Below are 61232 nucleotides of genomic sequence, written 5' to 3' on the forward strand. Positions count from 1 at the left end.
GGAAAACAGCTTTGCCAAGAAGGATCTGGGGGGTCCTGGTGGACAACAAGCTGACCATGAGCCAGCGATACACCCTTGCAGCAAAAAAACCCAAAAGGCCAATGATGTCCTGAGCTGCATTAGCAAGTGTGTTGCCAAGCAGGTCAAGGGAGGTGATCCACCCTCTCTGCTCAGCACTTCTGAAGCTGTGTCTGGAGCGCTGGGTCCAAGCTCTGGGCTCCCCAGTACAAGAAAGAGATGGACTTACTGGAGTGGGTCTAACACAGGACCACAAAGTTGATTGAAGGACTGGATCATCTTTCATATGACAACAGGCAAAGAGAGCCAGTATCCCTTAGCCTGGAGAAGACAAGGCTCAGGTGTGATCTTATCAACGTGCATAAACACCTAAAGGGAAGTATGAATAAAGATGAGGGAATCAGACTCTTTTCAATGGTGCCTAGTGACAGAACAAGAGGCAATTGGCACAAATTAAAATACGTAAAATGAAATTCCATCTGACCATAAGAAAACACATTTTTAGCATTGTTTTACTGGGAACAGAGAGGTTGTGCCATCTCCATCCTTGAAGATACTCCAAACCCGACTGGATACGTTCCTGAATAACCTAACCCTGGTTGAGCAGGAAGGGCTAGACTGTAGGATCTCAAAAGGTCCCTTCTGGATGGACCTACCCCATTTGCTGGACAAGCTTAGGGAGCAGCTCAAGAGAGAAGGACCCAGGGCTGTGTGGGGCAACACACTACCTCCAGTCAGCAAGGTGCTCTGTGGCAATAATCCACCATACCTTGGGCTCTGCTAGCCAGAATGGAGCTGTCAGGTCCAGGAGGGGGATCATTCCACCACCCTGTTCCACACTGAGGAGGCCACAGCTGTGGACTGGAACCACCTTGCGTCCCCAGGACAAGGCAGATGTCTCTCAGAGGTCTTGGAGATGGTGAGCCACCGGAACACAGGGCAGGTGAGGAGAGGTTGAGGGCTCTGGGTTTGTCTGGCCAGGAGATGAGACGGCAGGGAAGCACTAGTTGCAGCCTCTCATTCCCCAGAGGGAGCTGAGGATGGGTTAGAGACAGACGCTCCTTGGGGGTGCCCAGGAAATGACCGAAAGGTGGTGGGCACAAGCTGGGATGGGGAAATTCTGCTGAGGCAGAGGGACGAATCCTTTGCCAGAGGTGTGAGGCATCTCTGTCACTTCTGTATTGGTGCCCAGGGTGCTGTTATAATTTTTGGACATGGACTGCCTCTACCACTTGGTTACTTCCTTGCCATGCCAGGTTGGTGCAAGGTTTGCATGGCTTTGTGCACTGGAATGTATTGCATTTGATCGCACTGGACTTCTTCCTGAGAAAAATAAAGTACGGGACACTTTCTCCTGTTGACCCTTAGGCTCCAACCAAGGCTCACAGCTCTGTAATCCTCTCACTCCTGCTGTGCAGAGCTGTGTGATAAAAGCAGTGTGTACACATGTCAGCAGAGGGAGTGAGAAAAATAATGTCCTCACATCTAGAGTGCTCTGCAGATGTCTGCTTCTCTTATTAGACAGTACAAAGGAGGGAACAACTTTGTCAGTGACCTCTTCACGGCACTGTCCACCGCAGGCATTAGTGATGTTCCAGCCATGTGAGGATATTCCAGAAATTTGAAAATGAAGAATCTGGAAAGTGGAATTTCTTCTTTACCCACTAGAGATCTTGACACATCTGGGGGATAGTGACAGAGGACTGGGACTGTTTCCAGACTACCCTTCTCAACATCCATGTCTGTCATATTTCAGAATCTACTCTGTCTGATGATAGAAGTATTTCTTCCTCACCTTTTCTTTTTCTCTTTTTGTTGCATCCTCTCCTCCGTCCTCCAACATTTTCTTCTCCTTTCCCCTAAGATACTAGGCAAAGATATCAACCAATGTCCACTCACAGTGGTCAGGGAGGGCAAACCTGTGACTTTCAAGTGCTCCCAGATAAGAACTCTTTCTCCTGGTGAAAACAGACTGAAGGGAAAGATGCCAGGCTACAGCTCAGGGCTTTTTCTGGAAAAAGGCAGATGCTGAGAAGGATTTTAGCCGGTGCTTCCAGTGATACAGGCAACTAACTAACTAACATTTAAATATGCTTAAAGAGCTAACCCTTAACCCACATAGCAATTGCCTAGCTTAGAGCTTTGTGTAACTTATTGTATGAGAAACAGGAGTTCGGTGACGACTTCACAGGCCTTGCAAAGATAAAAAACCTAGCTGCAACCTTGGGTGAACAAGATAATGAAAATCTTGGGCACAGGACAGGAGATAAGCCAGTTCTAACCAGCTCATCAGTTTGAGCCCCGGCCAACTCAGCACACCAGGCCAGAGGTAATAGTGTACAGCGAAGAATGCTATGGGCCTTCATCCAGGAGACCCTGGCCCATGACCACCAGGTGGCACTGCGTGGGCGCAACCAGGAGAGGCCGGGCGTGGAGACTATGGAAATGATTTCCCAGAACTCATTGTAGTAAGATCCGCCTTCTTGGGGACAGGTTATGAATACGTATAGGAGTTCCTAGAATTTTCATGAGTATGTAATACTTTACAGCATTTAACCAAGTTCACGGCTGCTGGAAATTTGCAGACATCTTGGGTGGACTTATCCCTTGTGTGCTCAGCGCTGAATAAACATACCTTCTTTATAACCTTACAGGTTGTAAAGTAATTTCCATGCCTCACCGGAGCAATGGGACACAAAACTATGATCTGATCCTGTTCGTATATGGTGCCTATCTCAGTGACAAAACACCTGAGAGAGCCAGGCACAAACCTCTCTGTCAGCAAACAGCACTTGTTCCTTCATGCCTTGCTCTTTCTCCTCTCCTCTCCTCTCCTCTCCTCTCCTCTCCTCTCCTCTCCTCTCCTCTCCTCTCCTCTCCTCTCCTCTCCTTTCCTCCAGTATCAGATTTCTTTGAAAATTCTCCCCATTCCCCATTTCACTTATCCTCTGCTTTTTCTATACTTTTCTTTTACTCAAATTCTCTATTTTTTTTTTTTTTTTTAACACAGCTCCACAGCCCATTGGCAACTTTGGCAGCAATTTCATGGACTTTCAATTCCCACGTGAGCTGGTGTTAGGAGGACTTCAAACCAGGTACAGGCAGCAGCCCCAGTGGCACTGGCACATGAAGAGAGCAAGCCCTAGCGTGAGGTTGTTTCATTCCCCAAGTAGAGCTTTCAGGGAGGTTCCACTAGGGAATTTTCGGTAATATTGTCGGGAGTGGGGGCAATGGGGACTGTTTGTGTTGCTGTCTGCTGTTTTCAACAGGAGGAGTATGCTGCCTCTGTGATTTAAAACGCTCTCTCAGCTGTTTCAGGCAGTTTTGTAGCACCTGATAAACAGAAAAGATGTTCTGCTCCACAGATGGCTCCCTGTAACTGACTGAAAGACTCCTGAAGATGAATCTGCAAAATGTTCCAAGATGTTGCTAGTTGAGAGGCACTATAAACAGTAAATATTTTCCCCAGCGTGACATTCTATGCCTCTTTCTTCCATATCATAGCCTACAGAAGTACCCAGAGAAACGTTGCAGAGAGAAGAGGTGCCTGAAAGTGTTTATTTTTTTTTTAATAATTTTTGTCTCTCCAGTCCCAAAACAGAAGAAAATGATGAGAAAAGCCAGGATGCATAGAACAAGAGTGTCTCAGTTTGCAGCGATAGTTTCTTCGATCCAGGAGACATAATTGCAAACCTTAGTGTAAACCCCAGGATAGCCTCTCAGCGCACATCCATAACCCCAAGAAACAATGCCCTGGAGCTGCCCGTTGCAGACTACTGGACCTCCGGAATCTCCCTGTGGAGATAAAAGTTACGGCTATTCAGCAAATGGTATCAGCATGAGTGATGAGCCAGAGATCCCAGAAATCGTGGACATTCGACAAGCTCCGTTGGGCTTTTTCCACACAGAAGTTCTAGAAAGGTCATTTCTGATTATGGCTCTACACCTGATACTACTGTGCCTTACTTTAGCTCCAAGGGCACCACAGCTAAGGATGAGTAAGCTGCCTGTTTTTGACGGATGCAGTCTTTGGCAGATGCTTCGGATATGTGTGCCTTAAACTTTATTCTGCCAAATATTTCCTTGGAGCTAGGCACATGTAAAGGCAGAGCAATTGTGAAGTGTGTTCATTTTCCAGACTGCCTGGATCTTGGCATACTGGCCATTTCATTTTCGGTGAGTCCAAAACTAAGGTTTGCGACCCAGGCTCTAAAGTAATGGTATCATGTTGATACCATTACTATTGCCTCTCTGGTGCAGCACTCCCCGATGTTCAACAGCCCGAGGTGCAGGAGGCGGCATAGTCTGCCTGTGGAGATTTAGGGCAGACTATTGTCTCAAAAAAGGGACAATCACTAATTGAGTGGGGAAAAAATCTAGCCTCACTCGATAAGCAACTTGCACCCTAAGTGTCTGCTGTTGTTCAGAAAATCACAACATTCAGACATGCCAGTGCAGTGAGGATAACATATTCCCTTAATATGATGGCCTCTTCTACTAGCAAAAGGCAGGAGAGAAACATATGGGAAAGCAGAGGCCGGAGTTTCACCTGGCAGGAGTCTTTTCCTCCCTCCAGGAATCCTACACATATCATGTTGTTGGTAATTTCCCCGGGGTAGGCTCCGCTGCACTGGCTTGAGGAGAGTACAGGAGCATTCAGGCACTGCAAGTCATCTGGATACTGAGCTACAAGAAAATAGAGAGAGACAGTTGATGACATCTCTGAGCCCATTTCAGAGCCCAGAGAAGGTCTTTCTTAGCAGAAAAGTAATCACCGAACATCCTGTTTTAGCACTCGTCATTTTTCCTCTGAAGAGTTACTGCAGCATGGATTTATTTTGTTTAGATGGAACAGATTCTATCCATGGGTCCACCATTTTACACTGCAGCCACATTTATTTTTCTGATACCTGGAAAATCATCAGCTGGCAAGTGTGGAGCTAAAAGCTGCTCTTGTAGCATATATGTTGGAGCAAACCTGGGCCTCAGGAAAACCATCCTCTCCTCTGGTGCAGGTTTAGTTGTCACCAGTGGATGAGACACGAGTCACTGTCCACACCTCTGACCATTGGTGTAGGAGGAGGGAGCTCTCTTGTAGGCATTTGAGATCCACAGTCACAGATTTTGATCTTGTTCTCAGAGAACTGACAACTCTATGGACATCTGTTAAATTGCTAGTGCTTGGCACTGCGCAGCTGATGGCACCAGGCCACAAAATTGATGGCAGTGTGAACATCCTGGTGAACAGCACATGGATGACTGAAGTGATTCCATGTCTGTAACACAGAACAAGAGGAAGTACCTTATAAAGGCTTGCCTTTAAAGCAGTTAAATGATTACCATCCTACAGACACTGGTCACTCAAAAAGGCCTGTCCCACAGCACTTCTCTGTGCTTTACCCTGTACTGTTTGGACTTAATGGTGACATCTTAGCTTGCCTCCCAGGCCCTCATGATGCTGTACGTTCCCACAGAGTACTCACTGCCATAGCTGAGCAAGTTGCCCCAGCCAGAGATCAGGCATGTGGTGCCTGCAGCCACACAGCTGGTTGGCAGAGGAACTGTTTGGACAGCTCGGGTGAGCACGGCTGGTTCGGCGAGCTTGATGAGCAAAATGTCGTTGTCCAGTGTTTTGGAGCTGTAATTAGGGTGGCGGATGATTTTAGCTGCATTAATCAACTGCTCTGTCGATTCTGTGAGCTCCAGGTTCTTTTTCCCAAGCTGCACTTGGATGCGACTGGAAAAGAGCAGGAATGGTATACACTTTACTGCTCCCGACAGGCGACGAGAAACCTCCCTGTCACCATACACACTCACTTCAACATCGCTATTGGCGTAGCTGTTTTAATTCAGGTTATCTTTCTTGTCCTGCAATAAGTCCTGGGGGTCGACACTGAAATCTTACCCATTCCCAGTAGAAGTGGTGAATTTCTGCAGGTTTATTTTGTTGAGCTGGGACAAGTTAAATATATAACAGTACTTTATACAAACATTCTGGAAAAAGGCAAACTGCTATCACCCTCACCTCACTCCTCTTCCTGTTCTCCAGTGGCTAAGTCTTAACCAAGACTGATGCAATTACAAGAAATCACAGCCCATAACCTGTTGCTAGATTATCGCATTGTCGTTTCAGAAAGTGCTCTGCATTCAGAGGAACATCTGCAGAAGTGAAAAACCCCTTATGATGCCTTCTCCCAGCTTCCTGAATGAGCCACCCATGCCTTGGTTGTCTCCTCTCAGAAGGGAGTCACATATTTGGCTCTCACAGATCAGAATTCCTGCTAGAAGTGAACTGGAAGAGAGAAGTAAGTTATGGAAGAAAATATTCTTTTTCCACTCACGTCTTGTAGCAGTGAGCAGCTGAAAGGACCCACTGGGTGTTGATGAGGGAGCCTCCGCAGAAGTGATAGCCAGAATTCAGGGACACCTGATAGGGGACAGAGTTCGCTGCACAGGTGTAGCCTCCCACGATCTTGTCATCATCATCATCAGTGTTGATGGGAAAGGCAACTGGGAGATAAGGAGTGACGTATGTCAACCTCTGGCATAAGGAATCTTGTGCGTCTGTGACTGCCTGAGGCACCTCACCTGTAGACTCTGCTTCTGTAAAAACTCACGGGAGCAGTGGTGGGCAAGTGTAATGGACATTCATTTGCTGCTCCCTAAAATAAGGTGATCAGGCTTAGGTTGGCATCTCATGTATCTGCATCTAAAGCACTGGCTGCTAGGCCCAGAGTGAACATAAGGACACAGAAAAGGTGATCTTGTTGGATCAGACCAAAGGTCTGTCTGTCCCACCATCCTGTCTGCAGAAGTGGTCAATGGTGGACTGAGTGTAAGCACAAAAACAAGTTTGCAGTGATATTTCCTTGGACCACTTGCCCATAGTCCCAAAATTTACAGCAGCTTTAGGACTTCCTGAGCCAGAGGAATTATCTTTGTACTTCATAGTCCTTAAGAGAGAGACAGTCTTTTTTTCTGAAGCTATGGACATGTTTCAGTACTCCTGGGTCAAGAACCCCTATGAAGGCATTCATTCCACATTTTGTGACAGAAGCAAGTATGAACAGACAGCAGTCAAAAAAAGTTACAGTGCTCTGCCTTAAGACTTTTGCAAACTGAAAATGGAGTTCACTTTCCCACAACGGACTACCTTGCAAATATGCTCAGAAAATGAGTTTCCTTATAAATTACAAGGACAGAAGTAAAGAATGTACTCACCAGCCACACCAACAAAGGCGACAAACAGTAAGTACTTCATGATCTTGACACAGCCTCAGGCACAGACTGGTGGACTGGAAGCGTGAGCTGCTAGAAATACGTTTTTAGAAATGGCCTTATCTCTAGCCCAAGGTTTTCTCCAGACAAGAAGTACAGAGTGGAAAATTTAAAGATGCAAATGTGGGCACTACAGGCACTGGTAGAAATAAAAATAACGTATCTGTTAATCATAAACTTTTCCTAAGATAGAAAGGTATTTTAAAGTATTTCAGAGGGCAGCCTTCAGCTTAAAAATACATTTGGGCTTTGGAGGATGTGTAGTTGTTTTCTTGTCTCGTTCTTACACGCAGCACCTGTTGATAGCAACAAGACAAACAAGAAGAACAAACAAAAAAAACCTACACACAAAAATATCTCTCAATGATGAGTTTGTTAAGTCGATTTTAACAAATTCATTTTCTTGAGTTGATACACTTGTTTGTAGGAAAAATGTGCACAGATACTAATTCAAAGCCCAAAACAAGTACTGCAGCACCTTGGAGGAGTCCCTGGCCTTGGACTTGTCCTTAAACATGAAGGAAAATTTCCATCTGGATAGCACCTCTGTGTGTACCAGTCCTCCAGGGCTCACAAATAATTTGTCAAGAAATGGAATAGAAAGTTTATTTCTGTTTTGCGTCTCATCCTATTTCAGCATATCAATGTACATGACTTCTGTTTACAGTCACTTGAGGTTATCCCATATCTTCTGGGAGCTAACACAATGAAGTTGGAAAATGATTATTCATCAAATGCAACAAGTTTTAGCAAACTCAGGGTCATGACAGAAATTAGCAGAGAATTATTTCAGAAGGTCTTATCTGTGTTCACAGCACTTTTGGTCATATGCATTACATTCATAAACATCGATGATACACTGAAATTTTTCTGTGGCAAAAATGAGAAGCTATAGAATATTCCAGAGGTAAATAAAAATGTGGTTTGGTGCTTAGGCCAATATTCTCCTTTACATTAGGCAAGAGAAATTAGAATTAGGAAAGCAAGAAATCTTTACAAGAGAGATGATGAGCACTCCCACATTTGTACAAATTAACTTAGTAGGTTAAAAATTTATTTGTGAAAACACTATGTTCTATGTCATGAAAACACACACACCTTACTCAAGAAAGTGAATTTGTGTGGAGTTTTTTTGTTTGTTCTTCTTGTTTGTCTTGTTGCTATCAACAGGTGCTGCGTGTAAGAACGAGACAAGAAAACAACTACACATCCTCCAAAGCCCAAATGTATTTTTAAGCTGAAGGCTGCCCTCTGAAATACTTTAAAATACCTTTCTATCTTAGGAAAAGTTTATGATTAACAGATACGTTATTTTTATTTCTACCAGTGCCTGTAGTGCCCACATTTGCATCTTTAAATTTTCCACTCTGTACTTCTTGTCTGGAGAAAACCTTGGGCTAGAGATAAGGCCATTTCTAAAAACGTATTTCTAGCAGCTCACGCTTCCAGTCCACCAGTCTGTGCCTGAGGCTGTGTCAAGATCATGAAGTACTTACTGTTTGTCGCCTTTGTTGGTGTGGCTGGTGAGTACATTCTTTACTTCTGTCCTTGTAATTTATAAGGAAACTCATTTTCTGAGCATATTTGCAAGGTAGTCCGTTGTGGGAAAGTGAACTCCATTTTCAGTTTGCAAAAGTCTTAAGGCAGAGCACTGTAACTTTTTTTGACTGCTGTCTGTTCATACTTGCTTCTGTCACAAAATGTGGAATGAATGCCTTCATAGGGGTTCTTGACCCAGGAGTACTGAAACATGTCCATAGCTTCAGAAAAAAAGACTGTCTCTCTCTTAAGGACTATGAAGTACAAAGATAATTCCTCTGGCTCAGGAAGTCCTAAAGCTGCTGTAAATTTTGGGACTATGGGCAAGTGGTCCAAGGAAATATCACTGCAAACTTGTTTTTGTGCTTACACTCAGTCCACCATTGACCACTTCTGCAGACAGGATGGTGGGACAGACAGACCTTTGGTCTGATCCAACAAGATCACCTTTTCTGTGTCCTTATGTTCACTCTGGGCCTAGCAGCCAGTGCTTTAGATGCAGATACATGAGATGCCAACCTAAGCCTGATCACCTTATTTTAGGGAGCAGCAAATGAATGTCCATTACACTTGCCCACCACTGCTCCCGTGAGTTTTTACAGAAGCAGAGTCTACAGGTGAGGTGCCTCAGGCAGTCACAGACGCACAAGATTCCTTATGCCAGAGGTTGACATACGTCACTCCTTATCTCCCAGTTGCCTTTCCCATCAACACTGATGATGATGATGACAAGATCGTGGGAGGCTACACCTGTGCAGCGAACTCTGTCCCCTATCAGGTGTCCCTGAATTCTGGCTATCACTTCTGCGGAGGCTCCCTCATCAACACCCAGTGGGTCCTTTCAGCTGCTCACTGCTACAAGACGTGAGTGGAAAAAGAATATTTTCTTCCATAACTTACTTCTCTCTTCCAGTTCACTTCTAGCAGGAATTCTGATCTGTGAGAGCCAAATATGTGACTCCCTTCTGAGAGGAGACAACCAAGGCATGGGTGGCTCATTCAGGAAGCTGGGAGAAGGCATCATAAGGGGTTTTTCACTTCTGCAGATGTTCCTCTGAATGCAGAGCACTTTCTGAAACGACAATGCGATAATCTAGCAACAGGTTATGGGCTGTGATTTCTTGTAATTGCATCAGTCTTGGTTAAGACTTAGCCACTGGAGAACAGGAAGAGGAGTGAGGTGAGGGTGATAGCAGTTTGCCTTTTTCCAGAATGTTTGTATAAAGTACTGTTATATATTTAACTTGTCCCAGCTCAACAAAATAAACCTGCAGAAATTCACCACTTCTACTGGGAATGGGTAAGATTTCAGTGTCGACCCCCAGGACTTATTGCAGGACAAGAAAGATAACCTGAATTAAAACAGCTACGCCAATAGCGATGTTGAAGTGAGTGTGTATGGTGACAGGGAGGTTTCTCGTCGCCTGTCGGGAGCAGTAAAGTGTATACCATTCCTGCTCTTTTCCAGTCGCATCCAAGTGCAGCTTGGGAAAAAGAACCTGGAGCTCACAGAATCGACAGAGCAGTTGATTAATGCAGCTAAAATCATCCGCCACCCTAATTACAGCTCCAAAACACTGGACAACGACATTTTGCTCATCAAGCTCGCCGAACCAGCCGTGCTCACCCGAGCTGTCCAAACAGTTCCTCTGCCAACCAGCTGTGTGGCTGCAGGCACCACATGCCTGATCTCTGGCTGGGGCAACTTGCTCAGCTATGGCAGTGAGTACTCTGTGGGAACGTACAGCATCATGAGGGCCTGGGAGGCAAGCTAAGATGTCACCATTAAGTCCAAACAGTACAGGGTAAAGCACAGAGAAGTGCTGTGGGACAGGCCTTTTTGAGTGACCAGTGTCTGTAGGATGGTAATCATTTAACTGCTTTAAAGGCAAGCCTTTATAAGGTACTTCCTCTTGTTCTGTGTTACAGACATGGAATCACTTCAGTCATCCATGTGCTGTTCACCAGGATGTTCACACTGCCATCAATTTTGTGGCCTGGTGCCATCAGCTGCGCAGTGCCAAGCACTAGCAATTTAACAGATGTCCATAGAGTTGTCAGTTCTCTGAGAACAAGATCAAAATCTGTGACTGTGGATCTCAAATGCCTACAAGAGAGCTCCCTCCTCCTACACCAATGGTCAGAGGTGTGGACAGTGACTCGTGTCTCATCCACTGGTGACAACTAAACCTGCACCAGAGGAGAGGATGGTTTTCCTGAGGCCCAGGTTTGCTCCAACATATATGCTACAAGAGCAGCTTTTAGCTCCACACTTGCCAGCTGATGATTTTCCAGGTATCAGAAAAATAAATGTGGCTGCAGTGTAAAATGGTGGACCCATGGATAGAATCTGTTCCATCTAAACAAAATAAATCCATGCTGCAGTAACTCTTCAGAGGAAAAATGACGAGTGCTAAAACAGGATGTTCGGTGATTACTTTTCTGCTAAGAAAGACCTTCTCTGGGCTCTGAAATGGGCTCAGAGATGTCATCAACTGTCTCTCTCTATTTTCTTGTAGCTCAGTATCCAGATGACTTGCAGTGCCTGAATGCTCCTGTACTCTCCTCAAGCCAGTGCAGCGGAGCCTACCCCGGGGAAATTACCAACAACATGATATGTGTAGGATTCCTGGAGGGAGGAAAAGACTCCTGCCAGGTGAAACTCCGGCCTCTGCTTTCCCATATGTTTCTCTCCTGCCTTTTGCTAGTAGAAGAGGCCATCATATTAAGGGAATATGTTATCCTCACTGCACTGGCATGTCTGAATGTTGTGATTTTCTGAACAACAGCAGACACTTAGGGTGCAAGTTGCTTATCGAGTGAGGCTAGATTTTTTCCCCACTCAATTAGTGATTGTCCCTTTTTTGAGACAATAGTCTGCCCTAAATCTCCACAGGCAGACTATGCCGCCTCCTGCACCTCGGGCTGTTGAACATCGGGGAGTGCTGCACCAGAGAGGCAATAGTAATGGTATCAACATGATACCATTACTTTAGAGCCTGGGTCGCAAACCTTAGTTTTGGACTCACCGAAAATGAAATGGCCAGTATGCCAAGATCCAGGCAGTCTGGAAAATGAACACACTTCACAATTGCTCTGCCTTTACATGTGCCTAGCTCCAAGGAAATATTTGGCAGAATAAAGTTTAAGGCACACATATCCGAAGCATCTGCCAAAGACTGCATCCGTCAAAAACAGGCAGCTTACTCATCCTTAGCTGTGGTGCCCTTGGAGCTAAAGTAAGGCATAGTAGTATCAGGTGTAGAGCCATAATCAGAAATGACCTTTCTAGAACTTCTGTGTGGAAAAAGCCCAACGGAGCTTGTCGAATGTCCACGATTTCTGGGATCTCTGGCTCATCACTCATGCTGATACCATTTGCTGAATAGCCGTAACTTTTATCTCCACAGGGAGATTCCGGAGGTCCAGTAGTCTGCAACGGGCAGCTCCAGGGCATTGTTTCTTGGGGTTATGGATGTGCGCTGAGAGGCTATCCTGGGGTTTACACTAAGGTTTGCAATTATGTCTCCTGGATCGAAGAAACTATCGCTGCAAACTGAGACACTCTTGTTCTATGCATCCTGGCTTTTCTCATCATTTTCTTCTGTTTTGGGACTGGAGAGACAAAAATTATTAAAAAAAAAATAAACACTTTCAGGCACCTCTTCTCTCTGCAACGTTTCTCTGGGTACTTCTGTAGGCTATGATATGGAAGAAAGAGGCATAGAATGTCACGCTGGGGAAAATATTTACTGTTTATAGTGCCTCTCAACTAGCAACATCTTGGAACATTTTGCAGATTCATCTTCAGGAGTCTTTCAGTCAGTTACAGGGAGCCATCTGTGGAGCAGAACATCTTTTCTGTTTATCAGGTGCTACAAAACTGCCTGAAACAGCTGAGAGAGCGTTTTAAATCACAGAGGCAGCATACTCCTCCTGTTGAAAACAGCAGACAGCAACACAAACAGTCCCCATTGCCCCCACTCCCGACAATATTACCGAAAATTCCCTAGTGGAACCTCCCTGAAAGCTCTACTTGGGGAATGAAACAACCTCACGCTAGGGCTTGCTCTCTTCATGTGCCAGTGCCACTGGGGCTGCTGCCTGTACCTGGTTTGAAGTCCTCCTAACACCAGCTCACGTGGGAATTGAAAGTCCATGAAATTGCTGCCAAAGTTGCCAATGGGCTGTGGAGCTGTGTTAAAAAAAAAAAAAAAAATAGAGAATTTGAGTAAAAGAAAAGTATAGAAAAAGCAGAGGATAAGTGAAATGGGGAATGGGGAGAATTTTCAAAGAAATCTGATACTGGAGGAAAGGAGAGGAGAGGAGAGGAGAGGAGAGGAGAGGAGAGGAGAGGAGAGGAGAGGAGAGGAGAGGAGAGGAGAGGAGAAAGAGCAAGGCATGAAGGAACAAGTGCTGTTTGCTGACAGAGAGGTTTGTGCCTGGCTCTCTCAGGTGTTTTGTCACTGAGATAGGCACCATATACGAACAGGATCAGATCATAGTTTTGTGTCCCATTGCTCCGGTGAGGCATGGAAATTACTTTACAACCTGTAAGGTTATAAAGAAGGTATGTTTATTCAGCGCTGAGCACACAAGGGATAAGTCCACCCAAGATGTCTGCAAATTTCCAGCAGCCGTGAACTTGGTTAAATGCTGTAAAGTATTACATACTCATGAAAATTCTAGGAACTCCTATACGTATTCATAACCTGTCCCCAAGAAGGCGGATCTTACTACAATGAGTTCTGGGAAATCATTTCCATAGTCTCCACGCCCGGCCTCTCCTGGTTGCGCCCACGCAGTGCCACCTGGTGGTCATGGGCCAGGGTCTCCTGGATGAAGGCCCATAGCATTCTTCGCTGTACACTATTACCTCTGGCCTGGTGTGCTGAGTTGGCCGGGGCTCAAACTGATGAGCTGGTTAGAACTGGCTTATCTCCTGTCCTGTGCCCAAGATTTTCATTATCTTGTTCACCCAAGGTTGCAGCTAGGTTTTTTATCTTTGCAAGGCCTGTGAAGTCGTCACCGAACTCCTGTTTCTCATACAATAAGTTACACAAAGCTCTAAGCTAGGCAATTGCTATGTGGGTTAAGGGTTAGCTCTTTAAGCATATTTAAATGTTAGTTAGTTAGTTGCCTGTATCACTGGAAGCACCGGCTAAAATCCTTCTCAGCATCTGCCTTTTTCCAGAAAAAGCCCTGAGCTGTAGCCTGGCATCTTTCCCTTCAGTCTGTTTTCACCAGGAGAAAGAGTTCTTATCTGGGAGCACTTGAAAGTCACAGGTTTGCCCTCCCTGACCACTGTGAGTGGACATTGGTTGATATCTTTGCCTAGTATCTTAGGGGAAAGGAGAAGAAAATGTTGGAGGACGGAGGAGAGGATGCAACAAAAAGAGAAAAAGAAAAGGTGAGGAAGAAATACTTCTATCATCAGACAGAGTAGATTCTGAAATATGACAGACATGGATGTTGAGAAGGGTAGTCTGGAAACAGTCCCAGTCCTCTGTCACTATCCCCCAGATGTGTCAAGATCTCTAGTGGGTAAAGAAGAAATTCCACTTTCCAGATTCTTCATTTTCAAATTTCTGGAATATCCTCACATGGCTGGAACATCACTAATGCCTGCGGTGGACAGTGCCGTGAAGAGGTCACTGACAAAGTTGTTCCCTCCTTTGTACTGTCTAATAAGAGAAGCAGACATCTGCAGAGCACTCTAGATGTGAGGACATTATTTTTCTCACTCCCTCTGCTGACATGTGTACACACTGCTTTTATCACACAGCTCTGCACAGCAGGAGTGAGAGGATTACAGAGCTGTGAGCCTTGGTTGGAGCCTAAGGGTCAACAGGAGAAAGTGTCCCGTACTTTATTTTTCTCAGGAAGAAGTCCAGTGCGATCAAATGCAATACATTCCAGTGCACAAAGCCATGCAAACCTTGCACCAACCTGGCATGGCAAGGAAGTAACCAAGTGGTAGAGGCAGTCCATGTCCAAAAATTATAACAGCACCCTGGGCACCAATACAGAAGTGACAGAGATGCCTCACACCTCTGGCAAAGGATTCGTCCCTCTGCCTCAGCAGAATTTCCCCATCCCAGCTTGTGCCCACCACCTTTCGGTCATTTCCTGGGCACCCCCAAGGAGCGTCTGTCTCTAACCCATCCTCAGCTCCCTCTGGGGAATGAGAGGCTGCAACTAGTGCTTCCCTGCCGTCTCATCTCCTGGCCAGACAAACCCAGAGCCCTCAACCTCTCCTCACCTGCCCTGTGTTCCGGTGGCTCACCATCTCCAAGACCTCTGAGAGACATCTGCCTTGTCCTGGGGACGCAAGGTGGTTCCAGTCCACAGCTGTGGCCTCCTCAGTGTGGAACAGGGTGGTGGAATGATCCCCCTCCTGGACCTGACAGCTCCATTCTGGCTAGCAGAGCCCAAGGTATGGTGGATTATTGCCACAGAGCACCTTGCTGACTGGAGGTAGTGTGTTGCCCCACACAGCCCTGGGTCCTTCTCTCTTGAGCTGCTCCCTAAGCTTGTCCAGCAAATGGGGTAGGTCCATCCAGAAGGGACCTTTTGAGATCCTACAGTCTAGCCCTTCCTGCTCAACCAGGGTTAGGTTATTCAGGAACGTATCCAGTCGGGTTTGGAGTATCTTCAAGGATGGAGATGGCACAACCTCTCTGTTCCCAGTAAAACAATGCTAAAAATGTGTTTTCTTATGGTCAGATGGAATTTCATTTTACGTATTTTAATTTGTGCCAATTGCCTCTTGTTCTGTCACTAGGCACCATTGAAAAGAGTCTGATTCCCTCATCTTTATTCATACTTCCCTTTAGGTGTTTATGCACGTTGATAAGATCACACCTGAGCCTTGTCTTCTCCAGGCTAAGGGATACTGGCTCTCTTTGCCTGTTGTCATATGAAAGATGATCCAGTCCTTCAATCAACTTTGTGGTCCTGTGTTAGACCCACTCCAGTAAGTCCATCTCTTTCTTGTACTGGGGAGCCCAGAGCTTGGACCCAGCGCTCCAGACACAGCTTCAGAAGTGCTGAGCAGAGAGGGTGGATCACCTCCCTTGACCTGCTTGGCAACACACTTGCTAATGCAGCTCAGGACATCATTGGCCTTTTGGGTTTTTTTGCTGCAAGGGTGTATCGCTGGCTCATGGTCAGCTTGTTGTCCACCAGGACCCCCAGATCCTTCTTGGCAAAGCTGTTTTCCAGCCAGACAGCCTGCACTGTGTACTGGTGCCTGGGTTATTCCTCCCCAGATGCAGGACCCTGCCTTTCCCCTCATGGAACATTGAGAGATCCCTCTCAGCCCAGTTCCCCAGCCTGGTTGAGGTGTCTCTGCATGCTGGCAAAACCGTCTGGTGTATCAGCCACGCCCCTCAGTTCTGTATCATCTATGAACTTGCTGAAGGTGTATTCCGTCAATCCTATAGGCCATTAATGAAGATGCTGAACAGTATTGAACCCAGTATCAACCCCTGGTGTAAACCAGCACAGACTGACTTCCAGCTGGACCATCTGTCACCGCTTGCAAGCCTCTGGCACTGGATGTGAAGCCAGTTTTTAATGCACTGCACTGTCACTTACGTAACCAATAATTTGCCTGCTTCTCTATGAGGATGTGAGATGGATGCACTTGACCCCCATCCCCCTAGCCAAATCAGCCACAGTTTGCTACAGGCACTAAAGGAGTTAAAGGTCTGAGCTGCAGTCAGGCCAAGAACTCCTTTTAGGAAACACACAAGGAAGCAGAACGGCACACTGAACAACAATAAGTTGAGAGTGCAGATGAGTCTTGTGCATACCTTTCTCACTGTATGCAACTTGACTGCTAGCCATCCACTTTATTCCATACATGCGGCAGCCTGGGTGAGCCTACTTTGAGCTCTCTTTGCCAAACAAAGGTGTCTGTATGGCGATGATCTTCTACTTCTCACAGATCACTGGATGAGCCCAAGTTAAGTTTTATATTAGTCATTTAGCTTAAGTAAATGTGTTTTAAATAGAGTGAATCCCTTACAATTATAAGGTCACATCATTTTTAATATACTGTCTGCTTAGTTCCTTAGTTAGCTGAATTTGCTGAAATCTTAAACTGTATGTCGTAAAGCTCCTCTCGTGTTCACCAAACTTGTATCTGCCTAATTGAAAACAAAGCAGCTACAAACCATCAACACCACCCACAAGATAATGCCTGTTTTGCACTCTGCTGAGCAAAACAGGATTCTTTCAGACAAAATAACACCTTCAAGGCCAGCATGAAGCAGCTATGGACCATCAACAATGTCTGCAGCTAAACAAAACAACGGCCTCTCTCAATGCAGTCAAAGAATCCAATGAGAAGCAAGAGGACCCCAGACTCAAATATTACTATTGGACTGAATCGTCACGTGAGGGGTGGGAAGTAGTCTGTAAGGGTATAATTTCCCAGGGACTTCTATGCTCAGCTCAGCACCTCTGCGAAGGCACAAATGCTCGAGCTGACACTGCTGCTGTACTACTCTAGTAAATTGTTCATTTCTACGAACTTTGATGCCTGAAAGATTACTTCAAGAGACCTAGGATCCGGACTTCGGAGCGACCTGGAGGGGGTTGAGATGCAGAATGGTGAAATTTTGACATCCTAGCCAAATGATAAAAAGAATCAGGTGTGCACACGTAATCCTTTGGCCATGAACACATATAATCCCTTACCTGTTCTCCCCTTACCCTCTGTCACGGAGGTACCCCAAAAGTCAATTTAGACAGGCGATAAGCTCCAAAGAGACTTTATTCTAACCAGAACTCTTTGTCAGAGAACCAACTAGAAACGGAGTTTGTCTAAAATTATTCAGCACTCCAACAACATTACAAAACACATGTTCGGATACCGTTTAGGAGTTCAAGTACTACACAGCCGACTCAAACTCAGCAGATCAAATCCCACAGCTCTGGAGGGAAGATTCACAATCGGTTGCGGAGGGGAGCTGCTCTGACGCCAATTTGGTCTGCAGCAAAGCAGCAGATCTCAGCACAAGGAGGATTTTCCCAAGGCGGGGGAAGGCCGAGGCACGTGCCAGGAACCGCCAGCTCTCGTGAGAGTTACTGACAAGGCCTGGGCATTGCCAGGGCAACGGTGACCACGCCTATAAAAAACAGCCTAGGGAGTGCTAGTGACTGGAGTGTGGCAAACAGAGCAGTTTGTGTGGCAGTTTGCATGGAAGGGCGTGCAGGAAGGGCGGAGAAGCTCAACCAGGGAGTAATTGTATCCACCTGGCAGAAAGCCATGGCTTCCATAAGGTTGGCTTCCAACACAAGTGATGCAGCTGTCCAGACCAAGATCTGGTGGGAAGACACTGCCACCCAGGCGTCAGGTTGCAGGGTGTGCCCTGCTCCTACGCTGATACTGGATGGCATCGGTGAACACAGCTGTGGGCAATGTGCCCACGTAGAGGGACTCCTCTGCTTAGTGACAAGGCTCCAGGAAGAGGTGAGTAGCTTGAGGAATATCAAGGAGAGTGAGAGGGAGATAGACCACTGGGAGTTGCACCCTGCCTTCCCTGGGGCAGGCCCAGCGGGTAGACAGGGTGCATCGTATAGAGGACTCACTACTCTCCGCATGGTGGAACTTAGTGACTCAAGGGATAGGTGGCAATGGCAGCATGTTCCTGCCCGGCGCAGAAGGAGGAGGGTCTCTGCTGTGACTACTCCACCTTCCCAGATTCCCTTGCACAACGGGTACGAGGCTCTGCAAGTGCAACCGAACAACAGTATTGAGGAAGATGGTTCAACTAAGTTGGAGGTGCCACAGAGGACAAGTCGATCTGCACCCTGACCAAAACAGCTGCTATAAAGGAAAAAAGATGGGTCATTGTCATAGGAGACTCCCTTGTGAAGAGAACAGAAGGCTCGCTATGCAGACCGGACCCACTTCTTAGAGAAGTCTGGTGCCTCCCTGGGGCCGGGGTTAAAGACATGAAGAGAAAACTTCCTGCCCTGGTAAGGCCCTCAGATTATTTTCCACTACTAACTTTTCAAGTAGGCAGCAATGACACTGCAATGGGAAATCCGAAGGCAATCAAGCGGGACTCTGGGGCCCTGGGACGACTGGTTAAGGGATCAGGAGCACAAGTAGTGTTCTCCTCTGTTCCCCTAGTTGCAGGGTGCGATGAGGGATGATACAGGAAGACCCGAGCAGATCAATACCTGGCTCTGGGACTGGTGTCCCCAGCAGAATTTTGGTTTTTTGATCATGGGTCAGTTTACATGACACCTGGCCTGCTAGCAACAAATGGGAGGCACCTGTCTCAAAGGGGGAAAAGGATCCTCGGACAGGAGCCGCAGGGCTCATTGAAAGAGCTTTAAACTAGGTTTGAAGGGGGAATGGGAGAAAACCAGGCAGAGCAGGGACAAACCCAGGGGTGGCATGCCAATGGGGTGAGGCCAGTTTTATGAGGTGCAACAAGGCCAAGTGACGGGCCCTGCACTTGGGTCGCAACGACCCCATGCAACGCTACAGGCTTGGGGAAGAGTGGCTGGAAAGCTGCCTAGTGGAAAAGGATCTGGGGGTGTCAGTTGACAGGCAGCTGAATATGAGACAGCAGTGTGCCTAGGTGGCCAAAAAGGCCAACAGCATCCTTACGTGCGTCAAGAATAGTGTGGCCAGCAGGAGTAGGGAAGTGATCATTCCCCCGTACTCAGCGCTAGTGAGGCCGCACCTAGAATACTGTGTTCAGCTTTGGGCCCCTCACTACAGGAAAGACATTGAGGAGAGAGTTCAGAGAAGGACAATGAAGCTGGTGAAGGGTCTGGAGAACAAGTCTTACGAGGAGCAGCTAAGGGAAATGAGGCTGTTTAGCCTGGAGAAAAGGAGGCTGAGGGGTGACCTTATCGCTCTCTACAACTACCTGAAAGGAGGTTGTAGCATGGAGGGTGTTGTTCTCTTCTCCCAAGTAACAAGTGATAGGATGAGAGGAAACGGCCTCAAGTTGCACCAGGGGAGGCTTAAATTGGATATTAGGTAAAATTTATTCACGGAAAGAGTTTTCAGGCCTCGGAACAGGCTGCCCAGAGAAGTGGTTGAGTCACCATACCTGGAGGTGTGTAAAAGATGCATAGATGAGTTTCTCAGGGACATGGTTTAGTGCCAGAGATAGGTTAACTGTTGGACTTGATGATTCTGAGGGTCTCTTCCAACCAAAATGATTCTATGATTCTATGACCACTGGACTGAGATAAAGTAAATACATTTGTCCAGGCTGACGCAAGATCCTGGGAAAGGGAAACCTGGCGTGACCATGGGCTGGCAGAGAGGAGGTTTCCCAGGAGCATGAAGTGGAGGTATTTCTCACGCTAGTCCTTGTACATCTCACAGAGCTGTGTGGTGGAGGGACTGTTGATTTTCTCTCCCCAAGTCCATCCTGCCTGGGAAGAGCTTGTTGAAAGACGCGACATCTGACATAAGAACGATAAATCCCCTGTTGCAGGAGGCCAGGAGAGTGTCTGGGGATGGGTTCTGCATCTTTTGCTCTTTGGCATCTGCAATCAACAGGCTCCTGGTTTACAGTGTTCCAGTGCAGTGGTCTCCAAAGTGTGCAAGAGGGTGCACCGGGTTGTGGGAAGAAAACATTAGAACTTCAGTATTATATTTATATAGTTATCAATTATTAAATATACACATACTGCAGACTCAAAAATATTTTACTGATCAGAAGTGTCTGGAGACCACTATTCTAGTGGTTTCAGTGAATATCTTACATGTTCATTCTTACATTCTGCTTTAAACATCAGCCTCCAACTCTACAGAACCTTCATGTTCTCCCTGATTTCTTCACTACCAAGGCCGCCTTCTTCCCTTGCTCACCCCTGGCTTCCCCCCAGCAAATTAGAATTCTGCTGACATTCTCAACTGCGTTCGCCATTTTCTGTGTCTAGAATAATGAGCTTATCACCTGTCTAAATTGACTTTTGGGGTGCCTCTGTGACACCCTCTATGCCTCTTAGACATGTAGCATTGACCAACTCTGGGACTAACCTTCGATCCAGCCACACCTAGGCTCCTCTCTAAGAAGCAGTTTAGAAAGCAAGGGAGTCCATTCTGAACCTCGTGACTCAAAGGGAGGGCCTCCCTCTTCCCTTTTGCATTTCCTGTCCCCATACGCTTATCACTCTCAAACAACTCTCACCCACTTCTGCTTGGCTTATTTCCTCCATGCAGTAAGTAATAGAGTGAACCGTGCCATCCAACTCTGTTAAGCCACACTTTTCTTTAAGTGATCTAAACACTGTTCTGCAGCAGGCAGGAGCCTAAATCACTCATCCACAACAGGATGTTAGGGGGGCAGCATCAATGGCTCTACAAAAGTAGAGGTAAACAAGATCCTCTGCTCTCCCTTTGCCCACAAAGCTGATCACATCATTGTAGGAGGCGAAGAGGTTGGTTAAGCGTGATTTCTCCTTCATAACTACTTGCTGACTACTCCAAAACACCTTCTTGTCCCTCATGTGTTTGAAAATGCTTTCCAGGAGGATAGATTCCATCACCTTGCCAGGGACTGAGGTAAGGGTGACTGGCCTATAGTTCTCCAGGTCTTCCTTCTTCACCTTCTTAAACATAGGAGTGATACTTTCTCTCTTCCAGTCCTCAAGTAGCTTTCCCATTCCCCACGACCGCTCAATGACAATCAAGAGTGGCTTCTCAATCACACCAGCAAGCTCCCTCAGCAGTCATGGATGCAACCCATCAGGCCCCATGTACTGTACATCCAGTTTGCTTAAGTGCTAGCTAACCTGGTTCTCCTCCACTGAGGATGTCTTCCTTGTTCCAGACTTTTTGTCTAGTCTCAGGGGCCTGGGATTCCTGAAGGAAGGTCTTACTGGTGGAGATGGAGCCGAAGTCTCCGGGTACTGGTGAGACTCTTGTACTAGCACACACTTAGAAGTGCTCCCTCTCCTGATACTGGCAGTGCTCTGGGACCATTGCCAGCAGCACCGCAGAAGCACCAGTGTACCATCAGGGCTTGCTGACTCGTGCGCACAGCAGCATGCGCTCTCTGGAGCTACAGCCATGGCCTGGGCTTGCAAAGACAGACAACAACAGACTGCTTGCTTCTCCTTCCGCTGTCTGTGCTTGGGAAATGTTGTCCACATTGTCCTCATCATGTCCAGGGATCCTGTGAAGGCTAGGACCCTCACACACATCCCAAAGTGCATGGATGAAAGGAGGTCAGGAAGACTGTAAATACAGGGAAGAAGGAGGGTGGGAGAGAAGGGCAGGCAGTGGCAGTGAAAAAGAAGGATGGAAGGAGGGAAAGGAAAGAAGTTGAAAAAGTGGATGGTGGCAGGGAAGGAAAGGAAGTCAGGAGAGAGGAAAGTGGAAAGTGAGGAGGAAAGGCAGGGAAGCTGCAAAAATTAGGGCTTAAAGCCAGGAGTGAAGCAAGAAGGCATACCAGAAAGGGAGAAATGCATGGAAGAAGGCAGGAGAGATGGAAGGCATGAAGCTAGGAAAGAACAAAGGCAGAAAGGTAGATGGGAAAGGAAGGCTGGCAGGAGGGGAGGAAGAAAGGCTCAGCAAGTGATGATAGCCATATCTTCTGTGGCTTGGCGCTCCTCGCCTACAGGACAGTGCTCTGTCCCCGGATACCGTCGAGAATTGGGATATGTCACATACATCAGAGTGTTCAGGTCACAGGTTAGCGTTGCAACTTGGGGACCGCTGTGCACAGAAGTGTGACCATTCCCTGGAGACCAGTGGGGCCAAGAGACCAACATGCACAGAGAAGTGCTCAGCAGCATGGTCGTGACGGTGTTGCAGAACTCGCAGTCCCTTGAGCAAGGTACTGTGCTGAGCCCTGGGTGACCTGCGCTCTTGGAAACCGCAGCATGAGAAATCCCCTCAAAGCTCATAGACACACAAGCACAGGCAGGAGTGCTCCGTCCCACAAACCCTTGCCAGAGTCACCTCCAGGTAGGCCTTGGCTTTCCAGCTGGTGGAGAAGGAAAGGGCTGTGTGAACTATTCCACAGCCTGCTTACCCATGATGTAGTGTAACAGGCTGAAAGGGAGAAGAAATGGAAGAGAATGAAGGAAATGGGACAGGGCCAGATATGAGAGAAGACAGAGAAGAAAAGGGAAGGGGACAGAGAGGAAGAGAGCAGACGAAGAGAGTGAGAAGCAGTCTATAGATTGCAGAGAAATGAAACAAAGCACTGAGTACAAGAAGGAAGAAGCATCAAAAGGTGATTCAGAGATGGGAAAGAAGATGCAATTAGAGAGCAGGCAGAAGACAGACTGCTTTTAACACCACTTTTTTTCAGTAGACAGAGCTGGAGGACAAGAGGAGGAAATGGTGTACTGTCCAATATAGGGCTGTGTGTGTGCTGGGGGCAGATCCCCGTTTATATGGAAAGGTTTGTGCTATGTTTGAGGGACGGGGGGCTAGCGAGGCCCTTCAGTCTACCATCCCTATTGAGGCAAGGGATAGAGAGCCATGTGGTAGCAAAGACACAAGGGTTATTGATGTGTTAGAAACCACGGAACGTGGGCGGCATAGGCGACAAACAGGAGGAGCTGGAAGCCATTGTGCAGCAGAAAAACTGCAACAGAAACATGGTGGGATGACTCACACAGCTCGAGTGTTGCATTGGATGGCTATAAACCCTTCAGAAGGAATAAGCAAGGGAGGAGGTGAGGTAGCCCTGTATGTTAGGGAGTGTTTTGATTGTCTAGAGCTTCATGAGGGTGACGATAGGGTTGAGTGTTTATGGGTAAGAATCAGGGCGAAGGACAACAAGGCAGATATCCTAGTGGGAGTCTGTTACAGACCACCCAACCAGGATTAAAGGGCAGATTAAATATTCTGCAGGCAGATGGAAGAAGTCTCGCGGTCACTAGCCCTTGTTCTTGTGGGGACTTCAACCTACCAGACGTCTGCTAGAAACACAACACAGCAGAGAGGAAACAGTCTAGGAGGCTCCTGGACTGTATGGAAAACAACCTCCTGACACAGCTGGTCAGTGAGCTGACTAGGGAAGGTGCCCCACTGGACCTGTTGTTTGCGAACAGAGAAGGACTTGTGGGCAGTGTGACGGTTGGAGGTCACCTTGGGCATAGCAATCATGAAATGATCAAGTTTTCTGTTCTTGGAGAAGTAAGGAGGGCAGTCAGCAGAACTGCTGTCTTGGACTTCCGAAGGGCAGACTTTGACCTGTTTTGGAGGCTGGTTGGCAGAGTCCCTTGGGAGGCAGTGCTGAAGGGCAAGGGAGTCTAGGAAGGCTGATCGCTCTTCAAGAAGGAAATCTTAGAGGCGTAGGAGCAGGCTGTCCCCACGTGCCGAAAGACAAGCTGGCGGGGAAGAAGACAGCCTGGCTGAACAGAGAGCTTTGGCTAGAACTCAGGAATAAAAGGAGAATTTATAACCTTTGGAAGAAGAGGCAGGCAACTCAGGAAGACTACAAGGATGCCGTGAAGTTATGCAGGGAGAAAACTGGAAGGGCCAAAGCCCAACTAGAGCTGATCCTGGCTACTGCTGTAAAAGGGAACAACAAAAGGAGGGCAAAGGAGAATCTCCACCCATAGCGACAGAGGATGAGGGAAAGGCTGAGGTTTAAAATGCTTTCTTTGCCTCAGTCTTTAATAGTTATACCAGTGGTTCTCCAGGTACACAGCCCCCAGAGTCAGAAGACAGGGACAGGGAGCAGAATGAAGCCCCAGTAATCCAAGGGGAAATGGTTAGCGGTGTGCTGCACCGCTTAGACATGCACAAGTATATGGGGTGAGATGGGATCCACCCAAGGGTGCTGAGGGAGCTGGTGGAGGTGCAAGAGGAGAAAATGGTGTACTGTCCAATATAGGGCTGTGTGTGTGCTGGGGGCAGATCCCTTTTTACATGGAAGGGTTTGTGCTATGCTGCTTCAGCTTTGGAGTCACTGTGGGTCGTCCTCAGCACAGAAATAGGTGCCTGAGTCATTGAGAAAGGCACGATCTATCTCCACAGATAAGCGGCTCCCCTTAGTCCCATGACTCTTGAAGTGGTTTCTGTATTCGTTCTCAATCTCTGCCCCGCCACCTTCCACTGAGTATACAACCAGCTGCAGAGTGGCATCCTTCCCCAGTGGCAGCTTGTACCAGTACATGGTTGAGAATGCATTCTCCTTTTTGGAACAGTTCAATGTCACAGAGTCTCCCTCTCGGACAACTGTGTCTGGTGATTGCTGAAGGGCCTGGCCTAGAAAGAGAATGGAAGAGATGTGAGGAGTGAAACATGTTGTAGGGGACAGGAAAGCACATCCTTGAATTATGACATGGGGTGGGGTGACATAAAGATGTCAGCAAGCTACAAGACAGTGTCCTCTTTCTCTGAGAGAGACACATAGGTGAGAAAAAAACCCACCAAAACATCCTTAAAATTTTTTTTTTTTTTTTTTTTAAATTAAGTAGTCTCAACTGAAGTATTAAGCTGTGACAGAAAAAGCAGCTCGTAGATTTGTAGAGTTTTCCAAGTCAAGAGGATCAGGATAAGCTCACCTTCTTCATTGCACATCCTCCCCCTGGAAGCCTTGGGGAATGAGGCAGTGCCAACAACCATGCACACAGCTGAGGCAGCAGCATTGGCTCCAGTGCACCTGTTCAAGCAGAAGGGAAGCTCACTTACCTGCGTGGGCCAGGATTGTCACAAAGAACCAGTGGAAAACCATGGAAAAAGGCCACCTCCTGCCAGTGGCAGCGCAGGTAGAGAGATGTGTGAAGAGGAGGAGTCTCTTTGCAGGTGGGCAAAGCACTGAGAAAGAGCTTGAACTGTGAGAAGGCCGTTGGCTGGCTAGGAACAGCAGGGAAGGACACCTGCATGAAGGCATGAGGTGCACTTGCTCTGCTCTACTGGCTTCCTCCTGTGTGTGAGCGCGTGTGTCTGCGTAGGTGGGAGAGAAGAGTTACCACAGGAGCATGCTGGGGCTGTGTGGCAGCCCAAGTGTGCACACAGCAGAGAGATAGGCACCAAAAGAGGGGAGAAGAAAGAGCTCAGGAATGTCTGCGCCCCTCAGGTGAGCCTTCTGTCTAGACATCCTCACACTCACAGACTCCCAACCCTGCAAGCTGAGATGTGGCATCTTCTATGTTTATCACAGTGCTGCTCGTCATGTTGGCCAGCTACAGGAAAGGCTGCTGACCTGTTATCCTGGTGTCTGTTGTGTGATGACAGAGAGGAGAGAAAAGGCTGCCTTTGGCTCTGCACTGGGGCTGCCTTTTAGGAAACCGCACCACAGAGCGATTGCTCATGACAAGGGTATTCACCGTGTGATAGACTGGTACAGACTTATTTTCTCTGTGCCAGAGAAGAGCTTATACTCTCCTTCTTACAGCATTGTGCCAAGGAGAAGCAGGTCGAGGATGGACATCTTCCTCTCTACATGGGACTCAGCCTTGTTCACCAACCAAAGGCTGTCAAGAAGTGAGGCTGGCGGGTTTTTTTACACTGACACACTCTCTTTGTGTCACAGGCCTGACAGAGCCTTTGCACATCTGTGCCATGCTGTGGGTCCAGCAACGCAGGGCAGTGGAAGGCTGATTCATAGTGATCAGGCTGTTCAAGTCTGTCATGGGCTTTGCAGTGAAGATGTTCCCATGTGTCCTTTTAGCAGAAGGGTACAGCGATGTCTCCAGCTCCTAGAGCCTCTGTTGCAAGTCCAAGTGTGTCCCATTGCATTCATTCCCACGAACTGCCTACAGGAGATTCAGGAATGACAACAGATTCCTCAAAAGAAAAGGGAGAAAATAAGAAAGAGGATAGGCTAAATTGTGCAGGAAACAGGAAGAAGCCCCATGCATACACAAGAACCCCAGCAGTCCAGCTGAGAGAGAGCTGTGCTTGAGGTATCCATGGGAGGGGGCTCCATTTCCCATGGGTTTCTCTGGTCTGTGCAGGTGGCAGCCCAGTGCATTGGGAGCCTTGCAGAATACATGGTACGAGAGATGTAGAGTGGTCTGGAACAGGCCATGTCTGCTCTGTCGGGCGTTGTGCTTAGAGCTTGAGCAGCCCATGTGTTAGGACACGAAACTGCAGTGTGGAAACCAACTGCAGTGCCCAATGCAAGCCTGTGCCACACACTGATGTGTGCTATGACATGTGCAATGCAGCTTTCAGGCCTGTGCTGTGCTGCGCATATCCCTTGGCCAAAGGAGAACCTCAGACAGGATGTTGTAACAGAGGAGCATGTGAGGAGCTCCCACTTGTTACCGGCTTCCAGGCCACCTGCCTGGCCTTGCCTTTATCTGAAGGTACACCAAGAACATCTCACGTGAACCTCCTTTGTGTTTGACAGTGCAAATGATGAGTGGAGTAAAATGAGAGGATGAGTGCACTCATGCAGATTGAAGAGAGACAGAAGGAGGAAGGTCAGGAGAGGAAGAGAGGCAAAAAAGGAAGAATGCTCGACAGAAGCGAATATAATGTAAATGAGAGTTAAATGAGAGGCAAGGAGGAGTTCGGTGGCAAGGAGAGAAAGCAGGACAAATAAACTCACAGAATCTGAGAAGGGAAGACTAGGAAGCAGAGGAGGTAATGAGAGGAAAGGGATCATCCTGCTTTATGCAGCACCAAATAGGAGGAAAGCAGGTCCCTTTTGTGCAGGGGGTGGAGGATTTTGCTCAGCTTCCTCAGCAGCTTAGCCACTGTGTTTCACTCTCAGCGCAGTAATATGTGCCAGAGTCACTGACAAAGGCACGCTCTATCAAGAGGGTCATCCTGTCTCCTTGTATCTCACTGTTCTTGAAGCGGTCTTGGAAATCCTTCTCAACATCTGCTTTACTACCTTGATATACAGAAGCCACTAGGATCAGCCTGGAGTCCTTCCCCAAAGGCAGCTTGTACCAGCACATAAATGTGCTGGAGGATTGCTTCTTGGAACAGCTCAGATTCACGGACTGGTTTTGTTCTATCACTGTGTCCGGGGACTGTTCGAGAGCCAATGCTGGAAGGCAAAAGAAAAAGTGTTGAGGAGGAAGAAAAAATGTGAACTAGGTACTGTGAATTGGTAGAGAAGAGGATGAGAAAGAACAGGACAGTCTAGGGAGCAGAGGAAGGGGTGAGACAGCTCTTGAGATCAGCAGGTGATTTTCCAATCTCTCTCCCATGGGCTAGAAAAATTCCTGGGCAGTTTGTGCCCAAAAAAGAACCATTTGGGGGCTTTGCACAGACAGCCAATGCCGGAGATGCAGGGATTCCTGCCCACTTCATTCATTGCCCATCCTCAGCACCGAAATCTTTGGGTAATGAAGCAGTGCCAGCAACCGGGTATATAGCTGGGACAGCAGCAGTGGAATCCATGTAGGTTGTCATGGGGAGTTCAGTTCACTTACCCATAGGGGCCAGCATGGCCACAAAGAACCAACAGGGAGCCATGGGGAAAAAGCCGCTGTCCTTTCAGGGACCTGCCTTTTGTAGCTGTCCAGAGATATATGAAGACAAAGCACTGAGTGAGAATAAGACAAACTGGGGTTGGGCAAGGACGTGAAATGTGAGAAAGGATTGGCTGGGGACACTGGGGAATGATACACACCGTGACAGGGAAGTATAAACCCTGCAGAGATGGGAGGGGGCTGAGAGAAGGGGGTGGCATCGACAGAACTATGCTGAGCTTGCATGGGAGTCTGTGTCTAAGGCAGAGGAATACTGAGAGTTCCCCTTCTTCTGAAGCCCTTGAGATATGGAGGAGTAAGGTTTGAAGGACACACCTAGATCCCTTGTGTTTTCCCTCTCTCTCCCATCCATAGCTTTTTCGTTTTCTTGGTAGGTGTTGGATTTTTTTGCTGTTGTTGGATGGGTTTTGGTTTGATTTTTGAGGGGGTGGTGGGAGGGTGGGTGTTGCTTTGAGGTGGGGTATTTTTTTGATGTTTTTTTTAAATTCCTGACTGTGCGAGGGCTTTCCTTCTCTTTTTATTGTGAGTACAGTAATTAATGTCAGCAAGAAGCAGGACCAGGAAGGACACCAGAAGAGCCCAAGCATTCTGCCTACTGAGGGTTCTCACAGTTTTTTCAGTGAAGCTCTTCTCTTTCTCTGAAGAGCAAAATAGTGCCTGTAGCTTCCAGCTGCCCTCCTGCAGGGAACTGTTAATCAGTTTCTCTGATTCTCTGCAGCACAGTTGGGAAAGTTCCTGAACTTCACAAAGGAAAGATTGTGATGGAGGTCTCAGCTTCACCGTGCTATCCCTACCCATAGCACCTCTCATTCTGGGATCAAGAGCGTCAGGGGAAAAAAAAAAAACAAGCCAGGACCCTTTTTCCTGGCCGCATGAGAATAGAGTGTGCCCAAAGTGAGAGGCATGAGCAAGAAGAGGTGCTGAGGATTTGGGCCACAGTGGCCTTTCTCCAACTTCCTTGCTGAAGGGCAGTAGCCCAAGATTTTCTGAAGGTGGTTTCTCCCTGTGATGCTGAGCCTAGCTGTTGAGCGTTGGGTGCCTCAGCTTGGTGCTGCCTCTGGGACAAGGACTTCTGGCAGCTCTGCTCCAGGAGCACACTTTGTCTGGCAAATTCAAAGAGTGCCCAGGGACTGAGACCATCTGTGCCATTGCCTCCTCTGCCCTGTGAAACAGCAAGGTGATTTCCTTTGCTGGCGGGATGGAGCTTGCCCTCCAGAGGGGTGTGAGGGGTTCCACTGGGATGTAGCCGGTGAGACTTCTAGGGTCTTGAAAGCAGCTGTACAAGGCAATTTCATTCACACATGCTCTACCAGGGACACCTCTCTGCTGTTCTGCTCACAGGCTTAGGAGATTCGGGTCACCGGCATCCTCTCCGGAGCATCTTCAGGTGTTTCTGCTCAGAAAACATCCATAAGGCTTGTCCTAAATGGGGCAAACATAGCACACGCTGGCTGGGGAGCCCAAAGAGCACAGGCATGAATAGCTTGGAGAATGGCAAGCGTGAAGCCAAGCAATAAGTGACACGGGTCTTTGCCATGCTGAGGCCTGATGGCAGTGCCTTTTCGTCCTCTAAGAGCTGTCAGACACTGTGTCTGGAGCTCTACGTGGGGACAGGGAAGAAAAGGCAGGTGCACGTCAGCTAGGATCCATGGTGGTACTCCTGCCTCATGATGATGGGAAGGAGAAGGCTAGTGGAGTCTCCCAACTCAGTGTTTCTCTGCAGAAGAAAATTCAGTGAAAGACGTGAGGAAACGGTATGCAGGTGCTAAGCAGGAGATGCTGGATCTCTGGTGGAGACTGTGGAGTTGCACAGTTCACTTGCATGCCAGACAGCCTCTGCCTTTCCCCACAGCCACATCATGAGCTGGAGAACCTCTGATTAGGCCTATGCCTCAATGTTCATGAAGGATCTTTGCTTCTGTCCTTGGTGGACTGTCAAAATATACCTTAGCATTAACTTCCCCTGGGGACTTGCACTCTCTTTTGCTATTCAGCAGCACTAGAGATAAAGAAGAGTAGGCAAGTCAGGGCAACAAACAGCAGGGGATGCAGTGGGTGGGCCAGACCAGATACTAGGAAACAACCCAAATACAGGCCAGGCAGAGAGGTGGACCATGCATTTGGCTTCAGGTAATTCCTGGGTTGCCTTCTCCTGGAGGTTTGTGACCTTGATAAGACCATGTCTGCAATACCTGGGGTTGTGGTTTGCAAGCTCGTGACTCCCACAGAGTTCCCAATGAATTCAAATATACTATAAGCACACTTGTTGGTTTTTCTTCCTTGGCATACATTGCTTTAGAGTGATTGCTTGGTTTGTCTCAGAATCCTAATGAAACCCCGTATGCTCCTCTGTTGGTGTGTCACACTTACAGTGTGTTGGAAAAGAATATGATTTAAGAGATAGCTTGTAATATTTCTGCTTGTTGCATTATAAAATACAATGGTGCGTGATAAGCAGGAAGCAATGTTCAGTTCACGTGAATTGTACTTTTCTGTTGTTGCAATAAGCAATGCTACCTTTGAAATCCACAGGAGGACACAAACATTCTAACTGTATGCTGTTAGGCCATTAAGGATGTAAGCCACTGCCCACCACCTGAGTTACACCCTGCCCATTCGTCATTCTCAGCTTCAGTCAGCTGCTTTCCCTTGCTCCCTGGCAGCATACAGCAAAACAAGTCATGTGCTGTCCTTTTAGTTTAGAAGGGATAAAGTTGATTTTCCTTACTACATCACTGCAGACTATAGTCAATTGGTGTGGCCCACATACAGAGAGATTAAACTTCTTTGTTCCACTTCAAATTAAAACAGTGGTGGTACACTCATTCCGTGCTTTAAAACCCAGCAACATTCAAAGGGAAGTGATCTGAGCTGTTGTATAGTAGGCATGCAAATTAGACAACGCCTCCAGCAATGGATTGGAAAATGTTCTCTCTCTACAGTCCTAGGAGATTTCTGAGCTACTCTGCTCCTTGTTCACCCACAGATGTCAGCACTTCTGCGTCAACCTAATAGAAATGGCGTAGCAGCCCTCCTCACTCCCTCGAAGTTGCTCTGTTTCCTATAGTAACCATTTGTAGCCTTGGTTTCCCATTTGTAGTTCTCCACAAAGTCAGAGCCTCATGCTGAAGGGAGTGGAGAGCTACACATGGAGGAAGCAGAGGCCTGACTTCATCTTTTGGGAATGCAACATCAGGAGGAAATGACGCCATGTTTGAACCATGCACATAAGAATCCTCAGATATGTTGCATCCAGCCCTCCTCTCAATTCACCCTGGAAGAACTGTCCTCCAGTGCCCCTCCAAGTTTATTTATCTCATGCAACAGTGAAGTGGTTATTTTTCTTCTTTTCTCTGAGGACTATGTGGCTCTGGGAGTGGGAAGGACTGCCTCGATGCTGACTTTCTCAGCCTGCTTCTGGGAGGCCAAGCATGTCTGTGGATTAGGGCTAGTGGCCCAGACACCTGGTTTTGCTTGGAGGGCAATGGATTTGGAGAATTAGAGCAGAGCATGCTGAGGAAGAGGAGGGGGTTTACAGGCAGATGGAGGAAAAGCCTTCCAGAGTCACTCATGGGGAAAAGGTCAGGGGGGCAGTTTTTTATTAACCAATAGTATTTAGGTGACGGGTGAGCAGACATCCCCCTCTTGGCTGGGGAAGCTTATGTTGGGCAAGGGGGCAGAGGGCTTCAGAACTTCAGGGGTTAGTGTATAACCAGGCAAAGCTGCTGGGGGAGTTGCTGGGAGGGAGGTAGCACTGCATTTAGGACTCAGCTTTTGGAGCGTCTCAGTGGGTTGCTGAATCTCCATGCCATGAGGTGGTAGATGCTTGTTGAGCCAGGGCTGGAAGCCCCTCTGCACGCTGCGGAGGGGCTGGGTGCAGATCGGCGATGTGAGGGCAGTAGTGACACAGCGGCAGTCATGCGCGTTCTGCAAATTTCATTCAGCAGTTAGCGGTGCCACCTCGTGGTCAAAAATCTTAACTGCACCGGTCCAACTGCACGTAAGAGAACGTGGGGCTGATTTTTACGGGGCAAATAAACCTCCCGGCACGTTACATGCGAAAGTTGCCTGCACTCCACCTCAAATAGAGTAACTTGCCTCTCCATTGGGAAAGAAGTACTTCAGCTGGACATAAAAGGAAGAGCAGCTGCAACCTCTGCATTCCTTCTGGCTCTGGGCATGAAGCAGATAACCACAGCAACACACAGAAAGGAAAGCAAGTCCTGAGAAGCCAGATGGCTGGGTCTTGTCTTCAGCTTTTGTGTGGAGAGTTTTCATTCCTGGATGTTAATTACTCATCCTTGGCAAGACAGGACCAAGGCTATGTCCAGAACAGGAGACTCTGCCCCAGTGAAGAGAAGCTGCTAAATTGATGTTAGATGCTTAGCTTTGATGTTAACTTAGATGTTAGCTTTGATTAAGTTACAAAGGACTTACCCATCATTAACTAATGACATGATAAATGCTTTCTAACCACCTGCAAAACGAGGGGATATTTTTCAAGCTTTGGATCTTCCTACATGACAAGCTGGAGGCGGAAGATTGAGTTCTCTAGAAGCATGGTGCTTAGCTTATATTTGACTAGAAAATAATAGATGTATTGTAAGTAAGAAACTAATCAATTCATTATGTAAGTGTGCACTAGTTGTGCTTCTGGGAAGAGCTGCCAACGTGGAGAGTTCTATCAGTGGACACATGAAAAGACCCTCAGAAGCCCTGCTGAAAGAGACTGCATGCCCTGCAAAAAGAAGCTAGATGACAGCAAAGCCCATGAAATAACTAACTTCAGTTAGGTTTATGCAGTTATTTCTTAGTATAGATGTATTGTATGTTAAAAAATCCCCCAAATTGTAATGAATATGCAATAATTGTGTGAAGATAAGCAACGCAAGAGCGTTTGGTCTTTGGAGCACTTATGGAGGATAATACCCAGTGCTGTTAAAAAAAAGAATGCCTGCTTAACAATATATACTTTGCTGTTAAGTTCATACCTTTGTTTCACCAGGGTACGTGTTTGGATATCAGCAAAACACCTTCCGCACCTGTAAGACGGGCACAATTATCACAAAAGGAAGACTTAGTTCTTCACACATTTTAATCCCTCTATTACAGCCTGGTCACCTGTATCGCTCCCTCCTCCATTCCCTCACTTCTATTTCGCTAAGTCCTGGAATCTCCCTACAGATGGGAAGAGGACCCCAGCATTCAGGCACTCAGTTCCCTCCACATGTAGAGTGTTCCTAGTGGCCCAGACAGTGCCAGAAATGAGAAATCCTATTCCCTGGGCATTATATGTGGCCATCCAGAGCTAGGCAGGTTCTTCTCCACCCTGACCCTATTAAGGCATTGACAATGACTCTCTCCTGCTATCCTTCTGTGGTCATTACCACTTAAAGAATGAATCCCGTTGGCGACTGTGAACCTAAACATATGTGAATCCTGTCAGCAATTGACCAGTTTCAGATCAGTCTACTCTTTTCACCTTAGACATCCTGAAGCCTGAGAGATGAGTTTTTTAACATATATCTTGACATTGTCAGATGGTGTCCTTTAGATGAACTTTGCTCATTATAGACTCATTATAATACTAAAAAGCACACCCACAGGACTGAAGATGGCAACCCAGCATGAGACCCCCTCCCCAGTGAACATGCATAGTACTAAAATTATTGTGTAACCAATAGGCAAATGTGTGACCAGTTGGCTCTTTAGGACTGCCCTGAGGGTGTCAATGTAGCGATAAGATTTTGTATATAGTGACTGTGACTTTTGTTGCTGGCATGCTGGCTTTCTAGCATCTAGACTTGTGCAACTCTGAAATGAACAATATCTCTGTTTCTAAGATTGGCTCATTGCACTTCAGCAAGAACATCTCCACTACCCGTTTCCCTGACAACTCCAGGATTCCCGGTCTCCAGATAAATGAATCTCAATCCTAGGCCCTGAACCTGTTGCAAAACACTCCCTGCAGCAGGTCTGCGAGAGGAAAGGAGTAGCTGGGAAACCATGTTTGGGGATGAGGGGGGAAATGAACAGATTGGGCACACGAAAACTTGTGTGTGGATGTGTAGGTACTCATTTCACTGCACATGCACACTGTTGGTTACACATCATGGCACACACACATACATACTCCTATATACTCACAAGGTTTCATACACACTCATTCCGTACTTATACTCACAAAGATGAACACACTTCCTGTACACACATGACCAGTTGTGATCACACACAGTTGTGTCCTTTTAGTTTAGAAGGGATAAAGCTGATTTTCCTTACTGCATCACTGCAGACTGGTTGAGGTGCTCATCATCCACTTTTAATTATTTATCTGCAGTCCTGGCTAACCACGGAGGTCCCTAGCAGTGTCCCTGAATGTTGGGTATCACTCATCAACACCCTGTAGGTCCTGTCAGCTACTCACTGCGAGAAATCATAAGTATGGATTGGGTTGTATATCTGGATTCTAATCAAGTCTTGCAAAGCCACCAGATTTGGAATACGGTACCTAGCAAAATAAGAGAATCCAAGGTGATAATGCATGATGTATCTTAAACCAGATGAGAAACACTACCGTCTGTCTCACTGCTTTACATGATATTTCCAATATTCCTGCACTTTCATCATCCTTTTCTGTGCAACCTAACATGACTTTCTGTGTAACGTAACTGCTTTTCTGTGCAGTCTAACTGCCTTTCTGTGCACATTTGCATGTCCATGTGGCTCACTATTACCTTTTTTTTTCTTTTTCATTCCTGCAGACTTTCTCCATGGATATTTCTTTTCCTATGTTTAGGGCATACCTCTTCAGAGAGAGGACAGATCAAGGATCTTGTTTGTCTACAATAAGAAACCTAATCTTGGTTCCCTAGGTATTGCTCTAGTTGTCTGAAGTGATCCATCTATGCTCACACCATTACCACAGTTGCCATCTGGGGATCCACTGGACAGAATGCCCAACTGGAAAGGCTCTTCAGACTCTGTCTTCCATGAAATCATAAAGCTCATGAAGCTCTATGACCCACACATGTTTAATTAGGGCAGCACTCCTTTACTCTGTTCCAAGTGTCTGCCAGTCCCTATGTGGCACCAAGTTGTTCTGCTCATGGTTAACTGCTGCTCCTCTCTGCTGATAATTTTTCGGCCATATACAAGTGAGGATGGGAGCATCTAACATTGATGTGAAGGAAGACAGTGAACTAGCCAAGAGTGACGCATTAATCATTCACCATCTTAGATATGATTCAAGAAGGCTTGCTAACAACATTGTGTTGATCAAGCTGGTAACCATCTTGGACTACAGTGCTGACATTCCACTCACACCTCTGCCCAGCTCCTGTGCAATGGAGGGTTCCAAGTGCCTTTTTCAAAGTGAGAAAAATCACTGAGCAGTGCCTGTGCATATAAGTCCATGTTGGACTGACCCAGTCACACTTCTGCTCTACCACTAGCTTGATGAGATCTGTGTACATTTCACTCCTGCTTTGCAGCCTTTCCATGTCCTGCCTTCAAGTTCCCAAAACTGTCCCGACTGCATGCCTCAGTCAACAATGTGCTTCACATTTGTTTATGAAGGTCAAGGTCCAAGTGTTGCCCTGCTTTGCTGGATGGCTCTCACATCCAGGTCTATAGGTCTTTCTGTTCACTGACAGTGCTGAGTCCCAAGATAAAACCTAATTTTCACTGCTGTCCCAGCAGCTAATTTCCCTAAGGTTCTCCAGTGACTGAAAGCTCCAGTTCTGAGTAACCAAAAGTGCTAAGAAGCTTATCCAGGCCAAATCACCAGCAACGTGATCTGTATAGGATTCCTGGATCATGCAATAGACTCATGCCGGATGAGCATTGATGTCTGCCCAAAGCCCTGGCTCACACCCCACCATGTGCCTCAGGCTGCACAGTGTATGTCAGAGCTTGGCAGAGTGTTCATCTCCAGGTTTTCTCTTCTGACACAGTTTTCTTCCAGCGGAGTTTCGATACAGGGTGAGCCTTACCCAAACCAGCAAGTACAGCTACATCTGCTGGGCACTGAGTGCAGTAGCAGTGAATTGTTGGGGGACAGCAGAGGTCAGCAAATAAGGGGTGCTATCTTTCTGTATTTTTGATATGCACACTGCTCTGAATCCTGGTATGACCTAGGAACTCCACCTTAGGCTCAGAGAAAGTACAATATTGCCAGGCTCACAGACAGAACATGTCTTTTCTACAAATATATAAAGGTCAAAGGAAGAGATGAATCTCTATAGAGCTTCAGGCAAATACGGGGAGGGGGATATTAATAAAATGGGAAGAAAAAGATAAAATCTCAGTAATATTGCTTGTTATTTGGAAGATGCAATATCAGGATTACTGAGGAAGATCACTGAAACTAAATGTGAATATTTCATTCAAAGTACTAGCAAGAAAAGAATCAGCTACAATAATCAAGTTTTCTGAATCTTACATATTCAGAAATAATAGAGAGTAGTATAGAGGAATAACACACTGTTCATAAGGCTAATATCTAACCACAGTTTTTGTTTTCAGGAGAAAAGGCTGGCAGAGATGCCTTGCTTTTTGTAACTAGGAAGTGAATTAGAGCTTCTAGAAAGATTACACTGCAGGGAATACGCTTCCCTGACTGGAAAACTGAAGAAATGAAGATGCGATGAAACACGATTTTTGTGCCTCTGCTGTCTTGGTCTATCATCTTTGCTTCTGTCTAACATATGTTCTGAGTTGTGAACTATCATCTTTTGGGTATTAAGAGCATCTCTCCAGAATGAAAAAATATATGTTTACATTTTCTGGAATAAACCCTTCTGGAAAGATGGCCCAAGTGATATACACAGGTGTAAATAATTCAAAACATCATTTATAAGGCAAATATTCCCAGGTTCATGGCTGACAGATCCAACACCCAGACATGCACAATGATGAAATGACAGACAGTGCAACATTCAGCCAGCAACTTACTGGTCTGCAAGCAAGCCTACATTTTTTCTCAGGAGCTCAAGCTTGATGAAAAAATCAGAACAAGGGGAGAGGCATCAGTCTTTCTAGTCTCTTCTCTCTATACTCACAGTGAGTACTGTTCTGGGACAGCTAATGGGCCATGCTGACTGTCCTGCTTTTACCTAGTGAGAGACAACAGATCCATCTGCAGCATAGCTCTTATTCAAGCCATGCAGGGCTGGTGTGAGGGAAAGGACCCTTTTTGGCCATCATCTGTACTTCTCTTTCTTTTCTCTTTTCCTCTTTCACTTATGCAGGTGCTGGAGTCAGAAACCTCATCACACAGTGACCAGGAGAAATCCTTAAGAGAGCTGGAGAGACTGTGGACATCTCCTGCTACCAGAATTATAACACTCTTGCCTATATGTTCTGGTACCAGCAATCTCCAAGCAGTGTTCTGAAGTTAGTAGCCAGTATTTCTACATGGATGCAGAACTCTTATGAGGACAGTTACAGTGAGGTTAAGTTTGAGATAAACAGAGACACTAATGATTATTCTGTGATGATGATCAAGAATTTGACACCTAAGGATGCAGCCACATATTTCTGTGTTGCAAGTGATCACATGGTACAGAAAAGGGGTTGAACACTAAGACAAAATCCTCACCTTGCCTGAATGAGAGATGGAGTCTCTGAAAAATGTAAGACACATTGCCGAGTGACAGAGGAAGAGCAGAAGAAAGACAAGGAAGATGTGGGGGAATAGAGGGAGGACATTTTGGAGGGAAGAGGAACAGACAAAAGCAGTGCAGCGGCGTCTAGTTTCAAATAAAAAAGGCCTTCAGAAATTGATCAGCATTAAGAGTTGAGGCACTGCTGATGTCGTTAGTGAAAGGCAGCAGATACTTCTTAGGACTGGTGCTACAGAAACAGAGCCAGGTTCTGGGCCACTACTTTCCCGTGGACACTACCATATAATGAAGAAAAGAGTACACAGCAGAAGGAGAATTCAAGCTTCTTCTGATGATCCACCCAAAGACAGAGTGCTGAGTGAGATTGATTCAAGTGGGAGGAGAGCTGACCTCTGATAATGGACATAGGAGGATGGCACCAGTACAGGTGGGAGGAAACATACCCAGGGGACCAGGTATAACTTACACTGTGGAAGGGACAGTGCCTTGGCAGCTTTACAGGCAACAGTGTGCCCTGCAGAATTTTTATTCACTTGCTCCACACACCACTTAATTGCAGGATCCCTCTCTTCCTTGCCCCAGAAATGCATACAATTTGGAGTTGGACCAAGGCATCCCTTCAAAGCAAAACCTCATGGGCAGAGAAAGGAAACCACAGAGAGCTGTCATCACCCAGTGCTCCCCTTGTGAGGGACAACTGAAGGCTGAAATTGTCTCCCATCATGCCTCTGTCTTCATTACTTGCAGAGGTGAGCTTTTCATGAACTAATTGCTCTTCTGTATCAGTCTTGGGAAAACTGAGGGTTCCCACACCTGTCATTGCGAGTCTGTCCTCCTCTTTTTATCACATATCCTAAGACTTACCTTCTCTTCAAAGACAGGGAAACAGCACATGAAAGAGCAAAACGTATCACAGAATCACAGAATGGTTGAGGTTGGAAGGAGCCTCCAAAAGGCATCTTGTCCAACTCCCCTGCTCAAGCATGGGCACCTAGTGGCCCAGGACTGTCTAGACAGCTTTCAAATATCTCTAAACATGGAGACTCCCCAACTTCCCTAGGCAACCTGTTCCTGTGCTCAGTCACCTTCACAGTAAAAAAAGCGTTTTCTTGCATTCAGAAGGAACACTCTGTGTTTCAGTTTGTGTTCATTGCCTCTGGCCCTGTCACTGGGCACCAGTGAAAGAAGCCTGTTTCCATCCTCTTTGCACCCTCCCTTCAGGTATTTATATGTTAATCAGATCACTCCTGAGCCTTCTCTTTAGGCCAGGAGTGTGAAACTCATTTACACTGGGGGCAACATCAGCCTTGCGGTTACCTTCAAAGGGCTGAATGTAATTTTAGGACCGTATAAATGCAGGAGTAGTTACATTTATGCAGTCCCAAAATTACATTTGGCCATTTGAAGTAAACCATGAGGCTGATGTGGCCTCCAGCAAAAATGAGTTTGACACCCCTAAATAATCTCAGCTCTCTCAACCTCCCCTCCGATGTGAGGTGCTCCAGTCTCTTAATCATGTTTTTGGACCTTCATTGGACTCTCCAGTATGTACATGTCTCTCTTGTAGTGAAGAGTACAGAACTGGACACAGTACTCCAGGTGTGGCCTTACTGGTGCTGAATAAAGAGGAAGGATCACTGCCTTCACCTGCTGGCAATGCTTTGTTTAATGCAGGCCAGGATACTATCAAGAATAGTGTGGCCAACAGGACTAAGGAAGTGAATTTTCCCCTATACTCAGCACCAGTGAGGCCACACCTCGAATACTGTGTTCGGTTTTGGGCCCCTCACTACAAGAAAGACATTGAGGTGCTGGAGAGAGTTCAGATAAGGGCAACGAAACTGGTGAAGGGTCTGGAGAACAAGTCTTATGAGGAGCAGCTGAGGGAAATTGACCTCTTTAGCCTGGAGAAAAGGAAGCTGAGGGGAGACCGTATAGCTCTCTACAGCTATCTGAAAGGAGGTTTTAGCATGGAGAGTGTTGGTCTCTTCTCCCAGGTAACAACTGATGAGAGGAAATGGCCTCAAGTGGTGACAGAGGAGGTTTAGATTGGATATTAGGATTTTTTTTTTTCATGGAAGGGCTACTCAGGCCTTGGAACAGGCTGCCCATGGAAGTGGTTGAGTAACCATCCCTGGAGATGTTCTTAGGGCCATGGTTTAGTGCCAGCGATACTGAAAAGTTGGCTGTTGGCTTCTTGACCTAGTTTCTTGAGCATGCATATTATCATTTTGTGCTGCTTCTCAGCAAAAGTCATGTAGCTCTTTCTTCATTTAGTGGAACATTCCGCTTTCCCAGCTTGCAAGCCTAGTACATCCTGCTTTGCCTTATGTCCAGTCTCTGTAGAGCTATTGTTTCTCTGTTAGGTTTCTCTTACACTATGCCTAGTCTTGCTATATTAGGTGTAGTCTTGCTGCATTATACCTGGGGGTTTCTAAAAGATTTTTGTTCCTCTTATCACCAGAGATAGGTTAACCATTGGACTTCATGATCCTGAGGGTCTCTTCCAACCAAAATGGTTCTATACCATTAGACTTCTTTTCAGCAAGGGCACATTGCTGGCTCATGTTCAAGCTGCTGTCTACCAGCAGCCTTAGGTCCTTTCCTGCCAAGCTGCTTTCCAGCTGGGTCACCCCCAGTATGTATTGGTTCATGAGATTATTCCTCCCTAGGTGCAGGACTTTGCACTGCCCACTGTTGGGTTATTCTTCACTCATTTCTCTAGTGTATGGAGGTCCCTCTGGATGGCAACATGACCCTGTGGTGTATCAGCCACTCCTCCCAGTTTAGTGTTGCCTGAAAAGTTGCTGAGGGTAATATGCTCTGCCCCATCATCCAGATCATTAATAAAGATGTTTCTTACCACAGCTACTGTTTTTTGGGCCTCCTGTGAGACAAGAACTGACTTAGAACAGACATAACAGGACAGATAATTTTGTGCTAGGCATCCAAGTATAGGGTTGGGAGCAGAAAATGAATATTTGGGAATCAATATTGTTCTTTAGCGAAAAAATTTGGGTGTAAATCAATGGCCTCTAAGAAGAAGCTTGACTAGACACAGGCTGGAATGGAAGACAAACAGACGGAAGGAAATAAGGGAAATACACGTATGATGGTATAGCATTGCTGTCTGCATAGGGACATGTATTAGCTCTGGCTGGGATGGAGTTAACTTTCCCTATAGCATCCTCCATAGTGCTGTGCTTTGTATTTGTAGCTAGAAAGGTGTTGATAAATCATAAGTGTTTTGGCTACTGCTGAGCAGTGCTCCCACATATCAAGGCTGCTTCTCCAACACCACCTCACCCCACCTCTGCTCCAAAGACCAATAGGCTGCAGATGAGCAAGAAGCTGAGAGAGGACATAGCCAGAACAGCTGACACCATCTGACCAAAGAGATATTCCATATGATATTATGTCATGCTTAGCAATAAGAAGCTAAGAGAAAGGAGGAGAAGAAGGGGCGTTCATTATTAAGGTGTTTCTATTCCAGAGCAACTACTACATGTACTGAGGCCCTCCTTCCCAGGAGGTGGCTGAACATTGCCTGTTGATAGGCAGTAAAGAAGAAATCTCTTTGTTTTCCTTTGCTTCTGCACATGATCTTTGCTATAACGGACATGGAAACAAAAATCAAGGAACTGTCTCTACTCTCTTGCTCTCGCTCTCGCTGTCACTCTCACTCTCACTCATTTGAATTCGTGACCTAAAAGACCTTTCCTTTTGACAGGTTACAGATGAATATGAAAGAGGGACAACACTGGTCTCTACTGGTATGTCTTGGAAATTGCCTTATGGACATGCCCTGACAAGATGTTAGCACCATGTAGAAACACTCCTTCAAAATTAATCCAGAGTTGATTTTCTTATTTTTAAATGAAAGTCACATGGGAGATAGTCTGTTAGTGACAGTAAGGACACTAATGGAGCTGTAGACTTGAGAAGAAGACAGAACAATCTTGGATGAATTTTAGTAGAATGGTTTTAGACCCTGAATCAGCAGTGCTCGGATCAGGGGCAGACTAAAACCAAGGCAGGCAAATAATATCTGCTAGTAGTGTTATTATATAGGCAGAGCAAGACAAATAAAATTCTAAATGGTTTTTAAAAAAAAAAATCAGTCTAAACAAAGGCAAATGTCTGTAGTCATTCCCATAATTAGTGACTTAAACACATATTTTTGCTGTTGTAGAAAAGAGGATATTGTAGGGGCACCTGACATCACCTGTCCAATATTTTGCCTTCCGTAGTCATATGTCTTAGTTCTAAATGTTTCTCATTTCCTTCCCTGGGATTCTAACAGCTTTTCCCAGATGAACGGGCTGTATCAGAAATTATGGGTTCTTCTGTAATATCGGAAACAAGAGAAAAAAAAAGATTTTTCTAGTAGAATTACCTTGTTTTGAAGGATTGTGTCCTGTATTTACAGTCTATTGTTTGTATCAAGACAGAATGAAATGATTAAAGAGCAATATAAACAACAGGTTTACTGCAGGTACTTGGTCATGTTGCTGATTATGTGTTTACCTTTTATGTGAGAAGATTAGGCCAGGATCTATGTGCCCCAAATCTAAACTTCTTTGTTCATGTGCCTGTCTTTCCCAGTATTGCCTTAGTGTGTGCTGGTGTACACAGTCTCACTGGCAAAGATCTGTGGGCATTATATCGTATTTGGACAAATCTATGGGGCAAAAAAATACAGTTTTGTGTCTCCATTTAGTTATGTGTAAGGGAGAGAGATAAAAGCATCCTGTTACCTGTCACTGCCAGTCCCCATCTCCTTCAGATGGTCTCCAAAATGAATGCACAGATGAAGGCTTTTCATAGTCAGGGTCACAAACGCCTGGGAGAAGCTTCTACTTCTGCTTCCCGTAACAGACCAGTCAGAGGAATACAACCTTCAGAGCTCGACATCCTACTTCCCTCCCTTTCAGAGCAACTGTGGCAAGCACAGTACAGACCAAAGAGGATATTCACAATCAAGCCAGCCTACAAACAGAAACACCAATCTGTAGTAAGCAAATCATTCTCAATGCAAACCAGTTACAGTGGGCTTGAGTTATGTTTATCATCCTGGGGCAGAAGGAAAAGAGTTGGAAGCAGCATGAACACTGTCATGAAGTTACCAAGTGAAACCTAACTGCATTTAAAACCAGCTAGTAAAAGAAAAATATATATATTACTTTTTAGTCTATAGGAAAAATTGTCGGGATTATAAATTCAGGGATAAGAGATACCCTGAGAAGTAATCAGACTATCACATAGCAACAGCAATGGAAGAGGAAGCATGTGGCTTGTGGTTCCCATGGCAATCTTTCATGGTGACTGGGTGACTAAAATGGGAGGGAGGAGCCACAGGTGGGATTATTTTTGTACAAGGTTGTATCATTGTGGGGACAGGTGGTCCACAATGATACATTGCCCAGGAAGCCTTTACAAAAACACGTATGTGCGTAAGCCTTGTGGGAGAGTATGTTGAGATAGCTACAGAGAATTCTGCAGCACAATGGGCATGTCCTGTGTTGTTTTTTCATGACAGACCTAATATGCTGGGACTTACTTTCATCATCTGAGAACCGAATCTGGACTCTCTGGAAAACAAGCGAGGAGATTCCGAGACATTGAAATAATTCTAAGCAAACCAGACTGACTGCAGATGCACCTAAAACCTAACAGAGTATTTGAAGCAGAGAATTAGTATTTTTTTGTGATGCAATAATGTTTGCAACAGACCACAAAATGGTTCTACTGACTCATGCCTGTGAGGGCAAAGATTTTCTCTAATCCTCCTCCACCCTGTTTCACGGAAGTTCTTAATGGGTACCAAGGGTTTGTCTGACACCCCAGCCAACTGATCCTTCTGGACTCTCCTTATGTGGATTACTTTTAACCTATCAGAAAACTGAATGGGTTCCTGAAAGACTGTTCAAGATGGCAGGCCTGCCATTGAAGAGGAAACAAACGGATTTAGTTCAGTGCTGCAAAAGCAAGTCACTTATATGAAAAGGCATGTGACTATGACAACCACAGTGCAAGTATTATTTGATTATTAACTCCACAAGTTACAAGAAAGGAAGGCTTGACAGTGCCCAGAGTACCAGACTGACAGTAAGGAAGCTCAAGTTGTAGAGGAATTGTATTTCAAGACAATGACAGCATCTACCACTGTGGATACATCTGAATGGTTTCTACATCTGCAAAATGTGAACAGCAGGTAATATCAAAGAGATAACATGGAGAGAAGTGAAAGGTTGTAAAACAAATTGAGGTGAAATGTAGACAATACAAAGAGCTATAAACAACTCTGAGAAATGCTTTTATAAATGCTACAGATTATACTACAGGATTTCATGCTGGTTTTCTGCCAAAGCCCTTCAGACAGAGATCTTTGGGATTCTAAATACAGTAAACGTTGCTTAAGCTTCTGCTTACTAAAGTGAACTGCAGTGCATCCCTTTTCCTAGCTTATGATACAACACTTTGTGACCGTGATCAACAATAACATGATTTTCGGCAATGGCACAAAACTTACAGTAATGGGTAAGAAATTTTTGTTTTCTCTTTTGAATCACTTCAAATCCCAGATCCTCTCTTTGGAGAACTTAACTTCAACCTTTTTCTCCCTTTTATTATTAAACTGGTGTTTTCCTGATTTGCTAATGACCCAGTCTACTTTGGAGAATAGACTGAGTTTAGTAATCTAGGTATGGACACATATTTCACTTTAGAGAACAGAATGAGAGCATTTTCAGTGATTAAAAAGCAGACTGTAGAAATAATTAGGATGAGGAATTGGTTAAAAAATATGTGCACATCATAAGTATATTGTCTTAATAAACTGAAATCTGCAGAAATCAGTATTCTCCAAAAGTATATAAGGTTCTCCAAAATGCTATTTCTCCTGGGGCTACAGGTGATTAAAGACAAGTCAATGAAAGGCTACCTGTTTGGAAAGAACTGAGTTGCAGTTACATTTTGGACAGGTCTAGAAAACATTATCAACACTACAAACTTAAATTTCTTTGGATATTTTCAGAGTAAACTAAGGCATGTGTTAACTCAGATAACTGGGAAAGACAAATAAGTGTAGTAGCATTTTTAGTTGACAAAACATAATCGACTCAACCATAAGCAATACTACCAACTCACTGCAGCTGTTTAATTCCTTGTTGTTATAGAAAACTCTCCACCATACAGCAAATTCCTTTCCACAAAGCAGGCTCATCAGGATGATAATAAAAAGATCATTTAGGACAACAGTCTTACTATTTCAGAACAGATGGTAAAAGGTCACTGAAAACCACAGAAACAGAATATGTTGTTAATTTCAAATAAAAGTAGCTCTCAGGGAATGTTCCTGGGCCATACTTCCTTATTTGGACTCTCTCCAAATCTGGGGGAAAACAAGGCTGCTTCTAAGAGTCTTGTAAATTATGGTGATCTCTGCTTCTCATTGTGTTGCTCCTGGAGTAAAAAGAACTGATGCCTCAGGCTTTTTACAACACAATTCGACTGCAGAATAAAATTATTACAAGTGATAAAATTCAATCTCCATTGGAACAACACAATGATCTGAACAAGTTTTGAAATCCAGTCTGAATGTGAGGTGCCTGAGCTGATAAAAATGACTACACCAATCCCTCATTGATCATAGTCAATTATGTGACTAGCTTTAGTAATCATAGGTAAGAGAATAGAGAGAATAACAGCAGAGACTTCCTTCCAGGGAAGGAGAAATGAAGGGATGTTTAGGAACTGCTACAATGGGGAAAGTGAGCCAGGGTCCCATGTTATATAATACCACAAGCTATTTTGTAAATAAAAAAGACATTTATTTTACAAGAGAAGAATATTCTTGATGCTGAAAAGAAATGAGGAAATTAAGGAAATGAGACTGTTGAAAATAAGCAAAGAAAATTATTCTGTCTGCATATGGGAAAATACTTTATAATAGTACACCTAAATAAATAGATAAATGTCCTCTAAAGAAATGGCGAAAGCTGCAACAACTGATTCACCTAAGCCTGAAGCAAAAGAACTTTGGAAGAGGTATTTCTGAGATTGATCTCACCTGGTTAGGCACACAGATGTGGTGGTGTTCCTTTATAGGCCTTTCTTTTTTTGAGGTGGACACACACCATAAATTAATGTACTCTGTGTTTCTTTTCTTGCTGGTACTGCGTGAGGGGAGGGTTAGTCCATGGGTTTGACTCAGAGGACTGAGAGTAGAGAAGAGGTTTTCCTGCAGCTGCACACCAGTGTGAATAATGACAGACTGTACTTTGGCAGTGGGACAAAACTCACAGTCCTAGGTAAGATCGAATTCAGGTATCTATGATATATCTGATACTGGTTTAGGGGAAAAGAGCATTTTTGATTTGCAGAATAATGATCATTTTCCACACAGCCATGAGGACAGGATTAATGCTTTATTGGTTGCTTACTAAAATGAGATGTGCTAACATGGAAGCATAGGATTTACAGACACAAATTTTGAGATCTTTGTGTCCATTGCCTCTGTCTTCCCTTAGTGGGAACTTCATGAATGGAGAAAAAAAGAAATAATTCTATTTCCTTCCATTCTCCAAGAAAACATTATAGAGGTTGGGAATGAAAGATCCTTCTTCAGTCTGTAAGTTTTTGTTTCATCTGTGTAATAAAACAACATTCCAGAGGCAGAGTCTGGATTCTTGTGTCTGCTGAACCAGGAAGGGAAAGAGTACTTGCAGATCTTTGCTCCCCTCTCCATACGTGTTGGACAGGCTGCCTAAAGTTACTTTGAGACGCTGGCTTCCTCTAACAGTTCTTTTCACAATTTCTAATTCTCAAAAAGGACAAGAAGCTTTTTCTCTCGGTGAACTTTTCTCCTCTATTCTATCTCTTTCCCCGCTTTGCTTTCTCTGCCTTCTCCCCTCCCAGGAAAGGATTTAACTTCACCCAGATCAAGGCATTTTGGCTTTTTCCATCTGCTAGTGGCACATCTGATGGCAAACTGTAGAAATACACACTGGTGTCTGCTCCTTTAAGCAGTACCACTTTAAGGAACCAAGGGGCTGTCAAGAGGAGCATAATGACACTGCAGGTTATAGTCTGATCCTGTACAACTGTGCTTTTCAAATGCACAGCTTACCTTTGGAGTTGGCACTGTGCTCAGAGTTATAGGTAAGTAGCTGTGATTAACCAAATTGTTCAACGTGGAAGACACTTGAAAATTTTCTGTGCATTAATGATATGTAGCACATATGCAGATGATTTTAAAATGAGAGAAGGAGTGAAAGATAACAAATCATGAAACTGACCTTGCCATGGTGGGAATGGAAGAACTGTGTTACTTTTTCTCTTAGGTGAATTATAAATGTGTGATGAGGAATGCCTGAGTTTATGCATGGAAGTGATTAAGCATTGTGCCAGTGTCTGCCATGGACACTGTGAAAGATCAGAACAGAATGGGCTGTTGATAATACTTATTTTCTGATTGTCTTTGCTCTTGCTTGTACCAGTCTCCTTATTCCATTTCAAGAGTGCTCATTTTCTGCCTTTCTTTGTCTTTCCAGTAGTCCAATCATTCTTTCTGTTTGCTTTTTTAAACTTCCCTTCCTCTTTGTCTTATTTTTTGTTTGTTGGTTTTAGTCTGTTAAATGTCTCTCATTTTCTTTTGTGCCCTGCCTATCTGTTTCTCTGTCTTCACTCATTAGCCATTTAGGCTACGAGCTAATGAACTTATGTCAGAGATACTTTTAGGACAGGAAAAAAAAATCATAAAGCCAGGTACTAGAATGGAGCAGCAAAAGTGATCCATCACTCCTCATGGCCACCGGGAGGAAAACAGAGCAGTGCCAAACCTTCTAGGGAGTTATGCCCATTACTATCTAGTTACCTCTTCTGAAGACTGTACAAGCTCATATGTTTCCACAGAAGCACCTCAGGGATCTTTGTAGAGTAAGCTCCGACAATTGTGATTAAGGCTAACAGTTGAAAGTAAACACTAGGGCTTAGGGGTCAAGATCTACGCAAGATATAAGTTTCTGCTAATTCAGCTAATTCTCTCTGCTCTAGAAAGGAGGGAGTGGTGGGGAAGAACATTACAATTTATAGTGCCTTCCTACCAAAAGATGAGTTTTCTCTTTGGGTCCATAGGTCTTTCTGCATCTCTGTTTCCATGTGCACTCTGCAGATGCTAGATGAGTAAAAAAGGCACTGTAATAGTGTATTTAACACTTCAACTCAATCTTAAAGGTCTTTTCCAACCAAAACAGTCCTATGATTCTGTATGGAAACAGACAAACAAAAAAAAGGTGGTATTTAGTGTCACTGCCTAGCTTCTGAGTACCATCTCATTGTTCCCTTGTATATCCTTATTGATTGTAGAAGTCTGTTGTCTTTAGTCTTATATCTAGGTATTAAACACTTTAGGACAGGGGGCATCTTTTGGTTTGTAAGTGTATAGAATCTTGCACCATTTGGGGAAGGTGCATAGTCTAGAACGAGGGCTTCTCATACTTAGGATAACCTAAATATTAAATAACATAAAGAGATATTTCACAGTTTTAAAAAAGGATGGCAAGTTAAGACCTAAAGCAAAATTTGTCTCAAGCAGATCCAGATTACCTATGTTAAGTGTTCTTCACTTCAGACAGTGAAAAAGATTAGCATCTTCCTTTCAAGTCACCTTTTAGATAGGAGGAGAGGGGCAAGTAGAGTATCGCATGGCAGTATAATTCTGAACACTGTGATAACCATCCTGTCTTACTACATCTCCAGGAACGTAACACAGTCAGTTGAAGATGCTTGTTCTTTATAACACAGACTCTTACCTCTTAGTACAATATTACAAATACAGGTCTTAGAGCAGTACAGGGTACTTTTCTGCCTACCTGTCTACTTAGCTTCTTTTCAGCTTTCCTATTCTTCTGACAGAGACAATACTAGAAATTCAAACACATGCACTTCTGTAGCCAGAGCTTTCATGTTTCTGTGTAATGAGTGAAGACAAATGCTTTCAGTTTTCTGCTGTCTACCTATCTAATAGGTATTAATAATCTAAATAAAGAGTTGTTAAAAGGCTAGATCTATCAGGAGTTATACAGCACAATTTTAAGGGTTTTCTGATTGAAGACAGTAATGGAGGCTCTGGCCCACATTGCTTTCATTTCAGGGGAGCGTGATGAAATCATACCTCCAGTTGTGGCCATCTTTTCCCCATCAAAGCAAGAGATCCAACAGAAGAGCAAGGCCACGCTGGTATGCCTGGCCTCTGGTTTCTACCCTGACCACCTGAACCTGGTCTGGAAGGTGAATGGTGCTAAGAGGAAAGAAGGGGTAGGGACAGATGAGTTTTCCACATGGAATGGGAGTACCTACTCACTGACCAGCCGACTGAGGATCTCAGCCAGGGAGTGGTTCAACCCTTTGAATCGTTTTGAGTGTGTTGCCAATTTTTTTAAGAATGCAAAACTGGAATCGATACACAAATCAATCTACGGTGATGCTGGTGAGTGAAAAATGTGTATCGCCATCCTATACAAAGTAGAAATGATAAATCAAAAGGGTGTGGGTTATGATGTGAAACACATCTATATGCAGCTTCCATACAGAGTGTTGTTATGGCACAAGTGCATATGGAATATATAGGTATTTGCATATTTCTCTTCATATTCCTGGGCCTCTGTATCTACGTTATCATTATACATCTTTAGTTTTTCCAAAGTTTCTTAAGATTTTCACTAACAAATCTCTATAGTATAGTAAGATGTATAGTATAATAGAATATACGGTATAGTAAAATGGATCAGGCAATATATTATAAATTGAAAGTTCTAAAATTTATGTTCTGTTTGCATTGAAGAGAAATGTGACTTTCAGTTCATCTTTGTCTTTCAGGTTGTGCACTCACGGAAGGTATGTGTGTCTTCTCACAAGCAAAAATCTATTTGCATTTTACTTCCATTTTTACTGACACTAAGTACAAGGTGTGTGAGATTTCTAGCACAAGAATAACTTGTACTTCCTCATCTAGGTGGCTTGTATGTTAGAGTAAAACAAACAAACAAAAAACAAACAAACAAACAAAAAAAACGCTCCACAAATAAACAACCCCCCCCCCAAAAAAAAACCCTACCAAAACCAAAAAAAACCCCCACGATTCTGGGAGAGTTGTATGTGCACGGTGTATATAGATGTGTTTTTTATTTAGCTCTTCTTTGATTCCATTTTGAAATAACAGAAGAAATTGTAGAACATTCCTATAGACTGTAATTTGTTTTTTTAATAATTTTTTTCCAGTGTTCAACTCTGCTTTCTTTCGGAAAGCTCCTTGCTCAGACATGAAAGAAAAAATGATACTTAGCCAAGTGACATAAAGATTCAGAATTCTGAATATTTCTTAGTATCAAATTCAGAATTCTTCTCATTAGAAGTCTCATTCCCCTCCAGACTGTGAGGATGCCCGTATTAAAAATTGTTTCTTTCCTCTATATATACATATCTACACACTCCTGTTTTTCTCCAACTGCTTTAATGCTTCAGGAATCTTAAGGTTGAAGCAAGAGCAGGCTGGTGTCTCAATACTACTGCAATTCCTTAAGAGTGAAAAATCTATAAAAGTTCTAGATACCATGTTATTCTTGGCTATATAGAACTTCCCTGATATATCAGCAGGACTCACAAGGCAATAATGAGTAAAAAAAATTCATATCTTATGATTCAACTTCGAGTTCGTAAGAGGGGATTAACACAAACAGCCTAGTTTTTCAGTAGGTGTGGCAACACAATGATTAAACATTCTCAGTCAGGACATACTTCTTAGCGTAAAGCAAATCTCTGTCTTTCCTAGGCTTGCTTTCTCTTTTGGTTCTTTGTGTTACAGTGTTCTTTGTATCATAGTGCTCTCATATCAACAGAGCCATTCATTTGGCTCTAGTTCCTTTGTGTCACTTAGCTAAAGATTTCAAGAGTTCTTATTTGATTAAAGCTACATTAGATCTAGTCTCTCATGATGATGGTAATTCAATACACAAAGGATGTTTGTATTGCAGAGTCCTACTTGCGATATGGGAATTCTCTGAAGCTCACATACCTCGTGCTCTGTGGCAAAGCCTTGCTCTATGCAGTTTTGGTGAGCGGTCTGGTGTGGACAGCCAAGGTAGGTTAGTGTGCCACTTGCAGGTGGATCAGTGGATATAGACTAACTCTATTATCAGTTCTGGGGTTGTTCTCCATATGCTCTGCTGGGCTTTGTGCAGGCTAATTTGAAAAATCACAAGTGTTGAGTTTTCTATTACTATTTTTCCAGAATTCAAAATCAATACTATCTAGCAGAGCAATTCCTTCTCAAAATACTCTTAACACATATGAAAAGATGGACAACTTCTCCAGAAAGTAAAGAAAGGACATATCAGATATATACTACTTTTCTGTAAGCATTGAAAAGGCACTCATGCCTGCAGTGAAAGTAATAAGCAAGGGATTAGGTGAGATACATGGGATAAATCTGAACAAAGATTTACAAAGAACAATGGGATAAAACTGAACAAATGGGAGAAATTTAACTAACTACCAGGAAATACTTTTTTTCAGTTAGTTCCTCATACGGCTGAAAGATATTGCCTGGAAGCTTCAGTACTTTTTCCTTTAAAAAGTAGGATGGGGAGATGTATTTGAAAAGTGACTTGGTAGAGTTGAGGGTGAATATGAGCACAATCTCAATCTCAATTATGTTTTCACATCCTTTTTCAAGGATACTAGAGGGAGTAGGTTTGTACTTTACTGAAACAAAATAATAGAGTCACAGAATGGTTTAGTTCAGAAGAGACTTTTAAAGATCATTTGGTCCAACCCCTCTGCCATAAGCAGTGACATCTTTTACTAGGTCAGGTTACTCAAAGGCCCATTGAACCTAACTTCAAATGCTTCCAGTGATGAGGCATCCACAACTTCTCTGGGCAACCTGTTCCATTGTCTCACCACCCTCATAGTAAAAAATATCTTCCTGATATCTAATCTAAAGATACCCTGTATAAGTTTAAAACTGTTGCCCCTAGTCATGTCAGTAAAGGCTTTGGTAAAAAGTCTCTCTGTCTTTCTTATAAGTCCTCTTGTATATTGAAAGGTTGCAAGAAGGCCTCCCCAGAGGCTTGTCTTTTCCAGGTTTCTCCAGGAAGACAGGTCTCCACAACCCTTTCAGCCTTTTCTCATAGGAGAGGTGTTCTATCCCTCCGATCATTTTTGTGGCCCGCTTCAGGACCTGCTCTAACATGTCCACATCTTTCTTGTACTGAGGGCACCCAGAACTGGACACAGTACTCCAGGAGGGGTCTTACAAGAGCCACAATCACCTCTCTTAACCTGCAACCCAGGATATGATTGGCTGTCTGGGCTGCAAGGGCACATGGCTGGCTGACATAAAATTTTTCATCCACCAGTATCCCCAAGTCCTTCTCCACATGGCTGCTCTCAAGCCATTCATCCTCCAGTCTGTACTGATCCTGCTGATTGCCCCAACCCAGGTGCAGGAGTTTGTACTTGACCTTGTTGAACTTTATGATGTTCACATGGGCCCACTCCTCAAGCCTGTCCAGGTCCCTCTGGATGGTATCCCTTCCCTCAAGCATGTCTACTGCACCACTCAGCTTCGTGTCATCCACAAACTTGGTGATGGTGCATTCAACCCCGTTATCAATGACACATTGTTTAAGGTATTTAATGGTAATGGTCCCACTGTGGACCCTTAAGGGAAACCACTTTTTACTGGTTTCCACTTAGACATTGACTGTAGCTCTTTGGGCACAGTCTTCTGGCTAATTCCTTACCCGTGTAACAGTCCATCCATCAAACCCATATCTCTCCAATTTAGTTGCAGGGCACTGTGTCAAAGGCCTTTCAGAAATTCAGATAGATGACTTCTGTACCTCTTCCTTTGTTCACTGATGCAGTCACTCCATTACACAAGGCCACCAGATTTGTCATCTAACACACAAATTTTTGTGTAAAGATACTATTTCAGAATGTAAGTAAATAATATGTACAGATTAAGACACTTTCTTGGTACAAAAAGAGGACAAAGCATGGAGATACAACAAGGTCTTTTCTGTTAATGCTATGAAGAGACACAACAGTTGGGACACTGATAAATATGGTCTATTATTTCCTAGATTATTATATTTGTTCATTTTGCCTTCTTTTTTCATTTGTTTGTTTGCTTATTCCATTTTGGTTTTAATTAGGCTGGTGACAAGTTGTATAGAGAATAAACGAGTCCTCTTCATCACATCAGCACGAACACGGCAAATTATTTCTACCCTTCCACAGCAAAGGATCTATGCTTCTGTCTAAGGACTTCTGAATATTCTATCTTGGTGGTTTTCTGTCCCCCTCCTATTCTTTCCACTTGTAATCACTGCTGAGTCTTCCCTGTACTTCCATATCATATTGTATCATATTGTATCATATAAAATCAATCATATCATATCTTTAAAACTAACACCTTCTTAATGCTCAGAGGCTAACCCAGCTCCTTGAACTATGAATAAAGTTTTAGCTGCTTCTCCATTCAAGTGGTATGAGTTGTTGGTTTTTTATTTGGTTTTTTGTAGCAATAATGTCCTACAACGCAACTTTCAGTGATGTGTAGCATCATAAGGAACTCATATTAAAGAACATTCACTGACAATCCTTATAGGAATACTGAGGGAGTCTGTACCAGGAAGTGGTGTGGAGCTGCAGGCCTCAGGCACTCACATGTCTGGATCTGTTAGTAGCATCTCTGTTTGTGTGAGTGTTTCTGTCTGTATTGATTTGTGTGGCTGGCTATGTGCATATTTATATTGTGTATGTGTTTGTACGCCTGTTGGGAATATACACTGAGCCTTGTGAGTGAGTGGACCTAGGGAAAGGGAGCTGCAGCAGCCTCATCAACTGTTGGGCTATTTGATTCAGTAACATCAAATAAAATAGTTAGAATTTATGATTCACTTCTAGTCATCTTAGAGTACTTAGGACATTAACCAACCCATGCCTACTGCAGAGCACTAGGCAGTGGTACATTTTGTCAGCATTAGGAGAAATAAATTCACTATGTTTCATCCCAATCTTGCCAATAGTTTTTATGCCACAGCCATTCAAAATAGGTGAATATAAGCCAAATCTTAGATTAAATGAAGAAAAGAAAAATGGGGTTGGAGAATAGGGGAGGGATCCTGTGATTTTAGAGATGTAAATTTATGGAGCGCAGAGGAAGGAAAAAGCTAGAAGTCTTTAGCCTTTGTTGCTATTGCCTGCAGTATCATGCATGTTGCCACCTGGGAAGTATGGAAGTTTCCACACAGCAGCACACCTGTCCCATTCATTTATTATGGAATGTAACTGCCACTGCTGTTATAGAGTTTGTCCAGTCTGGTGGATCTGCTCGAGAAGGAATTGCTCCAGTCCTTAGGACAAGTCAGAAACACCCCTGAGAAGAAGAATGAACACATGTAGACAGCTACCTATCTTTGATTATGACCTATGTTAGTTGCTTAAAATGACCTGTACATAATTTAGGTGAGTCTTTGCAGTGTTGAGGATGACCCAGCCACTCCAGATTACAGAATGGCTACAGGTGGTATGAAAGAGCATCTCTCCTTTATTTTCTCCAGTCAGTGGAGTCTTGCAAAAGAATAAACTGGGTAAATGCCTTCTTTTCATGGAAAAGGTAAAGCACAAGCAGACCTCAGGCTGCCAGCAGCTGCCATCAACAAGCCAAGGCCTATAACAAAACCAGTTTGGAAACTAATTTCGAAGCTACATTTTCATGAGCTCATGTATCTGTCAAAAGGCCAGAAGGGACCATTAAATTATCATTTTGATAGCTTGTATATTGCACACCAGAAATTTCAAATCATTAATTTTACTTTGCATCGAGATAATAAATACATAAAGTAATGATGGGAAGACTTCAATAAGTGAAGAAATCTCCTCCTTTCTTGGTAATTTGTTGCAGTAATTTAGCATCTCCACTCTTGAGTAATTCTGTCTTATTTCAGTAAGGAGGTGTTTGATAGAATCATAGAACTATTTAGGTTGGAAAAGACCTTAAAGTTCATTGAGTCCCACTGTAAACCTAACACTGCAAGATCCACCATTAAACCATGTCCCTAAGCATCACATCTACATGCCTTTCAAACACCTCCGGGGTTGGTGACTCAACCACTTCACAGGGCAGTCTGTTCCAAAGCTTGGTAACCCTTTCAGTGGAGAAAACTTTTCTAATTTCCAATCTAAACTGGCCCTGGTGCAACTTGAGGCTATTTCCTCTTGTCCTATCGCTTGTTACTTGAGAGAAGAGACCTACACTGACCTTGCTACAACCTCCTTTCAGGTAGTTGTAGAGAGCGATAAGGTCTCTCCCCAGCCGCCTTTTCTCCAGACTAAACAACTCCAATTCTCACAGCCATTTCTCATAAGACTTGTGCTCTTGACCCTTCACCAGCTTCATTGCTCTTCTTTGGACATGCTCCAGCACCTCAATGAGCCTTGAGCACCTCAATGATTCCACATTTGTCCATGTTATGCTCTTCCCAGATAGATTACTGTGTTCTTGCATGGCAAAACAACCTCCCTGTCTTACGCTATTTCGCTTGATTTTGCATCCAAGGCTTGCATAAATCACTCCTGCTACAGATTGTGCTTGAAGCTCATACTGAGTCGCTTCTCCAGCATACCTGCTAAGTCTTCCTGAGGGACTCCATTCCCTCATCATTCTGCAGATTTGGCTTCTTTTTCTTTCACCTAGAAACTACTATGAGGAGAGACTGTATGAATATGTCTAGGCATTATTAGTTATGTATATACTCCTAAGAAACATGACAAGGAGTAGCAAGGGCCAGTGGAGAAGGTAAACCAGGAAACAAGAGTGACAACAGCTCAAGCATTGTATTCACTAACCAGGGCACAGTCCCACAGCATCCAAACAGAGCAAGCAGAGTAGGATGCAGAGTTCATCAACAGTCCCAAACCACGTAAGCTGTGAACCATGTCCAGGATATATTCAGGAAGTCAAATCAGGAGCAAAAGAAGACTGTAGTCCACAGTCAGGGCTGAAAAGAAGGCTACAATGTGGACTTGCAGAATCACAGAATAGCTGAAGTTGGAAGAGACCTCTGGAGATCAACCTGTCTACCCACCCTGCTCAGGCAGGGACACACAGAGCCAGTTGCCCAGGACCCAGAGGATTTAAATTATCTCCAAGGAGGGAGGCTCGATAAGCTCTCTAGATATCCTGCTCAATCAAGTCCTTAGTCACTCTCACCATATAAAAGTGTTTCCTTGTGTTCAGAAGCAACTTCCTGCCTTTCAGTTTGTGCCCTTTGCCTCTGGTTCTGTCACTGAGCACCATGGAAAAGAGACTGTCTCTCTTTTCCCTCTACATTATCTTTTCAAGTATTTATGAACATTCATGAGGTCCCTGGAAGCCTTCTCCAGGCTGAACAGTTCCAGCTCTCCCAGCCTCTCCTCCTATGAGAGACGTTCCAGTCTCTTAATCATTTTTGTGGCGCTTTTCTGGATTCCCTCCAGTACATCTGGTACTGAGGACCCCAGAACTGGACACAGGACTCCAAGTGTGGCCTCTCCAGAGCTGAGTAGAGGGGAAGGATCACCTCCCTTGACCTGCTAGCAACACTCTTCCTAATGCAGCCCTGGATACCATTAGTTTTCTTTGCAATAAGGGCACATTGCTGGCACATGGACTTATGGTTCAGAGTCTATCCAAGTTACAGGACCAAACACATGACTGGATACAAGCTACAATGTGCATATTAAGGATCTGTCCAGAATACAAGGTACCTATAGCATAGATACAACACCCATTCAGGAGACAGAATCAGAGACAGGGCTGGATACAGGTACACCCACAACACATATCAGGGAAAAATTGAAGGATCAAGTCTAAGCTTAAATAGAGATCCTGGGCTCATGGGCAGAGGGCGAAGTTTCCAGATGAAGGTGGTAGGGGACATTAATGTCTACAGGTAGACTTGAGACTCTAACAGAAAGTATCACAGAGTGAAGCCTGCCTGAAAGTACCACTCAGGTAGAATGAGACTTTGACTACATCTGTCCTGTTTTCGCTTAGTAGGTGATTCCAAGATATGCTGAGTAACAAAGCACAGATCACTATTACTGGGGAGGCCTACCTGAGAGTTCCAGACTATATCTGTCAAAACTGTTATATTCACAGTTAGAGGCTAGAAAGTGATTATCACCCAGATAACAAATGCCAATTGGCTTCAGACATGGAGAAAGTCAAAGTGATCACCCTGGTGGGCCAGTGTTGACTCATACCAACCATCTGTGAGAAATATTTGAGACAAGAGCTCCTCAGACAAACACATTAATGAATTTCCAGTACTGTAGAAGACTGAACCTGAGGTCCACATTCACATGCAGGTGATCAGTCTGGACCTTAGGTTGGAGCAAGCGTCCTGTTTATCTGAGTCCAGGGTGCTGGCCACAGTGCACTGGGGTCTTGATTGATGTGTTTGCTGTACTCTGTGTGCGCACATGCCAGAAATCTTAAAATAAGAATTGCTGTTTATTCACTATACCCAGCCCACTTAGTAAATATGTTTTGGATTCTATGTCACTGAGTGGCGTTTTCTTCTTGTGACTATCTCACCCCAAATAAACTCATGTCAACAACTCTACACTCTACTGTGTTAGTGCAGCTGTGCTGTTTAGCTTCCTAATAGTATTTAGCATCTGTATGATGTGCTCAAACCTACGTCAGCATTGGTCTCATTTTCAGCCTACCACAGCCATCTCCCCTTCCTGTTTCTCATTAGATATAGATACAAGATTGCCCTAGCGAATGGTAGTGGGCCACAGGACACAAATAACACAGTACAACTATGCATACAAAGGTATAGCAGCCTTTCTGTTTTTCCAGATATCTCTGCGTGCTGGTTTAACTGAAAATGGGTTAATTTTCTTTGTGCAGTTAGAAACCTTTCTTTTTCATAGCTAGCATGCTCATTATTTGGACTTAGTTTGAGAACAAGCAGATAACACCCCAGGACAGAGCTAATGTTTTTAATTGCTCTGGTCTGAGAGCCAAGGGCACTCTGAATGCTCAGCCCACAGGTATGAAGTAGCAAGGCAGAGATGGGGAAGACCTGGACTGACATCCAGATTGATCAATAAGAGTATTCCATCCCATTAGGGTCATGCTAATTATTTCAGGAGAGTTGGGAGTTGGGATCTTCCAGTTTTGCTTTTCCGTTTTCTCTTGCTTGCTCTTGCCATCAAGCCAGGTGAGTTCAGTCAGGATGTTTAGCCCAGCCTTTTTGCCATTTTGCAGTGACCTCTAAGCCTTTCTGCCCTTTTCGTCCCTTCTCTCTCTCTGGGATTGGCTTTGGGACCAGGTGCCATTTCCTAGGACTGGCTGCTCAGTGTGTTCATGAGGAATTGCCTAGAGTATCTTTTATTTCTATTTTTTATATATATACACATTTACTAGTGGTGTGTTAGCATTTTGTTACTTTATTAAACTGTGTTTATCTCAATCCAAGTTTCTCCCTTCCCTTTTCATTCTCTCCGCTGTTGGGGCGGGGTTGGGGAGGGGATGAGTGAGCGGCTATTGTGGTTTTATTGCTAGCTTGGGTTAAACCACAACATTCTGCAATATAGAGACATGCAAGACAGCCAAGACCATCTGTTTTCTGAAGTTCAGTGTGCATAAGCACAGACTCTTGCATTTTCCAAAGTTTGTCCTCAACTACTGGTGGTGGAGCTGAAGGAAGCACTTATTTTGTATGAAGCTCAACCATTGTGTGAAAACTAGTGGAACAGTGATGGTTTCCTTTAGGAGACATTTACAAAAAACTCCCCAAGAAAGGATGAACTCTGAAACTTACTCTGAGATCATATTCCTGAGGAGTATGTCCAGCAAGAAAAGGTGGATAGAACATAGAGAATCCTCTACTGATATCCAGAAGTCACCCACATTAAAAAAATCATTTTGTCCTGTAACGAAATCCTGATAGATTCTTGTTTATCTTCACATGGGAGAATTTCTAGTCTAGACTTCATTGCAGATTGTATGTGTAGAAATACATTTTGCTCAGTCCATCACTGTCCTATACGTATTCCCACAATTACAGGACAGTTTCAAGTAAGTCATCCTCTGAACAGAAATCAGCAGGTTTGTGGTCATTAATGAACATCTACAGGCTAACCACATTGCTTTATGCAATGTCTTTCTTCCACATGTGGCACTGGAAGATTCTGTCTGGTTGAGGGATGAGAAGAAATTTATCCAATATCCAATTTATCCAATATCATAATAAGAAAAGAATAGCAGTTTCAATATGTTTACAAGCACTCTTCTTGCTAGGAAAAAACACAATGTCAGGTAAGTGACTTCTAGGAAGGTAGCTACACAAGGAAGTCTACTATCCACTCCCATATTTATCGTTTTAACAACATCCATGATAGTATATTTCCGTTTCCTGTAGAACAACATTTACACCACTCTTGGGGAAGTGGATTCTGTGGACTACTTGTTAGCTTTAACAGCATTCCTGGAATGTCCCCTGTGAGCATTATTCCCTGGGACTGGCTCCCAGGATGACAGATCTCCTTCCTGGATTTTTCACATGACATGCTCATATTACTCCCTCCAATTTTTGTTATGGAGAGGGTATTTATGTACATAGTCTCTGTAGTATTGTGATACATATTCGGTAGTTTTGTCCTGGGACCCAGGTAACAATACTAGGTAAGGAAAAGAAGCCTAGAGTTTTAACAGATATATGACACTGGATTTTTTAATTATTAGTATTATTATTTTTCTTAAAGACAAAAAGAAATCTTTTGTATGAAAACTGGGGAAGAAGGAAGTCAGGAGAAACAGGTGCAGGATGGGTGAATTCCAGAAACTCAACTCTTCTTTAGGACAGGTTAGTGATGGCAGAAAGTGAAGGTATTCACTGTTTCTGCTTTTATTTACAGCAGGTGTCTCAGATTGAATTCTGAAACTAAGACAAATAGAGATGGAAAGAGCTACTTCCTAGATAGGCTGGATTCACTACATAGAGTGCCTTTTGGAGAAATATACTGTCTGTTTCAGCATATTCTTCTGCAAAAGCACAGTATTTTCTAACAGATGAGAGCATAAAGGTCCCATCTGCTTGTGACCTCCTGAACGACAGGCTTTATGTGCAGTTGAGAGTTTCTAGTGGCTGACAATTCTTGTACTTCTTCAAAATATTGTGCAAACTCAAAACTGTACTTTGGACAGGGCACCCAGCTGACAGTGTTTGGAACGTTTCCTTAGGTACTTTTGTTTCTTACTGTAAAATATTAATTAATTAAAGAATAAAATGCTGACATAAGCAATAAAATATACTAAAAGGCTGATCTAGGAAACAAGGTTAAAATTAATTACTATCTTGGCAAAAGGCAGCTAGAGTAATATCCATGTATATAAAGGAGGAAAAGAAGTCTCTATTACTAGGCACATTTATAAACTAAAAGTTATCTGGATTTGGTGTGAGATCAGAAAAGCAGGACAAAACTATAAAGGATCGTTTAATTTTACTGCAATCTCTGAACTTAAAAGCATTGGATAAAAATGAGTATATTAGGAAAGGAACCACTACATGGATTCGTTATTCTTACAATCCTTTCTTGCCATTCACTCTGCATATTGTGTTAGTCTAGCAGAACCTTTCAGTATGACCAACACAGCTGCTCTAACATCTTTGCATTCCAATTTAAAATATGTACAGGAAAATCAGGAAGGAGCAAAACTTTAGAATATATTCCATTATATTTGCCTGCGTGACTGGTGAGAAGAGGAGCTGTCTTCTATTTCTGGTATCTGTCATCTAAGCAAATCCTCACACACCTGCTAATAAAAAATAGGCTGATTTCTAGCTAAAATAGATACAGAATTCAAGGGTGGCAGAGAAGGGAACAGAACACTAGCCAGATGAGAAGCTATAGCCTTTCAGGAGAGGCATGGTAGCTGCTTTTTCTTTCACTGTGTTCTTACTTGAGATAAGCTTGTTGACAGTACCAGGCTCATTGTAGTAGTGAAGAAAAATTCAGTGAATAGATTAAAAGTCACCTGTCCATTAATGCATTTGTTTTCTTGGAAGGGCTCTGATGGTAGAGTTCAGGGGAATCTGGCATATCTTTTTTAATGTCATTATCAGAAAAAACATACCTCTTAGTGCTAGAGGACAGACGGGTATAATCCCATAAAATGGAGTAACTTTTCCTGCTCTGTGCTTGTCACTTCTTTAATCTTCTCCAAATACTTCAAAACAGGAGAAAATATCATATTGAACAAAGAGATTTATTTGGTGTTCTGATTACAACTACCACTTACGT

At 44.4% G+C, this 61232-nt stretch overlaps 3 protein-coding genes and 1 gene segment (V, D, J or C); 2 read left to right on the forward strand and 2 right to left on the reverse strand.

Moving 5' to 3' along the window:
• Positions 1-3663: 3663 nt before the first annotated feature.
• On the reverse strand, positions 3664-7279 carry LOC135986464 (trypsin-like). The gene is made up of 5 exons (XM_065630426.1): positions 7240-7279; positions 6360-6528; positions 5502-5755; positions 4568-4704; positions 3664-3813 (listed from the first exon to the last, which is right to left on the reverse strand). Exons 1-5 carry the CDS (start codon positions 7277-7279, stop codon positions 3664-3666), a joined length of 750 nt encoding a protein of 249 aa, XP_065486498.1.
• A 1500-nt stretch (positions 7280-8779) lies between these two features.
• On the forward strand, positions 8780-12395 carry PRSS2 (serine protease 2). The gene is made up of 5 exons (XM_065630437.1): positions 8780-8819; positions 9531-9699; positions 10304-10557; positions 11355-11491; positions 12246-12395. The coding sequence occupies exons 1-5, from the start codon at positions 8780-8782 to the stop codon at positions 12393-12395; spliced, it is 750 nt and encodes a 249-aa protein (XP_065486509.1).
• A 12354-nt stretch (positions 12396-24749) lies between these two features.
• Positions 24750-25366, reverse strand: LOC135989663 (T cell receptor alpha variable 5-like). The segment is given in 2 exon segments: positions 24750-25051; positions 25351-25366. Coding segments are annotated over 2 exon segments (318 nt in total).
• Positions 25367-25409: 43 nt separating this feature from the next.
• LOC135989745 (uncharacterized) lies at positions 25410-53294 on the forward strand. The gene is given in 10 exon segments (XM_065636818.1): positions 25410-25554; positions 25741-25865; positions 39659-39859; positions 44327-44395; positions 45989-46051; positions 46054-46174; positions 49018-49353; positions 49743-49760; positions 50897-51003; positions 53084-53294. Coding segments are annotated over 10 exon segments (1212 nt in total). The 3' UTR covers positions 53111-53294.
• The last annotated feature ends 7938 nt before the right edge of the window (positions 53295-61232 follow it).

The sequence above is a fragment of the Caloenas nicobarica genome, chromosome 1, assembly GCF_036013445.1.
Source record: "Caloenas nicobarica isolate bCalNic1 chromosome 1, bCalNic1.hap1, whole genome shotgun sequence".
Lineage (NCBI taxonomy): Eukaryota > Metazoa > Chordata > Aves > Columbiformes > Columbidae > Caloenas > Caloenas nicobarica.

What these genes read in the sequence shown, in the direction of transcription:
- PRSS2 (XM_065630437.1), top strand. Translation starts at nt 8,780, where the DNA reads ATGAAGTACTTACTGTTTGTCGCCTTTGTTGGTGTGGCTG. An exon ending in CGCCTTTGTTGGTGTGGCTG is followed by an intron (nt 8,820 to 9,530) that starts GTGAGTACATTC and finishes CTTATCTCCCAG; the next exon opens with TTGCCTTTCCCATCAACACT. An exon ending in CAACTTGCTCAGCTATGGCA is followed by an intron (nt 10,558 to 11,354) that starts GTGAGTACTCTG and finishes ATTTTCTTGTAG; the next exon opens with CTCAGTATCCAGATGACTTG.
- LOC135986464 (XM_065630426.1), bottom strand. Translation starts at nt 7,279, where the DNA reads ATGAAGTACTTACTGTTTGTCGCCTTTGTTGGTGTGGCTG. An exon ending in CGCCTTTGTTGGTGTGGCTG is followed by an intron (nt 6,529 to 7,239) that starts GTGAGTACATTC and finishes CTTATCTCCCAG; the next exon opens with TTGCCTTTCCCATCAACACT. An exon ending in CAACTTGCTCAGCTATGGCA is followed by an intron (nt 4,705 to 5,501) that starts GTGAGTACTCTG and finishes ATTTTCTTGTAG; the next exon opens with CTCAGTATCCAGATGACTTG.